Source organism: Punica granatum, chromosome 5 (genome assembly GCF_007655135.1).
Source record: "Punica granatum isolate Tunisia-2019 chromosome 5, ASM765513v2, whole genome shotgun sequence".
In the NCBI taxonomy this organism is placed as follows: Eukaryota; Viridiplantae; Streptophyta; class Magnoliopsida; order Myrtales; family Lythraceae; genus Punica; species Punica granatum.
The window spans coordinates 16,265,866-16,337,954 of NC_045131.1; the positions used below are offsets into that span (position 1 = coordinate 16,265,866).

The 72,089-nt window shown below is 38.0% G+C and overlaps 2 long non-coding RNA genes across 2 annotated transcripts; both read left to right on the forward strand.

Annotated features, from left to right (window-relative positions):
* Positions 1-33,330: 33,330 nt before the first annotated feature.
* Positions 33,331-34,061, forward strand: LOC116208880. Its single transcript, XR_004157149.1, has 2 exons — positions 33,331-33,477; positions 33,630-34,061. It is a non-coding gene; the product is annotated as an uncharacterized LOC116208880 (long non-coding RNA).
* A 2,759-nt stretch (positions 34,062-36,820) lies between these two features.
* LOC116207275 lies at positions 36,821-40,843 on the forward strand. The gene is made up of 2 exons (XR_004156895.1): positions 36,821-38,239; positions 38,417-40,843. It is a non-coding gene; the product is annotated as an uncharacterized LOC116207275 (long non-coding RNA).
* Positions 40,844-72,089: the final 31,246 nt, after the last annotated feature.

Genomic DNA, 72,089 nt, shown 5'->3' on the forward strand with positions numbered 1-72,089 from the left:
GCTCCCTTTCCTTTCAGCTGCAACAACACGCCTGGAGCAGCAGAAGCAACTCCTCGACGGAGACAGAACGCAGCGCACTCGGAGGTCAAATCCTTCGAACCCTTCGCCCTTGCAAACTCGAGAGACAAAAAGAATCGAGCTCGCTAGGTCGAAAACCCCTCGGGGCGACCTAGACAAAAGCTAGGGCAAGAGAGAGGCACGACTGAAAATCCCGAGGCGGGCAGTCGTGGGAAAAGGAGAGTAAAACGAGAGATAAACAAAACAGTCACCCTAGGCTCTCGCACACTGCGCAGACCAGGGATCCCCAAGGAAAATGGCCAGGTTATCTACTTCAACATGATCCTCGATCAGCCCTCCAACACAGCTCAACCGTCCAGCGCGGATTCCTCCTCAAGCATAGTGGGCAAACCGAGCATGCTATCCAAGCAATTTGATACAGCCTACACAACAGAAGAACATAGGAAAAATGGTACATCTCGCTACAGGCGTGAACTCGCGTATCCTTTTAGCCTGGGGCAACGCGTTCCCCCAAGCTTTCTCTTTTCGGTTTATCTTTGCATAGCTCTAGAATGAGTCACAGCCACCCTTCAACAGGCTACCACAAAGCCGAAATCCCAGACATTCATTTCTGAGGTCTAGTCATAGTATTCTGGAAATGGTCAGACCGAGTCTGATAAAATATGGGCAAAAAAATCCCCGTGCGGGTTACAAACGCAGTCGCCTTATGGTACCCTGACGAGAAGAGTCCTAAGCCGACGGGCGCGTCGAATAATCGACAGAGCCGCTAGAGCATCATTGAAAATGTCTCGATATGCTCGTGCATGGCCAACAAGAGCCTTGGAGGCCTCACATTGAGGCCTTCGAAAATGGGATCTCATTCGCATCGCCAAAGCAAAAACTCTCCACGGGTCGAAACTGAAGAACATGCGTCGCGAACACATCCTTTTACCTGTACTTATGCATTGTTAGTAACCCCATGACTTATTGATAATGCCAGGATCACAGGTACAGCAAACGCAAGAATTACGGCAGACTCTGATCCCCGGTCCAAGAGGGTACGTAGGCGCTCTCAGAGCTCGAGTCCCGCATCGCTAGACACCGGTCCCTAGCAAATGAACAACCGCCCAACCAGCAACGAGCAACCGCCTCGCAAGCAAAAATCCCATTAGCGAGATCAGGGCATTCCCAGCAAGCAATCGCTTCAGTGGCAAGACCAGCTGCCAGCAAGAGTAACAAACAATCGATCCAACAACAGGGTCGGCTTCTAGCAGATCAGACGCACAACCACCCGAGGGGCAAAGCGGGCCTCCAGCAAAGCACAACCACCCCGGCGGCAATGCAAGCCATGCCTACCACAACACCATCCCAACAAAGCCACGACTCAATGCCAAGCGCCCCTCTTCGGTGCCCCGCACCATTCCTTAACACTAGTCGTCGCTTCTACATTCTCTGCATTTTCGCATCATGCCAACCTTTACTGCTTTCTGGACTTCGTATCCATCTTTACTGCTTTTCGGACTTCGTGTCCATCTTTACTGCTTTTCGGACTTCACGTCCAGGACTCCGTGTCCATCTTTACTGCTTTTCGGACTTGGCGTCCAGGACTTCGTGTCCATCTTTACTGCTTTTCGAACTTCGCGTCCAGGACTTCGTGTCAATTTTTACTGCTTTTCGGACTTCGCGTCCATCTTTATTGCTTTTCGGACTTCACGTCCATCTTTACTGCTTTTCGGACTTCGCGTCCATCTTTACTGCTTTTCGGACTTCGCGTCCCTCTTCACTGCTTTTCGGACTTCGCGTCCAGGACTTCGTGTCCATCTTCACTGCATTTTGGACTTCGCGTCTGCATCTTTACTGCATTTTGGACTTCGTGTCCACATTCATTGCATTCCGGACTTCATGTCCATGTCTACTGCATTCCGGATTTCGTGTCCTCATTTACTACTTTCCGGACTTCATGTCCGCATTCACTGCATTTTGGACTTCGCGTCCGCATCATTTACTGCTTTCCGGACTTCGTGTCCGCATTCACTGCATTTCGGACTTCGTATCCGTGTCTATTTCATTCCGGACTTCGTGTCCTCATTTACTGCTTTCCGGACTTCGTGTCCGCATTCACTGCATTTTGGACTTCGCGTCCGCATCTACTGCATTTTGGACTTCGTGTCCACATTCATTACATTCTAGACTTCGTGTCCGTGTCTACTGCATTCCGGACTTCGGGTCCTCATTTACTGCTTTCCGGACTTCGTGTCCGCATTCACTGCATTTTGGATTTCGCGTCCGCATCTATTGCATTTTGGACTTCGTGTCCATATTCATTGCATTCCGGACTTCGTGTTCGAGTCTACTGCATTCCGGATTTCGTGTCCTCATTTACTGCTTTTCGGACTTCATGTCCGCATTCACTGCATTTTGGACTTCGCGTCCGCATCTATTGCATTTTGGACTTCGTGTCCACATTCATTGCATTCCGGACTTGGTGTCCGCATTTACTACTTTTTGGACTTCGTGTCCTCACTTAATGTCTTTCAAGTATGCGTCCACATTTACATTTATAGTTTTTACTATTTTTGCAACAGGCTCACATATTAGCAAAAACGAGAAGAATTCCCAAACGGTCGTCAGGACCAAACGAGGTGCTTCTTATAGTCTTTGGCTGCATCCTCTATCCGAGCACGCAACCAAAGAGGGGCAAGCTGTCAGCACCTAATTTCAGTCCATCGGCTCCGAGGGGGGCAAAATTGTCATTTCCCAATTTATCACCTTTTCGTAAAAAAAGGGAAAAAAAAAAGGATTCGGGCAGGGCCGGGCAGGCCGGGCAGCGTTCGCCGGCTGCCCGCGATCCCTGCCGGCCCAAATTCCCCAAATCGTGACATTCGGGATTTTCCTCGAAATCGGCCAAAATCTGAACGGAAAAGGGGATGAAATCGAAATTAAATGGACAGAAATATGATTTGGGAGGGGATGAACAGGACCCAGCAAGAATAAACGAAAAATTGGCCCTCGTTTCGGAGAATTTTGAGATCGGTGATTTCGGAAACTCTCGCCGGAAAACGCGACTTTTCCCCTCGATTCCGGCCGTGTCGACTCCCGTGACACCGATCCCGAGCACGGCGTAGCCCAGGCGATGTTTGCTGCCGTCTCTTGCGTCCTCTCGCGCCGTCGCCACGACACCCAGAAGCGGGAGCCGCCGTCCGCGGCGGCCGGAATCCTCCTCTCCGCCCATCTTCATCTTCTCCGTTCATCTCCTCTCTCACGGGCTCGGCCCATTTTCCTTCGGTTTGCGCAGGTTCGGCCCGTTCGGCCCAGTTCAAGTCCATCTGAGACGACCCGACCCAGTTTGTCGCCTGACCCGTTCGGTCTCACCCAGAAATCGGCCCGGAACAGCGGATCCAGACGCACTGCCCAGTTCGGCCCACCCGTTCTCTTTCACGGCCCAACGCTCCCTTTTGCGGCCCAGTCCCCGCGCATTCGGCCCAGCTCTCCGGCGCCTGGCCCAGCTTGCCGGCCCAATGCCCTTCCAGCCGGTCTAAACTGTGCAGAACGCCTCCTGCCGGTTCGACCGCCATATTTCCGATTTGAACCGGGACTAGGTAAATTCTCGACTTAGTGGCATGATTAGGGCTCCTTTCCTGAATAAGATGAGTATTCTTGGGTCGCGTGGGTGATCGGATTTGTCCCGAACTCGATTTTACGAACTTTCTATTTTGTCACATTTTAGTCCCGGGACCATTTTTTTTTTCAGATCTGCCCCGAATTCTTAAAATTATTTTCAATCAAGTCTCGGTCATTTTAATATTTTCCAATCAGTCCTTGTATTTTTCAGAATTTTCTAAGCATCCCAAAGAACTTTTCATGTTGTTTCAGTTTAGTCCTGGGGCCATTTTTCACCCTTTTCATATCTGCCCCGAATTTCAAAAATTCTTTTCAATAAAGTCCTAGTCATTTTACTATTTTCCAATCAGCCCTGGAATTGCCATAATTTTTTAAGAATCCCTAGGAACTTTTCGAGTTGTTTCAGTTTAGTCCTGGGGCCATTTTTTGTTTTCATGTTAGTCCCGATTTTCAAATTCATTTCAAATAAGTCCTAGGACATTTTCAGTAAATTTTTTACGCAGTCCCCATTTTTTTTAGAATTTTCAGATTAGTCCCCAATTTTTTCAGAATTTTCAAATCAGTCCCTGCTCTTTTAAAATAGTTCAATTCAATCCCCCTGGACATTTTCTAAAATATCTGGCCCTTTCTACTTAGATCACCCACCGACAATGCATGTGCCCCATTTAAATATTTCATTTTTGTAATTATGTGACCATGTCGGAAATTAGAGCTTATTGGGCGATCAACTAATGGCTATCTCGACGGCTCGAAATCCGTAGACTAAAGCATTCGGCGAGTTCTTAGTTAACCTAAAATTCTACATACGGGATAATCGGGACGTTAAATTTGGCTAAATTAAATCACTTGATTTCTTTAAATGGATTGCACGAATTGATTAATAATTTGTAATCGCGTCGACAGTTCAAGAACTGTTAGTCATGCCCTTTTCAAAATTCACAATTTCGAAAGCACCGAGATACGTACAACGTAATCTTGGTTTTCATGCACACACATATTTACCGATTCAAGGGCATGATTACCGGTTCTTGTCCTGCCGTGATCCTAGCGTAGGTTTGTGCATAGAATTGGTCAAAACATGGGAAAGCAAATTAATCACAAACTCGGCTTAATCAAACATGGGCAAATAGTCAAGTAAAGGGTTAGGTTTTGGGTTTTAGGTGAAAATACTTTTAATCTGTAAAAGCCACATTGTCACGATACAAAATAATTAAAAATAACCCACTCATTCGAGACTTGATTATGGACATCATGTCTGTCGGGTCTGTTAAATGATGCCGAATGGTACATACCCTATCCATCATCCTATTTGTTTGTTTTAGGGTAGGATTTGCATGCCAAGATACCTCGGATAATAATTGATTAACTCACGTAAATTCGGCAATAACAAAATCTCAGGGCTTGTTTGGTTTGTGGATGAAATTTTAGAATCACAATTCTAACTTAATTCTACCCACAACAAAACAAAATAACTCATACAAATTCAAAAAGTGGACCCCATTTATACCACTTTTTTCCACAACAAAACAAAATAATTCATACAAAGTCAAAGGGTGGGTCCCATTTATACCACTCTTTTTCAAAATCAAAATCTGATTTTAAAATCCTCCTATGAAACCAAACGCAGCATCATTGTTTGTTTATTTGCGCTTACTTGTTACATTTTTACACTTATTTGTTATGCGGGTCGAGCCCGATCCTTTAGGATACGATTCACACTGGGTCCAACGTCCTAACCATCAATCACGGGGTCCAATGCCCCATACACCGAGTGCGCATTTAATTTAATTTTCGATCTTTTCCAAAATCATACGGTGAGCATGAGTGAAATAACGGCCGAACGCGAACCGACCAGGATTCAGTCATTGCAATTTATCTTTTATTTGAGAGAATACTGTAAGGATTTATGTTGTACATTTATTCATGTAAAAATCCCGGTCGGAGTGTTTCTTCGAATTTACGGTGTCAAAACGCGTAAGATGAGCGGAACTTAATTAAGCGGTAATTAAATAAAAAATGGCAAGCCTAGACAAGCTAGAGTACCTATAGGGCATGCGAGATATAGGCTCGCATGTAACAGAACCCCCGAATTCGGAACCTCGGGTTTCGCAGACCATATGCTTTAGCAATTAGGTGTACCCCGTACCCCTAGACCCGGGCAACTCACCGGCCCTCGACCTTCGGGTCGTAAACAGGTAGTGGCGACTCCTTCTCACCCGCATCTGTCGCGCGTCCCCGGGAAGGTGGACACTCCCAAGCCGCGTTGCATTTAGGCGCGCGCATATATGCCCCGATGAGACGAAATTCGGGTGCGCACAGCTGGTCACTTCCCCTTCCCAGTGTCTTCGTCTCCAGTCGGATCTGTCTCAACCCGACAAAGTGTCCGCCCAAACCTATCCGACCTGATTTCCAGCATTGCTATTTTATTCCCGAACTAGGTAAAATCTCAACTTAGTGGCATGTTTAGGGCTTCATTCTCGAACATTAATGCTTGCCTGGATGATGATATTGCGAAACAAGCTTTGTGGATCGTGTTGACGAACGGAATAATTTTTAAAACTCATTTTATAAACTTTTCCGATTGTTCCAGTTGCGGAACAAACTTTTCATTTTTATAAACTCATTTTATGATGATATTGCGGAACAAACTTTTCATTTTTTTCGATCAGCCATAAATTTTCAAATCCGTCCCAAACTAGTCTTGGGCCATTCTTAGCAATTTCTGACCAGTCCCTGAATTTTTTAGAATTTTTAGGTGACGTTTGAAATTTAGGTTTGATTTTAACTTGACTTTGATTGTGATTTTACGGAGTATTTGGTCAAACTTGCGGGCCCACATTCATTTGATAATATTGTAATTATGGAGTTGTATTAAAATGGAGTGGTGTAAATATTTATGGGTGGGGCCCATTATTTTGACTTTGATGAGTGTAATTTGTTTTGTTATGGGTAGAGTTAAAATCAAAATTACGATTCTAAAATCAAACCCAAATTTCATAAATCCATAATTTCTAAGGCAAATGATACATTAAAATAGTTTAATTATTCACTTGGACTTAAAGCCGACGAATTAATTTTATTGTGATCATTTTGCCCATGTACGTGTGCTTGGAGTGTTTGAATGTGTCTTTGATTAAAACCTCACATTAATCGGTTTAATCACGTGAAGTCAACTAAAAATCGGATTTAATCCCAAGACGGTCGGAAATTAGAGTTTATCGAGCGGCTCACTAATGGCCATTCTGACGGCTCGAAATCCATAAACTAAAGCATTCGACAAATTTTTAATTAACTTAAAATTCCACACATGGGATGATCGGGACATTAAATTTGGCTAAAATAAATCACTCGACTCTTTTAAATGAATTGCATCAACCGATCAATAATCTGTAATTGCTTCGACAGTTCAAGAACTGTTGGCCACGCCCTTTTAAAATTTACAATTTTAAAAACACCGAGATACGTGTAATGTAATCTTGATTTTCCACGCACACACATATTTTTTCGGTTCAAGCGTGTGACTATCGGTTCTTGACCCACCGACACCCTAGTGGTATCTCGTGCTCCAATTTCCTTAAGTTTGTGTTTAGAACGAGTTAAAATACGAAAAAACAGATTAACCTCAAACTCGGCTTAATGAAACATGGGTAAATAGTCAAGCAAATGGTTAGGTTTTAGGTTTCAGGCAAAAACACTTTTGTCATAACATGTAAAAACCATAGTGCCACAATACAAAACAATCTTAAAAGTAACCACAAATACAATATTTGATTACAGACATCACGTCTGTCAAGTCCTCGAAAATAATGCCAAATGCGAAATACCTTCCCGGGGCGATCCTTGATCAATTTATACCCTATACCCACTTTTGTCTGCTTTAAGGTATGATTTGCATGCTAAGATACCCTGGTTAATAATCAGTTAATTCACGTAAATTCAGCAATAACAAAACCCCATTATTTGTTTATTTGTGCTTACTTGTTACATTCTCGCACTTGTTTGTTATGCGGATCGAGCTCAATCCTTAGGATAAGATTTACACGGGTCCAACACTCATAACCGTCGATCACGGGGTCCAATGCTCCCATACACCGAGTGCGCATCTTAATTTACTTTGTAGTCTTTTCCAAACTACACAGTGAGCACGAGTAGAATAATGATCGAATGCGAATCGATCGAGATTCAGTCATTGTAATTTGTATTTTATTTATTTGAGAGAACAAAGTAAGGGTTTATGTTGTACATTTATGTAAGAATCCTAATCGGAGAGTTGATGGTCGGAGTGTTTTCTCGAATTTACAGTGTTAAAACGGACGAGTCAAGTGCAACCCTAAATCATGGATAAATAAATAAAATGGCAAGCCTAGCAAGGTAGAGTACCGAAAAGGCGTGTGGGATATAGGCCCACACGTAATAGAACCCCCTAATTCGGAATTTCCAGTTCCGTACAGACCATTGCCATAGCATATTAGGTGTATCCCATACCCCTAGACCCGAACAATTTATCGGCCCCTCGACCTTCGAGTCGTAAACATGTAGTGGTGACTCCTTCTCACGTGCGTCCGTCGCGCGTCCGTAGGAAGGTAGACACTCCCAAGCCGCATTGCATGGGGGCGTGCATGCGTGCCCCGATAAGAAGAAATTCGGGTGCGCACAGCTTGGCGACTCCACTGGGGACCTTTAGAGGGTTCGGGCTCGTTCCCGCTTGCTTGTTTATTTACCTCTTTCTGCAATTTCCCGCTTATCCACTTTACGCACCTTTATTTAAGCGCTCGCACTACATATCACGATAGCTCTAGGTACCTGTGGGTCGCGTCCCATGACCGATTATAGGAGCATAGGCTAGATAGGGGTTCCGAGTAAGGGTATGTCGCACGGTTGGACCGTCGATTAGGCCCCCAAAGAGCCCCTCTCGATTTTGAGGAATTCATGCCCTTGAGTCGGGAGCCCCCATCCCTAGATAGCACGGTCCTTATTGTACCGAAACCATGCATCGTGCCGAGCCTCCATGCCATCCTCCAACCCGGCTTAGACGAATAGTCCATCGAGTCGGCCTGCGTGTCACTTGAGTGTTTTATGTTTCAGGAACGATGTCCCTTGTAATTTATACTAAGCCGTGGGCATTTACTTTCCTCGCATACATGCATCATATGTTTTACAAAATTAGGGTGTCATTCATATTGACGAGTCCTAAGTCGGTCTTTCTTTCATCTTGGTAAGGGATGCTATGTTCGGCCTCTTGTTCGCGCCTCGACAAAGTCCGTCAGCACACGAGGATTCCACAGAGCCTCCGCAAACCAAGACCGACACACCTGCCAGGACGTCCCCAACTTCAGGCACAACCACCATGGTCGACCTCACCAACAGCATGATCGATCACTTTCGCCACTAAGCTGCTGAGAAAGATGAGGAATTCATCGACTACCCACCACTTCAAAAAGAGCTCCATCAAACCCGCACCGAGCTTCAGAGACGCAATCAAGAGTTGGCTCGAAAGAGCGTCGCCTTGGAGAGGTCTAGGAAGAGGGCTCGTGGAGGTCCACATACATCCTAGGGTAGATACCTCAATGAGGTCTCGGCCTAGAACCAATGCTTTCCGAGGCGACGCTCACTCGCACCCCGAGCGTGGTGAAAGATCAATTTAGGATTTGATTTTACAAAATTTGCATTGTACGTTGAACCTTTTAAGTCAATGTGAACGACAACATTAACTTTTCAAAATTCACGCATCGCATGCATTCCATTTAGTTATTATTTCCCACACCAACTACCTCGCATTCCAGTACTACAGGCAAAACGAACCAATAGAACGCCACCGCGTGACCGAGCGCATCCCTCCATGAGACCAAGAGCGTTCCTCCATGTCGGGCGAACACAGTTTGTACCCATGCACGCACCCTCAATGTACTTCACACTTCCCTCAATGCGTTCGCTCGACGACTACCAGGCCAATTCGATCCCCTTGCATCCTTATATTCAAATTACGAACAGTTATTGTTCCTTCATTACTTTTTCTCTTCCCATTGCAGGAAATAACCGACAAGAAGACGGCTCGAACCTTAAACAATCATAATTAAAGACAACGGACACCTCCTGTCTAGCTTCCTAGAACCGAGTCCCAACCCTTATTCCGCAATGATCGCAACCAAATGCTCCAACAGATAGGACATGGCCCAGCCCGCCCGTCACAAAACTCATTTGCACGGTCGCACCTCTGACCGGAGAATGGGGTCACCCCACCTCCGCTGTGGCCATCAACCAGCCACCGGGACAACACGCACTCATCCTTAAACTCTCTTTTACATTTATTTATATGCATTCACAAATGGGCTCCCAACATGAACAAACCCTTCAAGTGGCATCAGGATAATCCCAAGGATGCCCCACCAATTCTGTCGGGCCTGTTCGACCCGCTTGTTCTCATGGGACTCGACTCCTCAAGCCTTCCGTAGAACGGCTACGCATGCCTACCCGCAATCAAGGAAAGTACGCCTATGCGGCCCTCAACCTCGGTCTGACAACTCCAATGTGGTGATGACTATACTCCCGGAAACAAGTGTCCCCACACGTGGCACCCCATGGGCCACGTGACGGATGAAGGGATCTCTCATGGGTCCACACCATATTTCTTACCTCATATTCCATCGAACAATCGCCTAATACATCATCTTCTTTGTCATCTTTCATAGGGACACGCCGGTCACAAGTGAAGAGAGATGCATGGGGTCACGCCCCTCCGAGAACTCCTCTCGCGCCTCATTCCTTATACTTCGACAGGGAAGGGGCTCGACGCGGAGGTACGCCCTACGAAGTCGAAGACAAGAGCGACTGAGTGAGCCATACACCGTTAACGCAACTATCTCAATCGACAAACAAGTATTACCTTTGGGGCATGCCCTTCGGCTTCAAAAGAATGCCACTCCAGCAGACACCCGCCAGGAAGTAATGAAACACGATCGAGGGGAAAAGATCGTGCAAGACACTCGCCACCGGCGACATCCGCGTACATTGGGGCATCCATGTCCAATATTCATTCTAGGGCTACCTCGATCACCCATTCCCTGGGACATAACTTTGTACTTTTCTTTTGCATAGATAATAGGGGAAAAATATAAGTAAAGTTTGCAAGGGAGAAAAGACGCTCGATTCAACTTCCGAATGCGCAAGACATGTTCCAAAACCCGGACCCCATTGACGAGACTGGGGCAAGGACACATCAAGTCTCCACGAGGCGACGTGAATCAAAGCACCTGCAGCAACATAAAAGTCGGGAAAAGCAAATTCAAGGGGCAGGAACAAACCCCGGTTTCTGGACAAAAAAAAAGAGCCAAATAAATCAAGAAACCAAACGCAAAACGGCAACAATCGTGACTCCTAGATGGAGACACAATGCAAAATAGAGCAAACTCGAGAGTCGAATTCTCCAAACTCTTCTTCCCTGCAAACCTGAGAGACAAAAGAGAGGCGCGATCGAAAATCTCGAGGTGGGTAGTCGTGGAAAAATGAGAGCTCATCCCCTATAGGCTGAGAGGTGCGACCGAATCCCGAGGCGGGCGACCGTAGCAAAAGAAGAGCAAAATAAGAGAGAAATAAACCGATTTGTCGCCCTAAAGCCCTCGCACACTGCGTGGACTATGGATCCCTAGGGAAAGTGGCTAGGTTGTCCACTCCAATATGATCCCCGATCAACCTTCCAACCCAACTCAACCGTCCAAGCCGAATTCTTCCTCAAGTACAGTGGACAACTAGGCACGTCGTTCGAGCAGTTTGGCACAGCCCGCATAACAGAAGGACGAAAAAGGGGGGTACATCTCACTGCAGGCGTGAACTCGTGTATCCTTTTAGCCTGGGGCAGCATTTTCCCCAAGCTTTCTCTCTTCTCCCTATCAATCGCATAACTCCAAACGGATCACAGCCACCCTACAATCGGCCACCACAGAGCCAAAGTCCCAGACATTCCTTTCTGGGAGTTTAGTCATAATAACACTCTAGAAATGATTAGATCAAGGTCTAACCAAATTTTAACAGAAATCCAAATGCGGGTTACAAATGCAGACGCCCTACGACACCCTGATGAGAATGGTCATAAGCTAACGTGTTCATCGAACAATCGATAGAGCTGTTGGGGCTTCATTGAGAATGTCTCAATATGCCCATGCATGGCCAACATGAGTCTCGGAGGCCTCGCATCGAGGCCTTAAATAAAATTAAAAAAAAAAGGAACCCGTCCATATTGCCAAAGCAAAATTCTTCATGGGTCGCTCAAGCGACCCGAAATTGAAGAACATGCGTCGCAATTACTCCTTTTACCTGTGCTTACACATTGTTAGTAACTCATCACTAATTTACTGAAGTTATCAGGACCACAGGTACTGCAAGTTATAAAACCACATTGAGTCTAATTCCCGATCCCTCAGGTTTCGTAAGCTCCAACCGGAGCTCGAGTCCCTCGTTGCAAGACCAGGGCATCCCCAACGAACTACAATCGCTCATGCGGCAGATCCGACATCCGACAGAGCAACGAACAATCACCCCAGTGGCGAGACTGGCTTCCGGCAAATCAAATACACCACCATCCCAGCAACAAAGCCGGCCTCCGGCAAAGCACAACTGCCCCAGCAACAAGGCCGATCTCCGGCAAAGCAAGACCGCCCAAGCGGCGAGCCCAGTTTTCGGTAGTCCAATAGGCAACAACTCCAGTAATAAGACCAGCCTCCAGCAGATCAACGCACGACCACCCCAGCAGCGAGGCCGGCTTCCGATAGATCAAACACGCCGCCGTCCCCAGGGGCAAGGCACCGACGAAGCAACTTCATCTCGGCAGCAACGCCGACCCCCAGTAGATCAGCACCTTTGAGATAACACCAGCCCTGCACATTCAGCGCATACCACCGTCCACATTACTAACGAAGAGTTGTGTCCATCTCTGCAGGTGAGCCACATGCGGTTCTCACTCTTCTCCGAGACAAGATGGGTCTCCGTCTCGAGAGTCAGTCCAACGTACAGCACCGCCTTCCTACGGCAACATTCACAAGTAATTGGGGCATCCCCGGTGAACACAGTGATCGGACTATCCCTGTCAAGCACGGATCCAACATGCGCCCAATCATGCGACAAACCGCAAGCCACACCTACCGCTGCACCATCACAGCAGCAAAGCCCCTACCTAATGCTAAGCGAGTCAAAGTCGCCCATTCTCAGTGCCTTGTGCTGTTCCCTAGCACTGATCTTGTTCTGCATTTCCTGCACTTTCCTATCAACTTGCATTTACTGCTTTGGGTTTGGACACCCACATTTACTGTTTTGGGTTTGGACACCCACCTTTTACTGGTTTGGGTTTTGACATCCACATTTACTGCTTTGGGTTTGGACACCCACCATTTACTACTTTGGATTTGGACACCCACATTTACTATGTTGGGTTTCGACACCCACCATTTACTGCTTTGTTTGGACACCCACCTTTTACTGCTTTGGGTTTCGACACCCACTTTTACCGCTTTGGGTTTCGACACCCACAAAGTTTGAACACCCACCATTTACTGCTTTGGGTTTGGACACCCATACTTACTACTTTTCGGACTCCGCATCCCCATTTACTACCTTCTGGACTTTGCATCCGCATTTGCTGCTTTATGAGCCTCAACTCCGCATTTACTACTTTATAGGCTCGGACCCCGCATTTACCGCTTTATGCGCTCCGGCCCCGCATTTACTTATGCATTTACCGCTTTATGGGCCTCGGCCCCACATTTACCGCTTTATGGGTTTCGGCTCCGCATTTACCGCTTTATCGACTCCGGCCTTGCATTTACCGCTTTATAGGCTCCGGCCCTGCATTTACTGCTTTATGGGCTCCGACCCCGCATTTATTTATGCATTTATTGCTTTATGGGCCTCGGCCCCGCATTCACTGCTTTATGGGCTACGGCTCCGCATTTGCTGCTTTATGGGCTCTTGCTCCGCATTTACTGCTTTGAGTTCCAAATTCACACTTTTCCGCTTCATTGCCATGATTTCTTTATCTTTCTCTCGAAACAGGTCTGCACACTTGCACAGTTTTCTCTTATACATCCAAAACAATAGGGCAATCGGCTATTGGGAGAATGTCCAAACGGTCACCGGGACCAAACGGTGTGCTTCTCATAATCTTTGGCTACATTCTCCATCTGAGCACGCAACCAAAGAGGGGTAAGCTGTCAGCACCCCATTTTGGTCCACTGGCTCTCGAAGGGGTAAAATCGTCATTTGTCACCCATAAGAGGGAAGTATTTTCGGTTAATTACTCGAGCGCTCATGATCTTTGGAAATGGGGTATTTTTCTAATTCAACACCAATTTTATGATTTTTCAAAAAAAATAATGCTATTTGGGACTTCTTTGGATTTCGCGCTTGTCATCGTCAATTTTCATAATCCGAGACTAAATTAAGACCAGAAAATATTTTATTGCATAACATTGATCCATAAATTTTTCTGAACACAATACCGGTCTCTGATCTTTTTTTCGACATCTAATTGCAAAGACAAAAATTTAAATCTCTACAAGCGTTAGATTTAAATTTTTGAATTTATGAATTTTTTTAAAAAAAAGGCTCAGATCCTTCCCCCGATTTTTTGTCTTCTTCTTCTTCTCTTTTCTTTCTCTGGTTCTTTTACTAAAAAAAAACAAAGAAAGAAGTCAAAAGGTCAAAGGCAACGGTCAGAATTCTGACCGTTGCCCCCTCACTCCTTCCTTTTTTTTTTATCATCTTCTGCTCTTCCTTTCTTTCCTCTTCTCTTCTTCTTTCTTCTTCGGCAGGATCCCAAAAAAAAAAAAAGGAGCAAACCCTAATGGTCCCCCCACTTCTTCTTATTCTCGACTCACTCTCATCAAAATTTTTCGGGGAAACCCTAGGGCACTCTCGAAAAATACCCCAGCTGCCACAACTCCCTCATCTCGAAAAAAAAAAAAACAATAGCTCCCCTCCTTCTTTCTTCTTCTTCTTCCAGCTGAGCTAAGGGAATGAAAACCGAAAAAAAACGAAAACCCTAACTACCAAACACAACTCCCACAACTCCCGGGCACGCCTTCCTCTCTCGGCTCCTCTCCTTCACCTCATGCTCACTTACATCCGAAACCCTAGCCGCCTAACTTTCCTTTAGCTCAGATCTCCTCTCTAAGCTCATCCCACAGCTCCCTTTCCTTTCAACTGCAACAACATGCCCGGAGCTCCCATTTTCACGCCCTCAGCTCGACAGTTCTCTCTTCCTCAGCTCAACCCTCAACTTGACTTTTTCTGGACACCTCACGAACTCCCCCCTCTCGCTCGCTCTCTCTCTTCTGCCCTTTCTCTCGGGTCCGCACTTCACAGACCAGAGACGACCCGGCTCCCCTGGCATTCTCTTCCTCTCGAACTCTCTCTTACTCTCTTGACCCTTCTCCCTCACTTACAACTGAAGCAAGCTGCACATGAACAAATCACCATCTCTAACGTTCCTCTACGGGGCTGCCACTGCCCCTGAATCCCGAAGCTAAGTCCCCTTCCCTTTTGCTTTCAATTCGTTTTGCTTTCATTTGATTTCTCATTCTTTTTCAATGTCTAACCATTTCTCTTTCTTTCTTGTTTGTATCTTTGGCAGGTCACTTCCCCTTCCTAGTGTCTTTGTCTCCGGTCGGATCTGTCTCGACCCGACAAAGTGTCTGCCCAAACCTATCCGACCCGATTTCCAACATTGCTCTGTTATTCCCGAACTAGGTAAAATCTCAACTTAGTGGCATGTTTAGGGCTTCATTCTCGAACATTAATGCTTGCTTGGATGATGATATTGCGGAACGAGCTTCGTGGATCGTGTTCATGAACGGAATAATTTTTAAAACTCATTTTATAAACTTTTTCGATTGTTCCAGTTCAGTCCCTGTCATTGTCTTTTCATTTGTTTCGATCAGCCATAAATTTTAAAATCCGTCCCAAACTAGTCCTAGGCCATTCTTAGCATTTTCCGACCAGTCCCTGAATTTTTCATAATTTTTAATCATTCCAGGAAACTTTTTAATCTATTTCATTTTAGTCCCTGGAACATTTTCCACCTTTCAGATCAGCCCCCAACTTCCAAATGCGTTTCAAACAAGTCCTGGGCCACTTTTAACTTTTTCCGATCAGTCTCTGAATTTTCCAGAATGTTTAATCATTCCAGAGAACTTTTCAATTTGTTTCAGTTCAGTCCCTGTGACATTTTCCACTGTTTCAGATCAGTCCCGAACTTTAAAATTCGTTTCAATCGAGTCCTAGGCCATTTTTTAACACTCTCAGTTCAGCCACAGAATTTTCAGGTCATTCAAATCAGTACAGGGAACTTTTTTAATTTGTTTCAGTTCAGTCCCTGTGACATTTTCCCACTTTTTTTCAGATCAGTCCCAAACTTTCAAATATGTTTGAATCAGGTCTCAGTCCCTTTTTAATTCCTGTTCAGCCGCAGATTTTTCAGACGCTCCAAATTAGTCTAGGGAACTCTTTAAGCTGTCTCAAATCAGTCCCCGGGATTTTTAGCCGAATTTCCAAACCAGTCCCTGTTCTTTCAAAATTATTTTTTAGTTCGATCCTTGAGCAATTTATGAGATGTGCGTTATGACCGTGGTGATATATGATTGTATGCGACCGTATTTTATGCTTAGTTTTGATTGGACAATAAATCATAAGTTACATGTATTAGATTTAAATAAATTGTTTCGTAAATCCATATTCTAAGGCAAATGATACATTAAAATAGTTTAATTATTCACTTGGACTTAAAGCCGACGAATTAATTTTATTGTGATTATTTTGTCCATATTCGTGTGCTTGGAGTGTTTGAATGTGTCTTTGATTAAAACCTCACATGAATCGGTTTAATCATGTAAAGTCAACTAAAAATCGGATTAACCCCAAGACGGTCGGAAATTAGAGTTTATCGGGCGGCCCACTAATGGCCATTCCGACTGCTTGAAATCCGTAAACTGAAGCATTCGGCAAATTTTTAATTAACTTAAAATTTCACACATGGGATGATCGGGACACTAAACTTGGATAAAATAAATCACTCGACTCTTTTAAATGAATTGCATGAACCGGTCAATAATTTGTAATTGCGTCGACAGTTCAAGAATAGTTGGCCACGCCCTTTTAAAATTCACAATTTTAAAAACACTGAGATACGTGTCACATAATCTTGATTTTTCCGGTTCAAGGGTGTAACTACCGGTTCTTGACCCGCCAACACCCTAGCGGTGTCTCGTGCTCCCATTTTCCTATGTTTGTGTTTAGAACGGGTGAAAATACAAAAAAAACAGATTGACCTCAAACTCGGCTTAATCAAACATGGGCAAATAGTCAAGCAAAGGGTTAGGTTTTGGGTTTCAGGCAAAAACACTCTTGTCATAACTTGTAAAAATCATAGTGCCACAATACAGAACAATCTTCAAACCAACCCACAAATACAATATTTGATTACAAACATCACGTCTGTCAAGTCCTCAGAAATAATGCCAAATGCGAAATACCCTTCATGGGCGATCCTTGATCGATTTATACCCTATATCCACTTTTGTCTTCTCTAAGGTAGAATTTGCATGCCAAGATATCCTGGTTAATAATCAATTAATTCACGTAAATTCGGCAATAACAAAACCCCATTGTTTGTTTATTTGTGCTTACTTATTACATTCTCGCACTTGTTTGTTATGTGGATCGAGCACGATCCTTAGGATACGATTTACACCGGTCCAACGCCCCTAACCGTCGATCACTGGGTCCAATGCCCCCATACACCTAGTGCGCATCTTAATTTAATTTATAGTCTTTTCCAAACTACACGGTGAGCACGAGTGAAATAATGATCGAACGTGAACCGATCGGGATTCAATTATTGTAATTTGTATTTTATTTATTTGAGAGAACAATATAAGGGCCTATGTTGTACATTTATGTAAGAATCCCGATCGGAGTGTTTCCTCGAATTTACGATGTCAAAACGGGCGAGTCAAGTGCAATCCTAAATCACGCGGTAAATAAATAAAATGGCAAGCCTAACAAGCTAGAGTATTGAAAGGGCGTATGGGATATAGCTCCACACGTAATAGAACCCCCGAATTCGAAATTTCTGGTTCCGTACAGACCATTGCCTTAGCATACTAGGTGTATTCCATACACCTAGACCCGGACAATTCACCGGCCCTTGACCTTCGGGTCGTAAACAGTTAGTGGCGACTCCTTCTCATGTGCGTCAGTCGCGCGTCCCCGGGAAGGTGGACACTCCCAAGCCATGTTACATAGGTGCGCACATTGCGTGCCCTGACGAGACGAAATTCGGGTGCGCACAAAGCTCATAGAGAGAAGAAGTGTGAGCAACTCCTTTTGGTCCGTGTTTGGTTTATTTCAAAACATTATGATGAGGATATGACTTTGGGTTATGACTTGACATTGGTTTTATTATGGTTTTATTGCCATTCAAATATGTTTTGTATAGGTCACCATCAGTTTTAGAGGCATAGATCAAAAGCTTATTAGGGATGGTCGGGTTGTCAATTTAAGACCAACAGGTGATTCATTTTGTGGTCTTGAAATGCGTATGTTATCAGTATCTATTAATATATGAAATGCTCTTTTAGCTCTATCTTTGTCATCCTATACTATTTATTGCTCATGTAACTATATATGCTTTCCTAAATTGGTATTACTTGGATCACTTCATCATTTCAGCAGAATTTTAAGAAGAAGATTGCAATCCATTCATTGCCAACAATGGATTAACTTAAACTCAATCCATTCACTCTTATAAATTCATTGCCAACAATGGATTAACATAAACCCAATGGACTAAAGAACAAAAATACAATTCCATTCATTGTTTATAGACCACCACTAAAAGATATAACAAACTATAACCACCACCAACAATCCATTCACTGCCAAAACACCGCATTGACAAGCTAACAACCCGCCATCACCACCAATACATCTTCATTTCACAATTTCATAAGTAGTACAACAACCACCAATGCCATAAATCAAACAGACAAGTCTAAGACTCCTCAACTCTCTATAGTTGGTCATATTCCTTCGCCTAAGTTCATTGATCAACCTCCAATCGTTGGAAGAGTTTGACAAGCGAAGTTAATCTTCCCATGCATTATAAATAGTCTCAGCTCAATTTATTGTTTCTCTACAATGGACATCTATAAAACGCCCTTCTTGGATTGAATTTCGTGTTAGAAGTAATCCTCAGAGCCTTACGCCTGCAGTGACAAAAGATAGCTTCATCATTGAACATGTTTGAACTTTGGTTCCTACTCATCCGGTGGAATGTTGAATTGATGCCAAAATCATTACAGCCTCAGCCACGATTACAACATTAACATCGTGATTGAGAGTGGTGAGAGTCAATTTGAGACAGCAAACCTCTTCTCCAGTGCTATGTCAACAAAATCAGCAATTAGGGTTTTCCAATTTATGAAATTTGGGAATTAGTGTTCAATAGAAATTTGGAAATTAGATTTTAAGGAGAGGATAGATGGGAAACGACAGCGTTTTTTCCTTCCAGAGACGAGGTCATCTTGTTCAAGGAAGGATGAAAGTTCACTGAATGGTCACGTTTTGAGACTGGTTCGTGGCAGGTTGATTAAAAAATTGCATTGACGTTGTTACTGCCATGTAGGCGTACACGTCATATTTTCATTTCGGCCAGTGACATCAAGGACCGATATATTAGACAGACTTGGAATTTGATGGCATGTTTATAAAAAATGCAATTCAAACACCAAACTACATGGAATAATTTGAGGACCAAACTATTAGCCTTCTCTAAATTATTATTATTATTATTTGGCTAATCGTTACTACTTTAAGCATCAAAATATTATATCGATGCTACTGCTTTCTTGTTTGCATCAACATAGTATTATTGTTGGTGGAAGAATTATTAGTAGCGAGTTTACCTTTTTGTTTCTAAAAATTCTATTTCGTACCCATTAAAAACAATCTATTTTGTTATAATGAATCTGCTTGGTATCAGTGCGTTTCCCCAAGAAGACCATTTCCCTTTATTGTGTTTGATGTGGGATTGATAGCCTAATCTTAATGGTGACATTTGGTTAGTCAGTGTATAATATTGTCCTTGAAGCACTGCTAGAGAACGGCATGTTACTTTAAAGTGATGTCATATCAAGCTATACATATATAGTGATATTTCAAACCACACTTTACAGGATGTGATTGTTGGGTCGCCCTTACGAGCCAATTTCGTGCCATAATGTTGAACAATTTCATCATCAACTATGCAATTTTGTTTTATCACCAAAAAAGTCTTAAAGAAAATATTACTGAAAAAAACTATGCGATCGTTTTGTCCAGATTATCCAAATTTTTTTAGCCCTAATCATTTTGTATCATTCAATCTTCCGTTTTATCCCAAATTCATAGGATAGCTTTTCTTTGATTTGTCTCTCTTTTGAAGTAGTACATTTGCAGTCCATCAATTATTTTGATTTTCTTTTTCAATCTGGACATCACTTTAAGTTAAAATGGGGCTATATGTGACAGTCACTTTAAGTGACTATGTAGTCCTCGATATATGATAGATTCACATAATGTACTAGGTTGTTCCTTGGACAAGAAGTCAGGAGTATATATGTGAAAGGTGCTCATAAAATTGATCTTAAATCCTGCTACCTAGGTGCTTATCGATCGGGAATAATTGACTCCATACTGAGTAGGAATAATTGATATCAATGATTGTCCCATGTAATCTTCACGAAGCTTCCACATTCATAGGCAACAAGTATGTTTTACGTGAGTAGGTATGTGGTGTTCCTATAATTTTGTCCAAATTGTTCAGTCCTATAAAATTCAATTTAGCTAGATTCTTCTCTTATAACGTTTAATCGGTTATACACTCTTCATTCAAACTGTTCTTCAGTGTTAACGGGTGATGACATGCATTTCGATGACATCAATTTTTTTTTCCAAATAGTAATCCTAATGACTACATTAAATCAGTTCTAAAACGTCTAAAATGTTATATGCATTTAGTTCAAATCGTGATCCTGTCTCTCTATGAAGACAAGGCCTCTCGAAAAGATTGTTTTCGAGAGCCTTCAGGCGAGGTCTCGGGAGGCCCGAGTTGACTCAACAGCCCAGAGTAGGGTTTGCCCCAAGCTCGTGAGACCCTAGGTAGGGGTGCAAAGAGCATGAATCTTCTTAGAGGTTAGATCTTATGGCGATGTCAGATATGGTTAAGTCATACACATATCCGTCTTCTTCGCCTCGAGAACAGCGAGAGAAATTGTTTCGATTCTGTCGAAGGTTGAGAGGCGGTGGTGATGATAGTGGAGATGTGGGGGAGAGTTCGATGGAGGTGCAGTGGCAGATGATTAAAATTTGAAGATGAGTAGGGGTATTTTAGTTAATTGGCAAACCTTTTTTATTTTAACCTATAATACTTGGCCTCATCAAAATATTTCATGCCGTTATGTCCATATTGTTAGCAGTTAAATCTTAATCACGGTTTGGACTTAAAATATGTAACATACATGTGTTTTAGGATTAATTTAGGCAAACCAAAACTTATAGATCTCGATTGACAATTTGGGCAAACTTATAGGTTTCTGCTGGTTTATCTAATTCATATTGGCATTATAATTAATTTAGCTGAAAATAATTTTACATCGTTATTGTTTACGTCATCACCCGTCAACACTGAAGTAACAATGGACCAAAAGTGTTTAATCAACTCAACGTTTACTGGGGTTTAGCCAAACTGAAACTTATTGGACCCAACTGACAATTCGCCCAACCTCATATGACCACCAACAGAGTACGGGGCAGCAACGGCAGGAGCACCGGGGGGTGGGGGTGGGTACGGGAACAGCACGGCAGCATCAGGAGGGAGCCAAGGCAGGAGCGGGAGGCCGGGGGCTCGAGGGGAGGGAAGCAGATCAGCTAGGGGCCGGCGCAGCAGGATCAGAGACCTGGATGGGGGCATCTGTTCCCGGAGGGCGAGGAGGGGAGAGGGAGTGAGCAGCCGGGGGCGCGGGAGTCCCGTAGGGGGGCGGCCAGCGGGAGGGCGAGGATGGGGCAGCACCGGCGGGGGGCAGCACGGCAAGAGATCACCGGGGACGTGAGGGCACCGGTAGAGCGAGAGAAGGGAGAGCTTAGAGAGAGAGAGAGAGGGAGGGAGAGCTTAAAGAGAGAGAGAGCGATGATAGATCGGGCATGCATCTGAAGAAGAAGATGCAGACCTATTTTTTAATTTGCGGTGGATTAGCGGCGGGCGGCGGAATCTTGCCGCAGTTAAGTTCCCGCCGCTAATCCGATGCTAAATGTTTGCGGCAGATTAGCGGCGGAAACTTAATGGTGGAAAGATTCCGCTGCTAATTCCACTGGTAAAGCAGAATTTTTTAGTAGTGAATTTTATGAAGCTGTATCGACTGTAAAATCGCAATCTTCTAGCCAAAAAAACAATTGAAACTTTCGTTATTCCGTTAATATCAAGTTTCTACTTTACTTCGTCCCTATGAAAAATAGATCTGGCCAAACTTTCACGGGGGAGTTATAAATTTTGTTTTGAAATGCTCAAATGTCAAATGTGGCTGCCATGCAACTTATAAACATGAAGAAGCGCAAGATGGACGCTCTAAGTAAGTTCGATCTTGAAACCCTTAGCTCCATGATTACTGTCCATATAGTTCCATCAAATGTATTTTGCGGTATTTTCAGTTAGATCAAGTTCAACAGATCATTTCAAATTAGTTCATATTATTGATACATATTAATTAATAATTAAGATTCTTTTTAAAAAATAAAATAATTACTTAATAATTGTAAAGGGTATTTCAAGATGCGAAAATTTTATTAGAGTTGTTTATATATTTGTAAAATTAATTTTAGTACCATATATTTAAAATATATTATTATTAAAAATTTAATATAAAAATATGGTTATTAAAAATTGAATATATCAATTTTAGTTATAAGGTAAAATAATATATTATCTTTGTACTTTATAATCTTATTTAATTCATAAATTTTTATAATAAAATTTGGCTTTATATTCCACCAAAATTTTGGTGCAATACACAGGTTATCGCCTAGTTCTTATTAAGCTTTGTGTCGTTACTACGTTCATTGAGATAAAAAAAAATAATTTCTCATTGTATATTTTGGCTTTTAACCAACATCCTTAATCAAATATCGTTTATAAATGGACTTTACTTATAATGCGAAGATACGACAATGAAATATACACTTAAAATTCAGTAAAGACGAAATAAATATTAGCACAAATAATAGGAGGGTTGGTGAATCTGAAGATGTAATTAGCTAATCTAAGTTATCACTATTTAATTAAAAAGAAAATGAAAATAAGAGATAGGGACTGCTTCTCTTCTCATATACTCAGGTTCCAATATGACTTCAGGACGGTAAAATTAAAAGTAAATCCTCTGACTAGGCTAAACATAATGTAAACTAGTTGCGTAGCCCGCACATTGGTGGCGTCAATTTTATTGAAATATCATCGATTGAAAAAAAAAAGTTTCAAGAATTAACGTGAGAAGAAATGGGAAAAGAATATGAATAAGAACTGTTTCGGAATTGTAAAGGATTAGTGGGAAAAGAGTCCGAGGAAGAAGAGAGTCAAAGATGATTTAATGGTAGAGAGTTTAAATTTAATGTGACAGGTAGTTTTCATGTCATCTTCTCCTCACACAAAAGCTTACATAATAGCTCATCCTTTAATGAACGAAAAATTCTCATGAAAATAGTCCGAATTTCATGATATATAGATTAGGTGTGGCTTCGCACATTACGCGGATGTTAGTAATAATAGAATTTCATTGATTTGATATTTTGGATAAAATTGAAAAAAAAGGGAAAAAATTCAAATATATGTAAATTTTAAAAACAATCTTAAAATATCTCCAAATAAAATGCAAAAGTATTTCATATTTATCACGAATCGAATTTTTTTTTAAGATAAATATTAGGATATATTACCAAAAAGAACCTAAATTTTCCAAAAATTTCAGGTTTTATCTTAAATTTTATTTTGTAACATAAAAAACCACATATTTTCGAAATGTCTCATAAATGACCTACTATTACAACTTCCATTAATTTCCGTCCATTTTCCTACGTGGGCGTTATGAGACCCACCATATTTACTCATCATCCCATCATTCTCTCCACCACTTACATTAAGAAAATTTAAATTTACAAAAATTTCTTAGTTTTGTCTTAAATTATATTTTGTAATTATAAAAACTATAAGTTTTCAAAATGTCTCAGAAATAACCTCAACGGCAAATAACAAGAAACATTTGACATCAATTGAAGCCCGATATGGTTATTTTGTCATGTATTTGTGTATATAAAACCAATGAAAGAGCTAAACATATGCAGACCAAGCAACCTTAGAGGCAATCCAGGAAAGAATTGAAACATATAGGTCATGAAAGAGCATAAAGTAATGAATGGATTATCATTGTACTCAAGATTCATATTTTGCTTCTCGGGTTAATATTCTTTCTCCAATGTCAGCCCAGGGATTGGTGTTTCGGGATAAAATTTACGACTTTTATGATCACATCAACAATTCAGCAAAACAGGGGTTTCAATCGTGGATCTCTCGCAAAACAAAGAGGTTACGATCGTTTCTTGTTATCCTTGAGGCTATTTCCGAGACATTATGAAAATATGTGATTTTTTTCTATTCAAAACAAATTTAGGACAAAATTGAGAATGTTTTTGAAAACTTGGGTTTTTTTCTGAAGGGTAGAGAAAATGACAAGATGATATGTAAATCAGGTGGGTTCCATAGTGTCCACTTAGGTAGAGGGACGAAAATTATAACGAAATTTGTGACAAGAGGTCATTTCCGAGACAGTTAAAATATGTGATTTTTTAATATGAAATAAGAATTTGGACAAAAATTGAAAATTTTCTGAAAATTTAGTTTTTTTTTTAATTTATCCTAATTAATATGTATAATCATTATGGTGGAGCAGTAAATGAGCAACTCAAACATGAGTTGACGGTATTAAAGTTTGTACGGCGTTTGCTCATTACGCTTTCCCACTTTTGAATATTATAATCAATAATAATTGATGACTTGCTATTAGGACAAGTTCAGTCTAATTATAAATACCAACTTGGCATTTACTTGCCCACTGAAAAAGAAAACAAAGAAGCTCCAACTAGAGTTCTTTTTTACCGGTTACTGCAATCAATATATGGACAAAGCTTTTGCAATAGGCTAATCTTTCTTGGGTTAGCCAGTTGGCCCAGGCAAACTGGACCCATCACATTCAATCATTAATTTTCTTTTTTTTTAGCCTACAAATTATATTTGAAATAACTAACTATTGTTGCTCTTAAATAAAATCTCGAATTCAAATTTTTTTAAGAAAAATATTGAGTTCAAATTTTATGAATGAAGAAAATTCTTATTTGAAAGAGTTTTATTCCTGAGTGAGTCGACTTGGTTCGAACTAAATTAGTCAGGATCGTCAAATTTCTAAACACTAGGCTACAAAATATATATATATATATATATATACATACATATATATCTAAATCATAAATAAATATTATATATAAAAATATGACAAATTTATCAAATTTTCAATATTTTGAAAATGTTATTATACACTTATGACTTTTTTTTGCACATTTTCACTATATTTAATATTTCTATTCATTGCTCATTTTCGACGCTTTATTACCTCAATTTCTCTCAATAGAATTAACTATTCATCACATGTATATTTGTTCTATTATTATTTCATAACGATTTATACTTTCAAATTTTCATTACACCATATGTTCGTTTTCAACGTCTGTTGTCCTAACGGGTTCATACATTATTTGTCTCATTGCTATGAATCATGCAATTGTTTTAAAAATTTCTTGTTTTCCCAATTTTTGTTCTAAAAAATACTCGTATCTTTTGTAAATTTTTGCCTTTTATTCACCCACTTTTGGTGTACTTTGTTAATATGACTTTTTATGACATATTTTCAAATCTCTATTCATCGCTCATTCTTAACATCCATTGCCTCACATGTTCTATCATCCTTAGCCGAGTTAAACTTTTTACATCTCTTCTAAAGTACAACCATTCCAAAAGTGTTTCTCCAACTTCTTTTTCCTTTTTCGCCCTTGATAATTTAATAATATCACTATTTTACCATTTACTCAAATAATACGAATGTTACTAAACATCACATCTTTTCAATAGCATGCATCATTTCATTTGTTTTAATAGAAAAACTAATTTTTGTGTATTGTTTCTCACGACATTTCGAGTTTAAGGTACCATTTTATACTTTTTCACTATAAAAACTACCTAAGATGCTCTTTTTCATATTATTCACTTTGACTAACGCATCAAATATGAAATAACTTCTTCATTTAATGCTCATGGTTTCTCTCTCCATTTTCCTATTTACATTTGTATCTTTTCTATTTTCTCTTTCGATTTTTAATTTCTTCTCCTTTTGATTATTCTTACTCTTTGACTTTGTTGATTGTTAGAAAAAAAAATTCACATATTCTCTTTCTTTGACCATAATCTTTTTATTTTTTTCATTTTTCGAAAAACCAACTTATACCTATTCTTTCTCTTGATATTTCGATTTCAATGCACCATTTCATACTTTTTCACTATAAAAACTACGTAGTATGCTCTTTCCCATAATTATTTACTTTGACGAATGTATCAAATATGAAATAACTTCTCCATTCAACGCTCACGGTTCCTGTCTCTTGTTTCCTATTTACATTTGTATCGATGGATTTTCAAAATTTATCTTAAGAATTTTTAAAATTATTTTATATTTTTTGACAAATCTTTCAAAATTTATATAAATTTATTTTTTTAAAAATCAAGACATTATATCATCGGTAATTTAATTTTAATGTCTCAATCAAATTTTTTAGAGGATTGTGTGGATACAAAACTACGCATTTGGGAGATTAAAAAAGAAAGAAAGAGAAGAAGAGTTTTAAAAAAAACAAATATCATATCATTAATTTTTTTATTTAATTTTGTTTTCTCTTATCTCAGGTTTCATCTTCTATCCCTATTCTTATTCTCTTCTTTTTCTTTTGTCTACAAACATTGATTTTCCGTTTTATCCATTGCCACTATAATGCCTGCCACCACTACTTGCCAACAATGTTGCACAAGCTTAAAGTTCTTATGCAATCAATGTCCTCCTTCACGAGCTCTAGGTACATTTTCATTCTTGCTTTTCAAGGGTACCTGTGTTTAAAGGGAGAGATAATTTGCTTCCAATGTAAATTAATATCAACTATCAATACAACTTATATGTTTGCAAATGAAATTAAATTTATTTTTGTGCCTTAGGTGGGATCTGAAGTATATTGTTTGTTTCTTTTTTATATTATTTGCTCAATATAAATTATAATATAAATATGAATTACTAAAATAAATTTATATATACATAAAATCGGTTCCGATCAACTTCCTCCAATTTTCTTTCTTTAAAACACAAAACCCAACCTGAGGTCTTTAATTTTTGAAATTTTTCAGTTGATTTGAGTCTGATTTTTTATGAATTTTCGAGTTATGGGCAATACTATTCGTGAAAATAACGTTTCTATTAATTATTTTGGAAACTCCTATTAAAAATTTAGATTCGTTTCTCTATTTTTCTTAAGTTATTCTATTGAAACAACAGATCCAGTCAAGAAAATATATCAACTAAAAAAATTTCTTGAAATAAGTTATTTTTAAATTGCATTAATTTTATTTTATTTAATTATTTCCGATATTTTAATCGCACTTATCAAATTTTTATTATTCATACACTAGATTTTGCCTAATGTGAAGAAAACATAGTTTAAAACGTTGCCTCTGTATTTTCATCATTATATGCAATTTGTAATCCTACATAGTTGTGCTATTATTAAAAAATTGAAAAAACTAAGATGAAAATTGAAAAAAGTAATGTTTTTAGAGAAAGAAAAGAAAACTAACTTAGGTTAAGATATAGAGTGGGGGCTGAAGAGAAATAAGTAAAAAGTAGAGCGGAAGATGACCCACGTGTGAATTGACGAGGGAGCAATATAGCGTATATCATTTTAAAATTTGAGAAGTTTTATAGTTTTATTCTTGGCTTCAATTTTACTTTTTTTCAATAGAGTAAACAATAATGGGGGACAATTTCATAAAATTGTACAAAAGTTGATACATATATTTAGATATAACGATTTGTGATTAGATAAAATGAAACTAGACAATATAATATCTGAGTTGCATGGAAAATTTGTTGCGGATAAAAAGTTAAATTGTATTTCCAAAAATTATAAGAATATTGGTAATATTAAAAGTAAGTAGATAATTTATGATTTTACCTTATTTTATAGATATATATAGAATAAATGACTAAATCATAAAATAATTTACTTAAGTGAATGTATTATATATATAAATGCCGAAAAATGCTTTCTAGACGCCTCCGTTTGCAAATTTTCAGCTTGTAGTTATTTGTCTCTTCGCATGCTCGAAACATTTTATTGATCTATCTCCGCCAATTAATTCCCTTTCAAGTATATTGTGTTCCCGCCACCATTTAATAACCCTCAGCTCATGGTTAATTCCACCCTTCCAAAAGAAGGGGAAGAAAAAAAGCAACCCCAATCCAAGCTTTCCAAAAAATTTTAGCCGAATGTTGTTATCCCCATAACATCCAGGGTTCGGTGTGCTCCATCCTACAATGCCCAAGGTTTGGTCAACTCCATCCCTTGCTAATTCAGAGAGGACGGAAGCTAGAGAACAAACGTTAGCCTTTTTCTAACATCTTCACCTCGTGATTGAGTGACATTTCAACTACTCGACCATAATTACTATAATTAATTATTATATTGAAAAATGAAATGAGCTTCTCGATTTTGAAGAGATGAAAAAAAGTATTTTTTGAAAAAAATAATTTTCCAAAAAGTTGAATAAATTAAAACATTACTCCATAAAATTTAAATATTATAAACTCAGAGGAAAAGGTCTATAAATAAATCAAAATATTTCTCCAATAAAAGTTTAATAAGTTCAATTTTATTAATTTTTTACACTCGCGTGCAACAAACGGGTCTGAACCTAGTATAAATTAATTTCAAGTCAACGAATCACATTTCATCTAATGGAAAAAAAGGAGATCAATATTTGTAGCTAACTATGTCTATGTACAGGTTGGATTGGGAGCGGAAATAAAGGAGAATTCTTTAGGGAAAAAAAAGGTGGTCTTCAAATTTGAATTCATTGTACTTGTGAATAATAGCCATGTTTATATGATTTTTTAGCATGCAAACAATTGAATTATATAAAAAGAAAAGACTTTTCATATCTCGAGATGCCCTCTATTATTGTCGAGTAAATATTTAATTTTTAAGAAATAATAGTAATAGGTAATTAAACATGTACCAGTAACGTCAGTAGTTAGAAACAATTCGTTGAACTAGATCGAATTGAAAAATGTGGTAAAAACTATTTAATGGAATCATAAATGCATACATTGTGAAACTAAGGAATTGCCAATCTAACTAAGATAGCACATCCACATATTGCGCTTCAATTTTTGTATATTATAATTGGTTTTACTTCATTCGTTTTATTTTAATGTAATGAATCATGTAAAGTATATTTGTCGGCACATGACTTAAAAGTGAGATTAGTAGCCCGGCTTGGAATCAAATTGGAGTCGTCATTACATCATTTAATTTGGTCAGTAAATACCTAAGTCTCTAATTGGGTCAAGATACTAACCATTAGGGACTTTATTTTGACTTGGTTTTGAACCAAAAGTCTAGATTTGGAAGTTTTGTTACAGTACCAACATCTGTAAGCGAGGATGTTGCCCAAAATCGATACCCTCCTAGATTTTTAATTCCTAATACTTGTTTTAATTTTGTTCAATTGTTTCGTCCTAGAAGTCTCGGGTCATATTCGCATATACATTCAAGTATCAATATACAATTAACAACTGCACCGAAAAAAAAAATACAATTAACAACTCTTGTACGTTACACTGGTACCCGTACATCCATCCAAACCTAACGTCCATGCATTCATCCATATATCATATATGTCGTTCATTCACGTCCATCCATCCATGGGCCTCCAATGGGCTTTTAATAGGGCACCCACATTTACATGGGCCAAGTGGGCCTAGAAGATGGGCCTAAGACCCTAAAATGAGAAAGTGGACTTAAGGCTCTTAACCTAGGAAAATCTATTCAATTTTTTCTTAGTCTATTAATTTTATTCACTATCTTATCATTTTTCACAGTTTTTACCAATTCATTAAGTCGTGTACATATGATTACCAATTGATTCCAAAAATTCTAAAGAATGTTCCTAATCCCTCAATGTCAAGATGAATTTCAATTTAGGTCCTAGGACTCTTAAGTGGGTTTATTATCCCGAAACCCACGAATTATATACCAAATATAAGTTATTAACATATTTCATTCCAACTGATCAATTATCATACAAATCGGACACTTATTCAAATAATCCCAATTTTTAATCAATTAAGGACTTAAATCACGATTATATCCTGACTCTACGAGTCCTATCTTCAAGAACACTAGGACCCTTGTTTTAAGTGTGTGTCTAATTCCCAAGACCCATGATTTAGTGTCGAATATAAATGAATTAACCGATTCGAACTCAATTATTAATAAACACATAATTGACACTCAAACAAGGAAAATCCTTCTAGGCCACATGCAAACAGACGCCAAGAATCATACATTTCATTTTTTTGATGTCATTTTAGCCAATTAAACCCATTTGACCTCCAATTACTCATGGCCGAGACGTAGCCGTCATCACAGAGCCAATATCTTCATCTTTTAAGGCCATGTGGACTAATTAATCCCTTCAGACATCAACTCCCCTAATGGCCGAGAGCTAGACATTCAATTTCAAGCAATTTCAATCATTTCCAGTTAGCCAATTTAACATCAAATACCTCTCGGTCACCCAATATATGTCAAGAGCCGAGAGCTAAACCAAGCAAATCGAAGCCTAATCTAATCAAATCTAGTATTACGTAAATTACGGGATTTGTTCCTGATTTGTTCCCGATATTTACTCTCAGATTTGTACAACTTATTTGGTTAGGATAGATTTCCCATTTATTATTTTTCCTTAGAGACGTTAGCGTAGATACGACTTCTTCTACAAGCTTATACGACGTCTTCTACAAGTTTCTACAAGCCATGTGCATGTATATGTGAAAGAGTATTGGTCTGAATGAATTTAGCTTTGAGCTCAGCAAATATTGACATGGTATCATAGAGACGGTCTTGCAGCTGACCGGTCTATTTGTGTTGATCGTAATTCATCGGTCTCCGATGACGAAGGACATGAAGGGTGGGCAGATGGGCGCTGGGACATCCATCTCATTGGTGTACGGGATAGGTCTGTACGATGGACCCTGGGTTCAGCTGATTTCATGCATACTGAATGGAAGGAACTACTGCGAATGGATCTACGCACCAAGAATAAACTTGGTTTCCCGGACGGGGACTGGGAAGAAGCCTGAGGCAGCCGATCCACTTACTGAACGGTGGACTATCTGCAATTCGATACTGGTTACATGGATTTTTAACCATTTGGAGAAGGACCTGCATGCAATCGTGTACCATGTGGAGGATGCCAAAGCTCTCTGGGATGATCTCCGAGAGCGTCATTCTCAAGGTAACAAGACTAGAGTATTTCAAATCAAAACTGACATTTGCATGGTGCGACAGGGGGGTCTCTTTGTCAGGGATTATTATGCGAAATTAAAAGCTTTGTGGGATGAATTGGAGAACTACATCGAGGTCCCGACTTGTACCTGTGATGCTGCTAACCAAATCGTGGCACAAAGGGAGAAGGAGAAGTGCTATCAATTCCTTGTGGGACTCAACCCGGAGCATGCCACATCAGTTCCCACCACTCTCAGCAAGGATCCCACGCCGAGCGTCAACAAAGTTTTCTCTATGGTGGCCCACGAGGAGGCGCAATGTGCTGTTGCTCACAAGCAGGAAAGCAACTCGGAGAATATGGCATTCGTGGCAAAGGCAGCACTGGGCACTCGGCCTGACACAGCGAGGCGTGATACAACTAGCAGGCACCCGGCCCAACACAGGGAGGCGTGATGCAAGGAGCAGACCCATTTGTGATTGCTGCGAGAAGCCTGGCCAAGTAAAGGCCGCGTGCCATCAGCTGCACGGACCACCAGGCTCTCAAGGAAATTCAGCTGGTCAAAAATGGACTCGGACGGGCGGTCCAGCACCAAGGCAGCAGCGTTGGAACATTTGCGGGCCTGGAAATCAGCTCGGGCTTGGTCAGCAGCCCAAGCAGTGGAATCAGAAATGGGCCCAGTCTGGAGACCCAGCCCAGCAGCGGCAGAACCAGTGGTACAATTGTGCACTAATCATAATTGTACTGTCTCGTATGTCTCGGATTTTTTACTTATTCAGGACCAACTATCAAGGAGGATCCTTAGAATGGATGAGCTCCACGGGAGGTATGGCTTTCGCGACGCGTCAGGAATGCAACTCCGGCTTTGCGGGCAGAAAAGGCAGAGGGGCGTGATTTATGGCATAAAAGGCTCTGGTATCCTTCACGTGAAGATAGAGTTGAGCGTACTGCGTTATCCTTAAGGAATAGAATATGTTTGTTTGCAAGCAAAACAAACTCGTTAAGCTTTTCCTAAGTATCAATAAAGCATATTACCCATTTCAATTTGTGCATTGTGATCTCTGGTGTCCTTATATAGGACACCGTCCCTTTTGGGTGCATACTATTTTCTCACTGCTGTGGACGACTATATTTGAAGTGTTTGGCTCTATTTCTTACGTGACAAAACAGAACCTTGACGTTGTTCGGTTGGTTTTTGTAAGTTGGTGCAGAACTAATTCTCTCAATCGATTAAGATTGTCCGGAGTGATAACGGGTTGAAATTTCTATCTCGAGATTTGCATAAATTTTTTTCTTGATAATAGTGTTATTCATCAGACTTCCTACGTCAACACACCCTAGAAGAATGGAAGAACGCCATACTGTTGACATGGCTCAGGCACCTCTTTTCCAAGCCTCGTTACCTGCCAAATTCTGAGGAGAGAGTGTTATCACTGCGGCTCATTTAATTAATTGCACCCCAACTCCAATTTTAACAGGCAAACTCCCGTATCAAGCCCTATTTGGCAAACCACTCGATTTTGCCCATTTATGACTTTTTGGGAGTTTTTGCCATGTTCATACCTGTAAGCACATCGTTTCGATCCAGGCTAGGATTATCCTTCAAGGAGTACGTCAAATCAGAGAACCGACTAAGCACATGAGGATTGCCTGTAAGAAGACGAACTATCGAGAATAAACAGATAAGTCCTTGAGTACTAAGTATTTAATTTTAACTATCTGTGCCTATCATAGTTGTCAAAATCGCGATTCGAAACGTAGAAACATACGATTTTATGATTCGAAGGGATGGCACCGATTTCAATTCCATGGCATGAGTCGGGAAGCTAGGATCACGGCTAAATCGGAACAAAAATCACATATTCAGGCCAATTCTGCAATTCCGGATTTAGCCTAGAGTCTGGCCAAGCCCAGCCCATTAGTCTTGAGCCCAATCCTTTTTTTTTCCTCCCCCTTTCTTCTTCACCAGTCGGCTTTTCCTCCTTCTAGTGACCAGTCTTCCCCTCTTTTTCTATCAACGAATTTCCCTAACTTTGCTCCGATTGCTCCATGCTTTACTTTGCCAAAAGCTTCGTAATACTGTGAGCGATCTAAACTTCGACCAAAGAACTACTTCGAGTTGGAGCTTCGACCAGGTACCTTCTTCGACCATCCATTTTTTATTTTTCTATCAACGATTCTACTTCATTTTTCTGATGAGAGCGATGTTTGGTGCTTCACTATGAAAAGGCTTCTTGCTCTGCCTAAGCTCTAATTCAACCATCCCTAACCCTTCTTCCTTCCCTAGTCCGCCATTGCCGCTGCCATTAACTTCCCTCCGGTTCATGTTTGCTCAATCAAGTGAAGAAGAAGGTTCCCCTACGGTGGTCTCAAGCTGAAGTCGAGTTAGGAGCTATCGTCTTGCTTCTGGCAAAGCTTCTTCTACTTTGCTTGGTCTGATGGTGAATTACCAAGCAGAAGGTATGTCAAGTTTTCGAGCAGCTCTTTCAACTGCAGGCTAAGAAGAAATTTCAGTTGTTCCAAAGAGAAAGTTTGCTTCATCATTGCCTCGTGATAATAATTCTAGCACACTTATGTTAACTTTTTATTTCAGGAATTTGAGTTATGATTTGGATCTTGAATTTCGATAATTTGTAATGATATCTTGTACTTTTATAACTTATTATTGGTTTGTTAGTTTGTGGTCTTTATTTGAATGAACAAAGATTGATTTTTTCTACTCAGGAAAGTGTGCTACATATATATATATATATATATGTTTTTTTTAATTGCAGGTAAAATCTTACGATTCATGATTCGATTCTATAATTCACGGTTTCACGACCCTCGACCAATTCTAGATAGAATCGTGATTCTGACAACGTTGGTGCCTATTTTCCAAATTTATACGAGTTCCTTGGCAATATTTCTTTCTCCGGGGACGCATGTGTAAAATGGATTTCAAATTATGACGCTCACTCTTTGAAGACCTTGTCTTAAACCCAATTACTCATATTTTTCATGTAAAAAGGCACGATAAATTTTCTATGGTTAAAACTCTTTGATTCATATATGTTGTCCAATTAGGTAAGGGCTCGAGACGGAGAAATAAATATTCTAACGTAATGAAAATATTCATGTCGGGGTGGTCCCTAATTAATATTTTTTTTCTAAACCCGAGGATATTTTCTGATAATTTTTCTACGTTCAAATGTGCTTTAAAATCCTGAAATGGGTGAAAATGTGATGTTTTTGAAAGTTTAGGGGCAGGAATGTTACGGTGTGTTTGGTTTTAGAGTTAAGTAGAGTTGAGTTTTGATTTTAATTGATTTGTAATTATTGTATTGTTGAATTATGAGAAAATGTGTAAAAAAGTAATGAATAGTTGAGAAAAAGTAATGATTGTATTGTTGAATTGTGAAAAAAAAATTAATGGATTGTTGATAGAATTTAGTATTAAAAATTGAATTGAATTGTTAAAAAAAATTAAAAGGGAAAAGTAATAATTGTGTTGTTGACTTTTGTTGTATAGTGAATTTTAGTTAAAGTAAGAGTTAAAATTTTAAAAACACGATTGTAAAACCAAACAGAGAGTTATTTTTTCCCGACTAAACCATTTCAGTTTAGGTTCAAGTGGGCTCTCACCGAGGTGGATATTTAGGATAGAGGCGCGGTTTGCTCATGCATCCTTGTATGGAGGTGCAGGTACTAACCTCGTCGCGCGGTTGGTAGCCGCGCCTGCGGGCCAACTGTCATAACGGGCAGGTTCAGGTAGTTGAACCCATCCATGAACTGTCGGTATTTGCAAAACGCCCAACTCCCTTATGCTTATAAATAAGGGTTTATTTTTAGCATTAAAGAACTTTTAGCAATTTATGTGTTGAAACTCTATTAAATTAACCCCAAAATTCCTAATAACACTTATAGTTCATATATATTTAGTAGGATTTGAAGAGCTTGAACCCGGTTCCACTATTTTCGAGCCTGGGAGTCCGAACAATTGCACGGACTAAGGTGAGAAGGTCTTGAACCTCTGTCCAGAGCTGAGGCCAAGCTCTCTAACTCGTGTCTTGGTGATTATGGGCTTAATTAGCTTAAATACGTATAGATTAGATGACTAGGTTGGCAAATTGTGTGAATTAGAGCTTAATTAGGATTAATTGAGTAGTATCTTTTTTAATTAGGATCAAACTTGGCTAATTAATCTTGATTGTACTCTGGAAAAGACTAATTGCATGTTAATTGAGCTCGATCTTTGCTAATTGAGTTGATTTGTGTGTAATTAGGTGTAATTAGTTGTAATTAACTTGTACATGTGCTGCGTAGGTACCAATTAGGTTAAATCCTGTTTAATTACTCATGACAGTATTCTGGTCGTGTGATGATTTAGTCTAATTTGGGCTCAATTGGGTCTAATTAGGCTTAAATCGTGTGTAATTGGCTTAACCACGAACTTGACTATGAGTAATTAGGCTCAAATTAGCATAATTAGGTGAAATTAACATGAAACTAGGCTTCGTAGCATTCTGTAATTTTCTGTAAAATGGGCTTAGATGAGTCGTTTTTATGATCTGTTGCATGATTTGGCCTAATTGCGTGTAATTAGCTTCCTATTGTTCAAAACCTTGCTCAATTAGGTTTCATTAACCTTAATTAGCTCAAAATCGACCTTTTAAGCATGATGGAAAATTTTTGCTGAATTGATCCGAGAGTCGATTGATTGATTTAGGGGTCGGTTGCTTAATTAGGTTTAAATTATGTTGATTATTCATCCCCTTTCTGTAATAAGGCCTAATTGTGGTCATTTCTTGTAATTTTTTATTTAATTGATGCATGGAGCTCGTGAATGTATGAATAATTTGAGGGCCAAGCGGATTAGGGTCCAATTGAATCCGATTTTGCTTAATTAGAGGTAATTATATCAATTTAGGTGAAATTGACTTAATTAGGGTTTTCGCCTTAGGAATAGAATATAATCGGGTGTCTTCAGGCTTGATTAATGTTGATAACCGCTCTTGTGAGAGCTGGCCGAACTTGTACACATCCAATCGAGTCAAAATCGGTCAAATCGTATCATTAACATGTTAACTTGTAATAATTATGTATACTTGGCCTAATTCACGGGTTTGGGTTAATTAATGATTTAATTAGGAGTCTTAGGACCTACGAAGGTCTTCGTGACCTTAAGGGCGGGTCATTAGGACCTAGGATTCCCTAAACCGGATTAAAGCCAATCACTTAGTTTAATCAAACTAATAATTCGTGTTCTTATGTGAATTGAATAATTATGTATATTGACATGTGTCACGGGTTTAAGGGTAATCAACTAACTAAATAAGTCTTAGGATTCAAATTGAAGGCCAAATTAATCTTGAGAAATTATTATAACTTTTTGTAGAATTTTTGGGCATTAATTGGCTATTTCACATAAATATGGCCATGTTAATGAAATTAGGAAAAATCGGGAAATTGTGAATAAAATAAGTAAATGTAGGAAATAAACTTGGATTTTTCTAGGTTAGGACCCTAGGCCCATTTTCCACTTTTTGGGTCTTAGGCCCATTACTAGTCCCACTCAGCCCGTCGTGTGAATGTTTTGCATGAATGTGTGGCCCATGTACCTATGTTGGCCTGAAAGTACAACCTATTTACTTTGACCTAAAGGTATGGCCCGTTTCATTTTTCTTGACCCGACTGTGTGGCTCAGTATTCGATAGTTGGACTATGTAATTATATAAGCACGCGTATCGTGCGGAGTCTATAATTCATTTTTTAATTTCCTTGTACATTCGCAAATGTGGACTCGACCCTAGGATTTAATAAACTCGACTTTAACAAATAAAAAGTGTTAGAACTATTAGGAGCTTAGGAATGTACCGAAAATTCGAGTTATTGATTTGCAGGCATCTAATCTCGTAATAAAGCCTCTGGACTCATTTCTCTAGTTAGAAAGACCGAGTCAAATTTAAGTCTTTAGGCAATTAGTATTATGACCTCGTAGATATTTAGGCGGCTCAACGGCCAAATAAAATGGCATAGTGGCATTCTAATCCCAATTGGGTCTCTGTCCATGTGGACTAACAAAACACTCAAGTTGGTGGTAGAGGCCTAAAAACCACGCCATGTGACAGCTCGACGACTCAGCTGAGAATCTACAAGAGGGCTTGGGCCCAAAATCCCCAGTTCTTAAAAAATTCTAACACGGACTTTGTATGATTAACCCTTTGAGTGCGCAATTTAAATTAGCACTACATATAAAAAAATTTTAAAAAAAGTTCTGGTCGACCCAGGACCAATGTTAGAAACCTTACTAGGATTAGACAAGGAGGCTTAGTACGGGTACGCCCGTATGAGCGTTCTCATCGGAAATGGTCATGAATGACTCCCGCTCGACTTGAAAAATCTAATGACCCCCCCCCCCTTTGGGACTCTTGGAAACTATGGGCTGGGGACCTACAAGTATAGGTAGCACCCAACCGTATAAAACCGTAAGCCCATCATGCATATTCTTCTATTGTATGCTTTTGGGTGTGCTTATTTAAATCACTTACTAGTGTAAATGGTAGATGATAGAAAATTCTTTTGTATCTTTTTTTTTTTGGAGTAGATATAAATGTGATATCTTTTCTTTATCTCTTACACATGACATGGTTTTCAAATAAAACCTCAAGTATTAGTTAGATTCCCTTGACTATTAAGTTGATCATAGCCACATGCGACCAAAATTTAGAGAGATGACTGGGGCAATAAAAATAATCTCTCATGGTGGGATGAATGATGGAATTAGAGACAAATGTGATCATTGTCTCGATTTGAATACAAATGTCACGCCCTTACAAAGACTTGAATGTCAAGTGCAGAGCGGGGGAAGATACAGTGAGATGCGACTCACCATACTCAAGAACCACCCAAGGTCACGTAAGTTGTGGGATGAAGCTTAGTGGGATTATTTCAAGAAAATCATCACTCCTTTCCAAAACCAATGAGATTTTTACCAAAGGAATCATACTAATACTTCGAGAAGACTTTTCTCATGTATTCCTATGCCATTTCCGTATAATGATTCGTTGTTTTCTCAATTTTTTCTTTTTGAAGGTAAAAGGAAAAAGGAAGGAGTAAGAAGAAGACCCCATCTACTGGCTCCGCACCATTATTGGACGAGATCTAAAGCAAGGATGGCATTAGAGCAGCGTAATGTATACCACGTCTTGGAGGATCCTCCATCACTCGAGGCATTGAGCTCTAAAGAAAGGATTGCTTGCCTAGAGCAAGCTTTGACGGGGCTGAATGGTAATATGGAGCACTTCTTGGCACTACTCGAAGCTTAAGCTATCGCAGCTGTGCGCACCCGAATTTCATCTCGTCGGGGCACGCATTCACGTGCCTATGCAACGCGGCTTGGGAGTGTCCACATTCCCGGGGACGCGCGATGGACGCACATGAGAAGGAGTCACCACTACATGTTTACGACCCGAAGGTTGAGGGCCGATGAGTTGCTCGGGTCTAGGGTATGGGATACACCTAGTATGCTAAGGCAATGGTTTGTATGGAACCAGAAATTTCGAATTCGGGGGTTTTATTACATGTGGGCCTATATCCCACACGCCCTTTCGGTACTCTAGCTTGCTAGGCTTGCCATTTTATTTATTTACCGCATGATATAGGGTTGCAATTGACTCGCCCGTTTTGACACCTTAAATTTGAAGAAACACTCGAACCGTCCACTTTTCGACCGGGATTATTACATGAATAAATGTACAACATAAACCCTTACATTGTTCTCTCGAATAAATATAAAAATACAATACATGGATCCCGGTTGGCTCACATTTAGCCAAATATTCCACTCTGACTCACCGTGTGTTTGAGAAAAGACCGAAACTAAAATTAAGGCGACGCGGGCTCAGAAAGCCGGGGGTCGGGTCCAATCGAACCGACGGGTAGCAAGAGGGTCGGTTGACCCTCGAGATGGCTGTGGGATCGGTCGAGCTCCCGGGCGATTGTCAAGTCACGATTCACGCACCCAATCCGAGTCGTCTTTCACTTAGACACTACTCGGAGTGAAGTAGTGACTCGAGGCTAGACCCCATGCCGCACTCGGGACATACGCGCTCAATGTATGGGGGCGTCGGGCCCCGTGAACGAATGTTATGGGGCGTTGGACCCCGTGCAATGCGTATCCTAAAAGATCGGACTCGACCCACGAGAAAACAATAGAAAAACATATAAAAGCAGATAAAACAGATACAAACAGATAAGTTGTGTGTTAATATCAGATTTGCATGATTTATCAGGTTCGTGTGGATTTTGAAAAAAACAAAAATTCAAACACTACAACGCACAATCATAGACATGTTCAATCATGTTAATACTTAATTTGCCGATTTTAAATCCAAGTGATCGATTAAGCCGGTCTTGTTTGTTTAATCGATTTTATTCCTTAAAACCGAATGAACATGAGATTAATTCATATGGGTTCATTCTCACTTCAACAACCGATTTTAAATCCGATTCTTTGAAAATATTCAAATTCGTGTTCATATCGGTTTCTTTTCACACTCCCCATTTTCAAAAGTCGGGTTTAGGTATTAGACCGATTCATGCTATTTTCAATTGAGATACACATTTCACGTCATTATAATTCATGCAAGTATTGAATCGACAACACGATAATAACAAACAAATACGAAACCGCTATCGCCATAATCTCGAAAATTTCAAACAAACATTCGAGCATGCATAACAATATGAGATTTAACGGAATCGATAAAACGGCACCGGTTCATACCGAAACATGCATGAAAATCAGTCTGGCACCGCCTTATCACCCCACAATGCTTGAAAATTAAAAGACTTAATTCCTCTAAGGGTTTAGGGGGTGTTATACCTTCGCCTTGGAGTTGGAAATGATTCGGGAAATGTTTCGGAAAGGAAAGGAACAACTTCGGACAGTAGGGTCTCTGAGTGACCCGAGAAGGCTCAAACTCGCCTTAAGGAGGAAATCGGCTGGAGTGGGCTGTCGGGAGTGGTTCCAGCAAGTTGGCACGGTGGCTCTTGACTCCCAAGGGACCCCTGGACATGGCTATAGGTGATATTCAATGAGCCATGGTTTGATTTAACCTGAAAATAAGAAAGAAAACTGGTAAAGTATAGAGGAAACTCGGAAAAGAAAAGAGAGGAAAGGAAGCAGTTCACGCGACGATGCATAGTGGTTCACGGCTCTTGGATGGCCATGGAACGTTGCTGGAGATGGCTCATGGGTCTATGGGTCGTTGGTTGACCCGGCTTGGTCGTGGAAGGGATGAACTCGTCAGGAAACCGGGAAAACACCTAGGAACCGATTCTGAAAACTACTGGAACAGGATATTGGAGGCCTCAAATGGAGAAAATAACCTCACCAATGGACTCGGGAAGTCGAAAACTAGAAGGGTATGTAGTTTTTTTTGTGCTCGGGCTAAGACGGGATGAAGAAAATGCCTAGGAACTGGGAAAACTCGGGGGAGACCCGAATCTAGACCATGCTAGAATGGTGGGAAGGAGACCTTAAATAAAAAAACTAACACCATCAATGGACTCGGGAGATCGAAAATAGGTGGGATATGTGTTTTTTTTGGGGTTTGGGTGAAGGTGGATGGGTGCTTATCGGAAAACGACGTTTTTTCCAACAATAATGGTTTTTTCTTTGCTCTCTTCTATACAGCTCTAACCTGGACGAATTCTCTCTTTCTTCTACCCACTCTCCCTTCCCAAAGTTGCTGTAATTTTCTAAAAAAAATGAGGATCAATTGAGGGTGAAAAGCAAGAAGAGAAAGAGCGGTTTAGATTGGAAAATGATGCCAAAAACTGGGCAACTTCCCACGAACTTCCTTTTTTCTTTTTCTGCTAAACCTGGCCGAGTTTCTGCCTCCTATTCCTGCTGAAAACTTCTGAAATCAATGAGTAATGAATGAGGGAGAGAAGCAAGAAGGGAAGGATGGTCCAAGATCAGAAAATTGCACCGAAACGGGAAAACCGTTAATGAACTTCCTTCTTCACCTTTGCAGCTGCATTTGGCCGAATTCTTGGCCCTCTCTTGAATATTTTCTGCTGAATAATGAATGTGTAATGAATGAGGGAGAGTGGTAAGAAAGGAAGGATGATCCAAGATCGGAAAATTGCGCCAAAACGGGAAAACCATTAATGAACTTCCTCCTTTCTTCTGTTGAATGCATGTGGACGAATTTTCCTTCTTTTTGATTGATTTTTTCTGCTGAAATGAATGAGAAATGAATGAGGGAGATTGGTAAGAAAGGAAGGATGATCCAAGATCGGAAAATTGCGCCAAAACGGGAAAATCATTAATGAACTTCCTCCTTTCTTCTGCTGAATGTATGTGGACGAATTTTCCTTCTTTTTGATTGATTTTTTTTTCCTGCTGAAATGAATGGGAAAGAAGCAAGCTAAGAAGGTTATTTGATTGACAAGTAATGAATGTAAATTGAAGACCATTGAAAATCGGTTGAAAGGGAAAAGATTTGGCCATGAAGAGGAGAAATCAAGAGGGGAAACTTGGTTATTTTTACTGAAAATGGAAGAAGAATTCGATCATATAGTGTGGGAAAAGAGGGAAAGAAGGTTTTGGATGGCAAGCATTCAAGGAAGAAGAAAAATTGGAATAAATGTGTAAAAGGAGAAAGATGGGTCATGAAGGAAAGAAAAGGGGTTTAAATGGCAAACTTGAAAAGGAAAAAGTTGAGTTGGAAGTAGGGTTCAAGAATGGAAGAATAAGATCAAGAATGGAAAAGAAGTTAAAGTAGAATAAAAGGAGAAAAAGTAGCCAAATGTAAAATAAAATAGGAAAGGGGGGACTTGGAAGTAAGTTAATGGAAATATGGATGGAAATGTCGTAGATTAGGAAAGAATGGGATTAATTTACAAATGAAATAAAGAATGGGGCTAATTCGTGAAAAATAAGAGAATGGGGCCAATTTGTAAAGAATAGGGCTGGTTGGTAAATAATAAAAATAATGTGCTAGTTTGCAAATAATAAAAGAAAAAGGGCTAGATTGCAAATAAAGAAAGAGAATGGAGCTAATTTGCAAATAAAAAATGGAGAAGTTACCGTGAGTCCCGCATGGATTCAAGGGATGTTAGAGGAGTTTGGATCCCAATCAATTACAGATTCAAATTTCGTAACACAAAGGACAAGGTACTGTTGATATGTGTAAAAAGGTGATCCCGACAAGTATGATATTGGTTTATCATGACTTGATGCACTGGGAGCTTGGGAATCGGTTTTGCCCGGTTCGGGTGACCGAAGCAACATTAATTGATTCAATCGCCAGTTTGCATGTTTGTGCGCTGTACTGCTTGTTTGGGCATGATTTGTTATCCTTCCATAAACTTTCTAGGAGGCCTTGAGACCTTCCATTGTCATCATGCTTCTTGAGTCACTTGGTTGGCCCTGTCGATCTTGCCATGAATACTAAATTGATTTTGTTTGATTATCTTCGGTTGAAGCTCATATTATGACTCGGTTGGTTCAAGACTTTATTATAGCCGGTGGACTAAAATGGGATGCTGACAGTAGCTGCCACAACTGCCGCCCCTGCAATTCAAGCACCTCATACTCTTCAAGGAGTACTCCCGGTCAGCTACACTTCAGCCATCTTGGCACCGTCGACGGTTATGACCGTTTTGGCTCCAGCGATACTGGTTCTTCCTCTAGGTTTCTCTACGTCGATCCCGCTCACTACTGCTCCTCCAGTCTCGCTTGGCCCTTCAGAGCTTACGTTCATCCCGGCACCAGTCCCTTTTGTTTCGCCGCCGGCGTCCTTTGTGCTGACTGGTGTTTTAGCGTAGGGACTTGAACCGTTCTTCTTCCTAACTCCACTCTTTTCGCAATAGTTTTTCTTACCAAGCTCTACTAGCACCTGCAAATGTCCCTTCTTCCGCCGGCCCAAACTATAGAGCAGGTCCATCGGCCTTGCCCATTGCTGGCAGAATTGCCACTCAGGCCAAAATCGAAAAAGACCGCCGCCTTAAGAGGATAGAGGAGGCTATGAAGTTAATGCATGGATTGCGCCACTATGGAGGGTTAAGCTACGAGGACCTTTGCCTTTTCTCCCACGTGTCAAGACCGGAGAAGTTCAAAGTTCCAGAGTTTGAACAGTACGATGGGGCGGGGAATCCTATGATGCATCTACGCCTCTACTTGGCCAAATGGGTCCACACAATGAGAATATGAAGCTTATAATACAGACTTTCCAGAAGAGTCTGAAGGAAAATGCCTTGATATGGTTTGTCGGGCTCAAGTCTACCGATGTGACTTCTTGGGAAGAGTTAGCAAAGGCCTTTGTCAAGCACGGCACTTACAACACCAAGTTAGCGCCGACTCGCTTTGATTTGGAAGGGATGATAATGAAAGAGGGACAATCATCCCAAGAGTACATGAAGAAGTGGAGGGAAAAGACGGTTGACATAAATCCTCCATCCCGGAGATTGACCTCGTGCACATCTTCATCAATACTCTCAAGGAGTCATACTACTCGCATTTGATTGCTCATATTAATGCTCCATTCAATAACTTCAATCATGCCGGTGAGGTTGTAGAGTATGGCATCCGCTCATGATGGATCAATGGGCAACCAAGGATCCGAATCGGAGCCAAACCTCGGCATATCAGCCAGCTCAGGGGCCATATTAGCCAAGAGCACAATGCTAGAAGAGGCATTTCACCCATCTACCCATGCCTATATTCGAGTTTTATTAGATGATGTTACAAAAAGGTTGGATCGCTCCTGAGCCATGTCATGCCGATTATCGTGAGACTAATCCGAATCCCAATGCACGTTGTGAACGTCATATGGATGCCGCTGGATATTCCATGGAGAATTGTCCCAAACTTAAGCACAAGATTCAGGACTTCATTGACATTGGAAAGTTAAAGTTCAATGCGGTACAGCCGCCAAATGTCAACTTGAACCCATTATAGGCGCACACCTCGGGGTATGGGCCATCAGTCAACGTGATAGGCATGGTGGAGATAGGAGACCTGGACGATGAATTAATTGCTACCTTTGATCAGATCTTCATCGACTATGCCCCAATTGAGACTACCGTGAATACCTTTGTGATTTAACCTCTCGTTCCTTTTCCCTATGAGAGCAACAAGTGTGTGCCATGGGTCTATAAAGCTAAGATAGTGGGAGAGAACAAGAATAAAGAGGTGATAGGAGTATAAGAAAAAGTAATCCTTACACAGTACTGAGCTTTTGTGTTCTGGCCATCAATTCTTAGCCTTCTCGCTTTGACGATGGTGCCTTTTAAGGAAGTCTTGGCACTCACTGTGACTAGTGCCTTTTCAATCCTTTGAACCTCTTTAATGACTCCTTCAGATATCATATAGAGATAAAACAAGCCATCGCTTTTAATTTCTTCTCGTTTTGTCACTTTTTCTTATAAGCACCTCGTTCTGTCGCATGCTCAAGTTAATAAATGAGGTTGAAGTTTATGATCTTATTCAATTGTGAGTGAATAGAAATAAAGAGTTGTTATGGGAATCTCAATAATTATATGGGATCAAGTCAAAAACAAATCTTTCAGATTTAAGGATTGCATCTCTCACATAGACACTTGATTTTTGGCCTAGATGCCAAAAATAGATTGAGGTAAAAGAGTCCAATACACAAGTCGTGAGGTAGGTGGAATGAAAAACTAAGGTTGGAATGAGCTTTTATTGTGAGATTTTTTGGTGTCACAACCGCCTTATCTAAAAGAATGACCTTACAATACAAAATAGGGGCCCATGGCGACCATTTTTCGGACTTTGGGCGACGCTTTCAGGCATCAACAAAAGCCTCTTGACACTTCTCTCGAAGCTTTGGAAAGTGACACAGTAGGTTAGGGGTCGATTTATCCACCTTAAACAAGTTGTGCGCACCCGAATTTCGTCTCGTCGGGGCACGCATGCGAGCGCCTATGCAACGCAGCTTAGGAGTGTCCACCTTCCCGGGGACGCGTGACGGACGCACGTGAGAAGGAGTCGCCACTTGTCATTTTACGACCCGAAGGTCGAGGGCCGGCAAGTTACCCAGGTCTAGGGGTACGGGTTACACCTAAAATGTTAAGGCAATGGTCTGTACGGAACCGAAAATTCCGAATTCGGGGGTTCTATTACGTGTGGGCCTATATCCCACACGCCCTTTCGGTACTCTAACTTGTCTAAGCTTGCCATTTTAATTTAATTACCGCTTAATTAAGTTCCGCTCATCTTATGCGTTTTGACACCGTAAATTCAAAGAAACACTCTGACCGTCCACTCTCCGATCGGGATTTTACATGAATATATGTATAACATAAAATCTTACATTGTTCTCTCAAATAAATAAAAGACAAGCTACAATGACTAAATCCCGGTCGGTTCGCATTCGGCCATGATTTCACTCATGCTTACCGTATAGTTTTGGAAAGACCGAAAATTAAATTAAATGAGCACTCGGTGTATGGGGGTATTGGATCCTGTGATCGACGGTTATGGTCGTTGGACCCAGTGTGAATCGAGTCCTAAGGGATCAGGCTCGATTCGCATAACAATCAAGTGCAAAAGATGTAACAAGCAAGCTCAAATAAACAATCAATGGGGTTTTGTTATCGCCGAATTTACGTGAATTAACTGATTATTACCCGAGGTATCTTAGCATACAAATCCTACCTTAAAACAAGCAAAAAGGGGTGATAGATAGGGTATGTAGCATTCGGCATTATTTTAACGGACCCGACAAACGTGATGTCTATAGTCAAGTCTCGAATGTGTGGGTTGTTTTTAGATTATTTTGTATCGTGACAATATGGCTTTTACAGATTAAAAGTATTTTCACCTAAAACCCAAAAAACCTAACCCTCTAATTGACTATTGCCCATGTTTGATTTAAACCGAGTTTGTGATTAATTTGTTTTCCCATGTTTTGACCAATTTTATGCACAAGCCTACGCTAGGATCATGGTAGGACAAGAACCGGTAATCATGCCCTTGAATCGGTAAATATGTGTGTGCATGAAAATCAAGATTAAGTTGTACGTATCTCGGTGCTTTTGAAATTGTGAATTTTGAAAAGGGCATGACTAACAGTTCTTGAACTGTCGACGCGATTACAAATTATTAATCAATTCGTGTAATCCAATTAAAGAAATCAAGTGATTTAATTTAGCCAAATTTAACGTCCCGATTATCCCGTGTGTAGAATTTTAGGTTAATTAAAAAACTTGCCGAATGCTTTAGTCTACGGATTTCGAGCCGTCGAGATAGCCATTAGTTGACCGCCCGATAAACTCTAATTTCCGACATGGTCACATAATTACAAAAATGAAATATTTAAATGGGGCACATACATTGTCGGTGGGTGATCCAAGTAGAAAAGGGCCGGATATTTTTAGAAAATGTCCAGGGGACTGAATTGAACGATTTTAAAAGGGCAGTGACTGATTTGAAAATTCTAAAAAAATTTGGGGACTGATTTGAAAATTCTAAAAATATTGGGGACTGATCTGAAAATTCTAAAAAAATGGGGACTGTGTAAAACAAATTACTGAAAATGTCTTATGACATATTTGAAATGAATTTGAAAATCGGGACTGATCTGAAAACAAAAAAAATTGCCCCAGGACTAAACTGAAACAACTTGAAAAGTTCCTAGGGACTCTTGAAAATTCTGGGAATTCCAGGGCTGATTGGAAAATAGTAAAATGACCGGGGCTTTATTGAAAAGAATTTTTGAAATTCGGGGCAGATCTGAAAAGGGTGAAAAATGGTCCTGGGATTAAACTGAAACAATTTGAAAAGTTCTTTGGGATTCTTGGAAAAATTCTGAAAAATCCAAGGACTGATTGGAAAATAATAAAATGATTGGGGCTTGATTGAAAATAATTTTGAAATTCGGGGCAGATCTTAAAAAAATAAAATACGTCCTCTGGACTGAAATGTGACAAAATAGAAAGTTCGTAAAATCGAGTTCGGGACAAATCCGATCACCCACGCGACCCAAGAATACTCATTTCACATTATATCCATCAAGCAAGCAATAATATTCAGGAAAAGAGCCCTAATCATGCCACTTAGTCGAGAATTTACCTAGTTCGGAAAGTTGAGGGGCTTTTCTGTAAAAATAAAAAAATCGCCGGATGAATCGGACCTGATCGGATCGGACCGGTCCGCCCGAAGGAGAAATCGCCCGGAAGAACGCTGGGCTGGACTGGGGAAGTTGGGCCTGGCTGGGCTTGGGCTGGGCCTGTGAAGAAAAACGAACTTGGCCGAGGCCCGTTAGCCGAAGGACGGCCGGGATCAGGGGAAGCGGCGGCGACGAGGCTGGGGGCAGCGGTTCTCGCCCCTGGAGGCCGCGACGACGGCACGAGAGGGCTCGGGTGACGGTTCTGGACACCGCCGACGCCTTGCCGTGGTCGATCTAGGCCTCACCGGAGTTTAGGCGGTCGGAATCGGGGGGAATTTTGCGATTTTCCGGCGACGGTTCCCGAATCAACCGATCTCCAAATTGGTCAGATCGAGAGCAAAATTTCCGTTTCTTCTTGCTGGGTCCTCTTCGCCTCGATCCAAATTGCTTTTCTGTTGAATTCCATCCCCTTTTCCGTTAAGATTTCGGCCGATTTGGCGGAAATCGCGAAAATCGCGATTTGGCGATTTCTGGCCCGGCGGGGTCACGGGCAACCGGCGAGCGCTGCCCGGCCTTTTTTTTTAAAAAAAATATATATATAATTTAATTTAATTTTAATTAATTAATATATATATATATATTAGAATAGGTAATAAATTGAAAAAATGACGATTTTGCTCTCCTGGAGCCGATGGACCGAAATGGGGTGCTGACACAAGTTTAAGATTGAAAGGATACAAAAGAGCTAAATCACTCTAGAGAAGTCTGAAATGACTTCAAAATATTTCTTCTTCATTCATTGATTTTCAAAATGAGAAATACAACGTTCATATAGACCTAAAACCCTCATGAAACCTACCATTTAACTTTACCTACTACCCATGGCCAACTAAATACAATAATTACATCATTGAGAATGAAAACCAGCTAGATATACTCAACTACTTGCCTTAATCCGAATTTTATTTTCCATAGAGATAATAAGCCACTAATCCTTCTTAATGCATATGAAAACCAACCCTCATTAATGCTTCTTGACTTATTGTCCTCCTCTGATCAACCATCATCAATGGGCCTTACAACCTGGGCCCTAACGAATAGACTTGTGGCTCGGTGTCTTCTTCTTCTTGGGCTTCACTCAATCAGCCCTTTCCATGTTGGTAGCCGACATTGCGTCCGCATCAATTTCCTTCATTTGAGAGAAAACTCGTCCTCGAGCTTGGAATCTCTAGATAACAACTCTTGCTATGAAGCTTTCCACGCTCAAATTGATCACCCAGTTAGGGATGCTACGGTCTTCGAAAATGGATCAATTTAGGAACAATCGACATAGAATCATGACTATCTTTGAATCTCCCTCCAATATCTCCGTTCAATGATCCATAAAATTGACTCAACACCTTGGAGATCATGCATGGTATACCAAGTGACGGCTTTTACTCAAAAATTCCTTTCGTTCCTGGCATACTTTCATTGCACAGAACCTATGGTTGTGTCAAACCGACAACCCTCTATTTGGTTGATGGACTCTGATAACATCTTCGATGAATTTTTGAAAGTTCCAACTAGGGTAAGTTAAAAGCTGGCTCCTTCGAGGTATTCTCTTCAAACGTTAACTCATTCACAATCAAAGCACCAATATCTTGTTGCTCCAACTTTGGCTTTTCCTTGTACTCCAACTCTTCTTCCTCTCTTGATTTATTCTCCTTCTCAAAAACATCATCTATCTCTTCTACTTTGTCATTCTTTTTGGAGTTGTCTTCTTTGTTCTGCGTTTCTCCCTTCACAATCGCATTATTGATGATCATCATATCACAAGGGTCTTTCTTTTCTCTCCAAAGAGAATGGTGAGACTCTGAAAAACCACTTCAAAATTCAAATACGTATTGTTCATATACTAATGGAAGATACCTGGCCTTAAGCATTCGCTTAATATGCCTCCAAGAGAATATTGGATCCATGCCATCTTAAAGACACTCTTTCTGCACCTTTTTCCCACCAAATAGATGCTCCCACCCTCTCCCTTAATCGGCACACAACTCGATCTAGCCGACTTCCACCATTGGGAATGTCGAAATACTCGAAAAAGTTGTCCAATTGGGATTCGTTTTGGAAGGTATTCCTTTAGCTCCCATTTATGGACTCTGCTTCCACGAAAGCCGTTGATCGAAATGTATTCGTCATCTTTAAATAAATCATCATCCAATTGTAATCTCCTCGGAACACATTGAAGATCAAGTGGTTCTCTGAGAGCCATCCTCTTCGATCGTTCTACCTTCACCTCGCTCCAGTTTCCATGCAAGCCAAGGGCCCCGTGTTGAAGAACGATCTCATTGAGATGCTACTCCATTTGACCAACTCTTTGGTCTATAGCTTCTATTGTGGTTTCTTCCCGCTCTTTGACGTTTGGAAGATGGTTACCCAACTCGTCTGCTAATAGTCAGTCTTGGGCAAATCCCTCACTCTGATACCACCTAACGCAGCGGTTTAGAGATTAAGTTGCTCGCCTAAAACACGTTTAGGCTTGAAAAGATATAAAAGACCTAAATCACTCTAAAGAAGTCTGAAATGACTTGAAAATATTCCATCTTTATTCATTCATTGATTTTCAAAATGAGGAATACAACCTTTATATAAACCTAAAACCCTCCTAAAACCTACCACTTAACTTCATCTACTATTCATGGCCAACTAAAAGAATTAATTACATCATTGAGAATGAAAACCAACTAGACATACTCAACTACCCCCCTTAATCCGAATTTTATTTCCCATAGACATAATCAGCCACAAATCATTCTTAATGCATATGACCACTAACCCTCATTAATGCTTCTTGACTTCTTGTCCTCCCCTGATCAGCCACCATCAATGGGCCTTATTGGCTGGAACTTCACAAATAGACTTAGGGCTCGGTCTTCTTCTTCTTGGGCTTCACTCGATTAGCCCTTCCCATGTTGGTAGCCGACATTGCGTCCACATGAGAAAGTTTCGCCACAAGTCCTGTTGGCATATGATTGCCGACGCTTTTGAAAAAGCCCAGGTAAAAGCACGATATTGATCAACTTCCAAAGCATCGGCCAAAATGAGAGAGACGAAGACGAACAATGAATCGAGAGGGTGTGATAGATTGAGAATCCTCCATCTCCTCTTCATCTTCCCTCGTATTCCCCCTCCAATTCTCCTAGACGACTTACTACTCTTCCTTCCCTTACTACTACTACTTCCCGAGCTAAGCCTCCCTCTCCCTCCCTCTCTCTCTCTCTCTCTCTCTCTCTCTCTCTCTGTTGCAGCTACTTCTAACCTTATTGTTGTTGGCCTTGTTGTTGTTACTTCCCCCCTTGTTGTTACCTGAGCTATGCTCCTCCTTATTGTTATTGCTTCTTCCTTAGCTATAGTTCACTCTAGCTGCTCCTTGTTGCTGTTACTTCATCATCATACTCGTTGTTCTTCAGCCACTGTTATCGCTACTTAAAGGCATGCCTCTACTGAGAGCGAGAGAGGGGAAAAAGAAAAAAAGAGGGAAGCGTAGAGAGAATGGAATGAAGAGGATAATGGGAGAGATCATGAAAAGAAAAGACTTAATTTGCATTTCGAAATTTTTGCTAGGCGCTTGGGGGGGATTTTCTCCCCAACGTTTTAATTTTTTTTTTGAAATTCAAACGTCTATGGGTGACACATTGGCCTAACACTTCTGAAACCGTTACCTAAGGTACTTCTTGGCGACAATTAGAAGCGTTATCTAAGGTACTCCTTGGCTGACGCTTAAAATGGGGGTCGGCCAAGGCGAACCTTTGTCTGTGTTTCGACAAGCATACGCATTGGCCAATCTTAGCAAACGCTTTAGAGGGATTTCAAATTAAAAAAATTTAAATTTTTAAAATTTAATTATAAATGTTACTACGCTTCTATAAGCCTCGGCTTATGGTAGGCCTTTGGCGACGTTTCGTGAAAGTATCGCCTAAAGTCTATAGTGCATAACTTTTCGTGACGCTTTTCAAAATGTCGCCAAAAAAGGGTCGCCTAAAGGGTCGCCTCGGATATGTACAATTTGATGATTTTATTTATTTATTTGCTGATAATCCCTCACATGTGTGGGTTGGAATAGATTTGAAGGCCCCACTACAACAAAATAGCTCATTAGCAACTAAGTGACCAATTTTAGTTGAAAAGTAGTTTTTAACAACTAAATATTTTTTTACCGTACATATGTTTAGTTGCCCAATCTTCTAGCTATTTAATTCTGGTAACTGATACACAATCAAATTATTTTAGTTGTTATAGATTTTAGCGACTATATTTTTCTATTTAGCAACTAGAAATTTAGTCGATAAATAGTTTATTGGTCGCTAAATAAACTCTTCTAACAACTATACTTTTCAATTCAGCGAAAAAAACAACTATACTTTTCACTTTACCCAAGAATAAAATGTAGTAGTTAATACTTATAACAACTAAAATGACTTGGTTGCATATCAGTTGCTACAATTCAATAGATAAAGGATTTGGCAACGAAATATGTGTATGGTTGAAAACTATTTTAGTTGTTAAAAGTTATTTTTTAGCAATTAAAAGTGATCGCTTAGTTGTTAATAAATTACTTTCTTCAGTGCTCATTGCGTAAAAATTCATTAAATTAGGGGTATCAAACATGCACTCTAATACCACGTGAGATTTTAGATGTCACAAACGTTTGATCAAAAAGATAAATCATATTAGATCCGACGTGATTTTATTTATTCATTCAGTCAATAATGGTTGTCCTAGCTGGGCCGACCAGAGAAGATTGGTTTTCAAATCTAGACCCAGCTCGTTGTGGTCTTGTAGAAGGATTCCCAGTTGTTATTTGAGATATTTCTTGATTTGATTTGAACCAAAATTCCACCAAATGATAGAAATCAAATGAAACATAATTTTCAAAACAAGTTCACGATCAAGCAAAAGCAATTCGATTGTTGGAATCTACCAGGGAGTGAGAATTATAATAATGAAAAATCAATCAAAATCCCAACGTGAGAAGATTAACCAAAGGAAAGAAATATAGCATTTTGATTATGAGAAACAAAATGCGCATTGGATATTGAAAAATATATTAAAATTCCATTCCCGACATGGGAACGGGAGGGTCGCAAAATTTCAAGAAAATTTTGGTGGCTTCTGCTTATGAATTCAAGGAATAAAATATTCTCATCCTCTGGAAATAGAATTTTATGAATTTTGGCATCAATGAATTTCCACCGGGGGGACTCTTGCGAATTATCACTATAAAGGGCACCAAGAGAGCCATGGAGAGGGTACTCACTCTTGGATATTCACGCATTCAAATTCCAAGAGCAGTCCCTCATCCCTCTCAATAATCTTCTTTTCTTATCACGTCTTTCCCTCGGCACAACCTCGGTCATCGTTGGATACTAGGTATACATTTTTAAACTTGGGATAGTGAGAATTAGATTTGTTAAACCTTTCATGTGCTTATCACCCGACTAAAGTGATTAAAAATGGTGAATGGGTCCTAATTGTTTAGTTAGGTAGATAGGCTTGCTTAACGTGTGATAATCGATGATTGACTATATCCACCCATAAACTTGATCCCGTTGATTTGATGAATGTGTCCATTGATGTGTTCTAATCGTCTTTATTGAATAAAACTTGGGGAATGATGAAAAATGAGTCGATGAGATCGTCATGATGAATAGCAATCAACTCTAATCCCAAACAACCTTAATCTCTGCTTTATAAAGTTTCAAACCATTTCAGTCAAGTCCCTGAAAATTTTTCACCATTTTAAAATCAGCTGATAATTTTTTGGTATGTTTCGGTTTGGCCCTAGGACGGTTTTTCGATTTTCAGTTCAACCACTGAACTTTTAGTGCTGTTCAAATCAGTCCTAGAAACTTTGCAGTTTTTAAATCAGTCCCAGACTTTTGTTTCAGTTTGGTCCTTGGATAAATTTCAATGTTTTCAATCAGTAATCGAACTTTTCAGACTAGACCAGATCAGGTCCTGAAATTTATAAAATTTTCAAATCAGTCCCCAACTTTTTTTACTGTCCAGATGAGTCCGTGGGCTTTTTGAGGTTATGCAAAAGCAAGACAAGACTTTCCAAATCATTTCAGTAAAGTCCCCAAACTTTTTTACATTTTCTAAAAATTCCCAGAACTTTTAGAGTTCGTCAAACAAGTCCCGTGTAATCACTCAGCTTTGAGATTTGGACAAAATAAATGGATAAATTGGTAAACCTAACTAGAATTATGCCTGGTAATTGTGTATTGATTTGTGTGATTCAATGTTTGAATCGGTTCGATTTGTATAGGGGGGATTATATGATGTTGATGTTGTATATGAATTATGAGTGAAACTCAAGGATGACCAATTGTGGATAGATTAACTACCTTGAAAATTAATAAAATTGGCAATTTTAGACGTTTTAAGTATCGACAGTGTTGGTTATTGGCTTGTGAGCCGCTTATTTCGTAATAGAACCAGCGCCACCCCAGCCCGCAACCTCCCCCCCCACAAGAACAAAAAAAACTCCCTTTTGCCTTTATTTTCCTTTCTCGCCGACAGGGCCTCTAGTCTTCCCATAAGATCAGATCGGACGTGCTCGTACAGTTCATAGAAGGGTATGATCAACTCATTGATTGTTGGAAAGTTTCACTCCTCTATATTTGAAATATGCTAAGAAACTTTGTTAATATTGCTTTGTATGTTTCTAACAATTCTATGTTCTTTTAGGTGACATAGGGGAGTAATCGTCCCTCACGTGCAACATAGATGCTCAAGCGGGGACGATGCCAGATGAGATGCCAAGTCAGACTTTATGCATGAACAAGATGCCGGCGCAAGGATTGGGCCCAACTTTGATGTCATTTTAAAGTTCCACTGAGCTTATAACGAATTGGGTCCATATCTGTCTCAGAAGTTTAAGTCGATAGGTGATAGTAATGATACCAATCTCTCTTATAAGTCCAAGGGTTGGCTCTTATTTTTTCGATGTGGTATCGTATGATCCTTATCAATTGAAACTCTAGAAAGGACAGAATTATAGAAACACTCACAAAACATGATAGGGGGCTTTTATTCATAAACTGGAGTTATATCAAATATAGAAAATAATCTCTACCTAATATATAAAATCTCCTAAATATAAGGGGTTTTACCCCATATATTCCATGGTTTCACATTTTTTTCCAAATTTATCTTATGTTTTTAAAATTATCAAAAATATCACGTGGTTTACATTTTGCTCCAAATATATCCAGGCGTTATATTTTCTGTCGACATCTAATGGTTGTGCTGATATGGCACGTTTGAAAATCAACGGTGCTTACGTGGCCGTGCTTTATGTTTTTGATCATTCCTAAACCTATCCCATGGTTTTCAACTAACTTCAATCATATCCCATGGTTTTTTTTCAAATCTACCCCGAGAAAACGTGCCATGTCAGCACGGCCGTTAGATGTCGACAGAAAATATAACGTCGAGATAGATTTGGAACAAAATGTAAACCATGAGATATTTTTTATAATTTTAAAAGCATATGATAGATTTGAAAAAAAATGTGAAACCATGAGATATATGGCATAAAAACCACTAAATATAATAAGTGTTGTACAGTCTTCTAAGTCATATTAAACTAGTGTTTTTAGTCTGTGAGTTGCACAGATTCTTTTTCATATATATTTGTATAATTTCTTCTTGTAAGTATATATAGTTTGAAACACCAATTTCTAATTAAAATGGGGTTAATTGCCTAAACAAACATAAACTTTTCACATTTTATCAATTCTAGCACGAACATTTTTTCTTAACCTAAAAATACATAAACTATTAATTTAATATCAATATTAGCACGACTTTCATTTTTTCGATCGGTGAGCCTCAACAACAACCACTGCTAGCCCAATTGGGTTGGCCATGATGACAAAGGTCTTTGGTGACCCCAATTAGGGACTGGTGGCCGCTGATGAGACTTCCACCACATACCACCTTCATTCTTTTCTAGATTTTACTTTTTCTTTTTTCAAATTTGGGCAATGAAGACCTCATAGGGGCCCACCGTCCCCCTATAAGGTCGCCGACGACCTCGACTACCTCGATCAGAGGGTGTGGCCGTAGATTCTCATTTAAATGAACGGAAATTTGAGGCATGCTGAAATTGATATAAAATTGATAGTTCGTGCATTTTTAGATTAAGAAAAAAAGTTTGTACTAGAATTAATAAAATGTGAAAATTTTGTGTTTTTTAGACAATTATCCCTTAAAAATAATAATTTTTAATTCTAATTCTAATTTTCAAATAATAATTTTCAATATTTTTATTAAAAATTAGAGTAAATTAGTTATTTTAATAATAGTTTGAAACTAATTATTTCAATTAATATGCATCATATATTTAATTTAATTAAAAATATAAATATGCCACATATATCAAGTTTAGTAATTGAAATAAAAATTTGCTTCGTACCTTTTATTTATATAGTGCTTATGACATTCTTATTCTTATTTTTATTTTTTGTTCTATTTTATGAGCTTTTATTCATATTATGGTCATAAGTTTCTCTATAGGACATACTTTGTCATGGAAATCCTATATATGATCAATTAAATTTTTTTCGTGGTGTATATATTTTCTTTTTGGGCCAATTCGTTATACGTTTTTGTTTATATACAAATTGACTATAATTTAATTTGTGGTGTTTGTATTAGACTTGTCCAATTAAAAAAAATTGTTTAGCCCTTTTCGTCCCCATTTTGTAGTGTTTGTATAAGACTTATTCATTGTATCTTAGAAATTGTTATATTATTATTATAGTTATTTTATTTAGAATAACAATTTATTTATTATAATTTTTAGTTTATGAAATTTAGTTTTTCACCATATTGAGAACATTTATTCCGGATATTTATTACAAGCGTAGTTTACTTTACTATATACTAGTGCTCTAATCCGTTCGTTGGACTCATTTGTTTCTAATGGTAGTTATTCACAATTTTAGCAATTTCAATAGTAACTAAAAACTTTGAATATTAATCCTAATATATTAGACTCATTTTTAATAGTTTCTTAACAACTTGCTGCTGCTCTTATTTAAAGTGCATCGAATATTAATTTCATTTGCAAAAATATTATTTTGTATTATCGTTACTTTATTTTTGTCACCTTTTATGTGACCTTCTTTCGCAAGTGTCTTATATTAATTTTTTTGGAAATCCTTGCATAATTAACTAATTATCTTGTTTAATATATGTTGCATATTTGTTTAACTATCAATATAGTACAAAAGATATATTAAAAACACCCCGTTCAGATATACAAACTTCCTTTTGTACATTTGTTTTTATAATACTATTCAATATCATTATCTTGACATGCTCATTTTAATTTTTAAAGGGTTTTAGGGTTTTAGAGAATAATAGTGAGAAGTGTCAATATTTAATTTCAAGTTTAAATTATTTTTTAAATAAAATTAGGCTAATTTTAAATAGTTTATTAACAATTTTTCATCGTCTTGTCTTATTTACTATGCTCTAATATATTTTTCTTACTCATTTTGAAAGGAATGTTTCAAAATTTAAATGGTTATATTTTTTTATGACCATAAGTTGATGAAATTAGTAATTTGTGATAATCTTTTTTTTGAAAATCTTATATATGAAAATCCAATTATATTTTTTGATACTATATATCCCTTGTATCATGTGAACTCATATTTTTCAATTATTTATAACATTTTTATATAGTAACTGTTTATGTTTTCTTAAAAAATATTTTCTTTGAAAAATCAAAATATTTCAATAATTATTTTCAAATTCGAACAATATCTTTATACGATAAAGGTATTAATTTACCTCTCTACTTTAGTATATGCATATGCAACAATGTTCCTGCAACTAATTCTTTAATTTCAATCCTAAACAAAGTACTTTGATGTCGCTTTAGTCTAATTAATTAGTCAATTTTTATACTTTCTTATTTATATAATTAAATAATTTCATTCATTAACTATTTAATAAAACTTAGTTTATGTACTCTATTTAATATAACCCCATTTAATGCAAAATGTAGTTTATTTTACTGTACATATATATGTATAGATGATTAGACATTCAAATATCATTGATTACACCAATTATATATATCTATGAACAAATCAATTTGGTACAAGCGAAGAAAAGGTGGAGAGTTCGCACCGAAAAAAGAAAAGGTGGAGAAAGGTATTCTTATATACTACGTGTAATGGTACTTAGTCAAAATTGATCGATACGAACCAGCATGCTATACTAAAAGAATATTAATTATTTTAATATTGACTGAATTTGTAATCGAATTGGGGGGAGCCACCTTGGTGAATTGCATGCTGCCGTGATCAGATATAAAGATATAATTATCAATCATCGCTTCCTGGATACATTGAGCTTAACCAGAATGAGTTAAATAGCCAGACCAGATTGTCATTTATCATATATGCAGCAGATAAGACAGGTAAATGGTTTCAGCAAAAAAAAGGACAGGTAAATGGTGCTTTTTGTCCTTACAACGTTGATAAAGAGCGTGATTAGTCTATATATATACATGTTTGCAATGTGAATTGAGAATGGGCCTCAGGAAATTTTAGATCCTCCGCAGTCAGAGGGAGCCTTATTTATTTATTTTTTGATTAAAAGCAAGGCTAATAAACCTAATACAATGAAATAAAAATTCTAATAGTATTAAGAGGCATAGGTAGACCACCACGAGAATCAAAACGGTAATTTCTGATTAACAGGCGAGGACATGTACCATTACACTACATCCTCTTTCTCAATTGAAGCCTTATTCATTAGTTAGCTCTTAACCTCCTAGGGATCGAAGGTCCTATTCACCATCAATTAGGTGTACAATATATAGAAAGGGACACCACATTGTTATATAGGGAGGGAAGATGTCTTTCATTGCATGATCTTTCATGTCATCACCAACAATGTGATTATTATAATTATTTTTCGGATGAAAAGAGAATATGATAGGTGATCCTCGCACATAAGGTATCAACCCAAATGATATTAAGGTGTCTTTCAGTAGATATGACAATTTTTCAGTAGAATATAGTGGTTGGACGGGGATGAGTTGCCGAGTCTAGTCCAATGCACGACTTAGGTTACATGCATTGCACAACTTTTCTGTCCAATTTAACATATATTTTAACGGCAAGGCGACATTATCTCTATTTCTCCCTTTTGCTTATCCCTTTAGTTAGGATGCTAGCTGCCCGAAACAAAAGAGTACATTGGTTCTAATTTGGAAAAGCCAGGGAACTGCCCATATACGTTGAATCTGTATGTGTCATTCCACGCCTAACCTTTTAGTCAAATATCCCATTATATTAGCTTTCCTACGAAAGTTCCGAAGCTAAATAAAGAACCAAACCGGTTTCACATATAAATGTCATATCCAAAATAGATCCCAGCCATCTGTTGCTGGAACTCTTGTTGGAGTCAACTGTTCCCAAGTAGGCAACAATTACATGCTACTTTGGAGAAGGTCTTATATGCAACGAAATTCATATAAGAACATCACAAGACAAGTGGAAGTTTCTATTTTTGTGATATTTCTAAAAACCAAGAGAAATGAGAATACCGTAGAGGCTTGTGATGTTGGCACGTAGATTCCGTTGCATATTACCGTTGCATATAAGACTTTCTCGGGTTTGGGAGAAACATTAAACCCCAATTAATATTTGTCGCATCTACATTTAAATTTGGGGAAGAAGATATTTTTGGTCCTATATCTTTGGCATTCAGTTAATTTTGTCCTATAAGATTTAAAACTACCAAATCAGTTATGTATGTTTGCCCCGTAAGACAATTTCGATCCTATAAGTTTTCAAAAAAATATTTTTGGTCATATAAGTTGGTTTTCAATTAAAATGTGGTCCTATAAGTTTTGAAAAATAAATAGTTTTGATCCTATAAGGCACTAAATGAACTAAAATTGCCTTACGAATCAAACATACATGACTAATTCGACACTTTTAAAACCTAGAGGGTCAAAATTGACCGAACGCTAAACTTATAAGACCAAAAATATTTTTTTCCATTTTCATTTGCTGATCTAATATAATGAAATAAAAAATCTCATAATTAATAAAAGGATAGGAGAAGTTCCACCATGAGCATCGAATATGAAATTTCTTAATTACTAAGCGAGAGTGGATACCACTGCGTTACCCGCTTTCTCTGCGTTTGCATTATCCTATGGAGTTGTAAACAAGGGGCACATTGATTAAGAGAAAACTATCAATATGGTTTTTTAAATATTATATTCCTATCAATTTGGTCCTTCAAAGATTTTTGCTATCAATATGGTCCTTTGAAAATCATACTGCCATCAATTTGGTCATTTAAAGATTTTTGTCATCAGTATGGTCATTCAAAGATCATTTCATCCATCAAATTAATCCTTCATTAAAAACACCGTTAGTATTGCTTAACTCCGTCAAATGATTACTATAAAATAAAAAATATAAAAAAATGTATTTGCTGAACAAAAAATTGACAATTTTTCTTGCTCCAACATATACGTTGTGATTCTGTCAACCGTATGATAGTCTCCATTTACGCCTCCATTGATATTGAGAAGAAGAACAAAGAAACCAAGCAAACACATACATTTCCAACATGAGCATATGCAATCTGAGTGTTACAAAGAGAGTATGAAAGAGACTGAGAGAGAGTAGTTTTTCCTCTGTTTAAAAATGAACTTTTCTATTTTAAAATTTATTTTTTATAGAAATTATTTGATGGAATTAAGCAATTCTAACTGTTTTTTTTATAGAGGATAAATTGAGAGAAAACTAGCAAAATGGTCATTGAAAGATTTTAAAACTAGCAAATTACTACCTGAAAGAATTTTTCGAACAAAACGATCATTCAAAGATCAGAATCCATAATGTTTTGCTACTACTGTCAAAATTCCGTTAGTGCCATTACGAAAAAATGATACGGATGCTTATGTGGCATCTAGTGGATAAACGGCTCCGATTAACGTGACACTTGCTCAAGAGGGACGTCATTTGTTCTCATTCAAAAAACGACCGTTTATAAAAATAAAAAAAAGGGTTACCTGCCCAAAACGATGTCGTCCTCACCCCACTCCCCTCCCCCAACCGAACAACAACGTCGTTCCTATCCCTTGCCCCCACCGAACGACGTCGTCACCATCATTACCTCCCCCTCCCATCTGTTAGTTCTTTCGCTTACAGATTACTATTCTTAAGCTTTTAGTCAATACCTCTATATGAGGGAGGGAGGTGATGATGGTGACAACGTCGTTTGGTGGGGGCAAGGGAGAGGAATGACGTCGTCGTTTGGGTGGGGGAGGGGAGTGGGGCGAGGATGGCGTCGTTTTGGGCAAGTAACTTTTTTTTTTATTAATAAACGGTCGTTTTTTGAATGAGAACAAACGACGTCGCTCCTGAGCAAGTGCCATGTTAATCGGAGCCGTTTGTCCACTAGATGCCACATAAGCGTCCGTGTCATTTTTCCATAACGGCATTAACGGAATTTTGACAATGGTAACAAAACGTTATGGATTCTAATCTTTGAGTGATCGTTTTGTTCGAAAAATTCTTTCAGGTAGTAATTTGTTAGTTTTAAAATCTTTTAATGATCATTTTGTTAGTTTTCTCATAAATTGATGTTGCGATATGATCTTCGAAGGAACTTATTGATAATAAAAATCTTTTAATGACCAAATTGATGGCAATATGATCTTTAAAGGGCCATATTGAGAGTAAAAATCTTTGAATGACCAAATTGATGGCAACGTGATCTTTGAATGATCAAATTCATAGTTTTATCTTGATATAATTAAGTCTCATGCCTCTGACAGGATCCAGAGACATGGGGGTACCTATGATTTGATTCATGTCATTTTTACTTTGACACTTTGATTGGATTTCACTTTGTATAGTTTCCGAAGGAGGGAAAACAATGGGGACTACATTAAATCCACCAACTAAAACGCACTTATTACAATTTTGTTTTTCAAAATGTAAAAGGATAAAATAGTATTTTTATACTTTTAGCATCTTCACTTTTTCCTCATAATCACAGGCGAGGTTGCTAAAGGCCACAGTGGACCTTGCCTGAGGCTCCTATCTCTCCTCCCATCTCTCTTTCGAGTAAATGAGAGAGACTTTCATCCACTCTCTCTCTTCGAATAGCACAGGGACGAGAGAAGGGGTTGGTGGTGGCTACCGGCCACAACCGCCCAAGGTGGGACTAAATGGATGTTTCTAAGGCCTTGGGTGACCTTTCCTTAGACCGCAATGGTTGGCGCCAGTCACCACTATCCATTTCTCTCCCGTCCTCTCTCTCCATCTGATTTTTAAAATTTTTAAAATTTTTAAAATTATTTTAAAATTTAAAATTTAAAATTAAAGAAATATAATTTTATAATATAAAGGATCTTATAAAAATGTTTCATGAAATATAAAGAAATATAATTTTATAATATAAAGGGCCTTATTCAGACCCAAAAATGGTTTTAACCCTAAATAGAGAAAAAAAAATGCAAATGTTATCGCCTAAAATGGTACTTGCCCCTGCATCAGTATTTATTTATAGAAACAATATATAAATTACTCTTCTTGCAAAGTCTTCTTTTGTAATTACAACAGAAAAGGTACGAAATTGCGACAGAACCAACTCTTAATGTATAAATTTGATATTACTAATCCCACACAATTATCCTAGGACTTTCCACCTACCATCTTAATTATATGATATGATATATATATATGCCTTTTCACAGGGACACCTATTAACGTACAAGCACATAGGAGAAGCCAGGGGAAAGAATGTCGTGCCGGTGATGCCCACGGGAGGTACATTAAACAGTATCGAAGCTTCTACAGTGACACTGAGTCACCGTGATTCCATTTCTCCCGCATTAGATGCGCATGGGGCTCGCATAACACTCACTCATCTAACGGTGAGGGACACGGTGTCATCGTGACACTGTGCCCTCTCAGAATTTTCTATTATCGATACAAAAGAATCTCCATGAAGAGACAAATTCTTTTTTTCTTTTTTTGAGTGAAAAAGTACAAATTCTTAGACAACAAGGACAATAATTTTGTTTATCTTTTTTTTAAAAATTAATTTCTGTTATTTTTCAAGGTTTTTTATTATTCTTTGAAGTTTCACTTTCGTGATACATCAACGGCATTAAATTGAATACATTTTTCATTACGAAAGAGATTCATGCTTCTACTACAAGAAATTAAAATTTAAAAAATAAAAAAACAGAAATACCTTTGCTGACTAAAATTAAATATAAAACCCTTAAGTCGCTAAAGGAGAACCCCTGAATTTCGTGCAGTGGATACGCCACTAGGGGTAGTGAAGGGTGGAACTAGACTTTTTTATGTTTTCGCCTTTGTTTCTTTTTATCATGTTTTTACATTTTTTATCGTTTTATTTTATTTCCATTCAAAGGTTAGTTCACCTTCAGTTGTCAAATTTCGGGGTGCTTTTAATTGCATCGAAGGTCATAGTTTATCTGAAATACATTCCTCAAAGTCACAAAGAAAACTTTTGATACGACAATTTCTAAATTAAAAAATTATTAATCATGAGAATGTGATTCTAGAGCAAATTGAACTTATAGTTAATAAATTTTAACTGTAGTATAAGAGATAAAAACCCACTGGAAACATGTTGTAGCTAGGGTCAATCTGAGGTTGGAATGGAATTAGTCACAATGAATAGATTGAGGATACCAAAGATATGTTGCCAAAAATATATTTTTCTATGACACCCAAAAACATATTGGAGAAGGGGAAAGGAGGCTGTAGGGCATAACAACGAGCATCATTTGCTCGGGCTCAATGTCGGCACCCACTACCACAGACGAGTGGATGACATTGCCTGAGACGGCCAGCTGTGGTTGGCGAAAGGAGCCTGCCATCAGAATCTGTTCATATTCTCTCTTTGTAAATAGAGGCGGTACAGATCCATCATCCAAAGATGGTCAGCAACTTTGCCTAGGAAGTGGTGTTTAGCAGTGGCATGGCCGTAGTACCCTCTCTGCCACTCCAGTCTCCATCCTTTTTCTTTCCAATAATTAATTTTTCAATTTGCAATTTTTTTTGAGAAAATCACCTTAGCATTATTGATGGAAAACTTTTGTAGCGTTGAGGGCATGTTTGCAAAAAATAAGGACAAATTTTAGAAATAACTAAAATTTGGGAATTCACAACTGATGTTGTTTTTTCTAATAGAAAAACTGACTGAAAGAATGACAATAGAAAAATAATGAAATAGACAAATAATTAAGTTATAGGACAAAAATGAATACAAGAAAGAAAAGGGTAAGAGTAGAAAAGAATACGTAATAAGATGATAGCGCAGTGGTCCTATAAGGTTGTCCAATTTATTAATTGAGTCATCTAAGTTTCCTTTTAGCTTATTCAATCTTAAAATGTCTTATTCATTATATACTTTTGGTCCAAACCGTTAATAAGTGTTAAAGGGTGATGACGTGGACATTAATGATGTTAAATTTTCTTCCAATTATAATTATAACATCTATGTGTAATATATTAAAACTAGTGAAAGTCCTATAAGTTTGCTCTAAAATTTATTTTTATTCAGGGTATAAATTATTCGATTATTTTTTAATATGAGTCATTTTATTAAGATAATAAAATAAGGATTGTTTCACTAATTATATTGATACTTTTAATTAATTATTTACAAAAAATAATTTATTATCTAGAAAATAATTTATATAGAAATTGAATTATTTTATAGAAAACAAAATTAATTATTTATATTGATGAATTTAATGCGTAATTAATGTACAAATTCTCCCTTACATTATATACTAGTTTTTTGTCCCATGCGTTGCACAGGTTCTTTTTCATATATATATATATATATCAATTATTATTGTAATTATTTACATTTTGAAAAATCAATTCTCTTATTAAAAATAATAATTTTTTAACTATTAATTTTAATTTTCAAATGATAATCTTCAATAGTTTTTTTTTAAAAATTAGAGTAAGTTGATCATAATAATAATAATAACAATTTGGAATTTATTATTATAATTAATGTGTCATATTTAAAATTAATTGTTAGTATAGATCTGTCAAATAAATTAAGTTTGTAATTAGGATAAAAATTTGTTTTATCCTTTTTAAAACATTTTTTAGGAGATCCATATTTTAAATATTTTTATTATTTTATTTATGAGCTTAAGCTCATAACGCTATGTAATAAATTTTTCTTTTATAGGATCATAATTTTTTTATAAATTCCATGTATAATCAATTAATTTCTGTGTAGTTTTATCTCATTTGCATTGTGTATATATATGTTAGTTTTAATATATGCACATATATCATAGAGTTAGACTAATTTTGGTTCAATAAATATTTTCAAGTAATGGACTCAATTACTATGAATTGTATATTTATTTAATCGTTGCATATTATATGTTTACACAAATTTAAATAAAAGTTTTATAAAAATAAAGTTTTATGACATCTTATTTTAAATATTTAATTTTTTATTTTTATATTACAATAAGTTTTTATATTATAATAAGAAATGATATGAAATATATGAATTATTTCAAATCATCTCTTTTAATCTTTTAAATATTTACTTTAATAATTTTGTTTTATTAATGAGGAAACATTTAATGATGTAGAAGCCAATTTACTTTTATATGTATGGAAGGATATGGATATGGATTATTATAGATATGAATTTATCTCAAATTCGTTGAATATAACACAATTAAAATTTAAAAGCGGAGGTGAGGTTTATGATTTGGTTTACATTTTATGATTGATTATTGATATCGATTTGTCTGTTTGCTTCCTTAGCTCTGCTGGAGAGGCCTGACCGATCAAGCTCCTGCCTCAAGGTTGGTAGCCAATGGTACTCCCTAAAGCCCCACAACTGCGGCAAAAGTGTCCGTGCGACTGTCAGCCAGCTTATCCAACCACACATCAACAAGTCAAGATTCTTTTATTTCTATTTTTCCTTCTTCTTTTTTTCGGCCCTTTTTCAGTCTTTTCCATGATAGCACGACAGACGAAAGAAAGGGAAGTGACGAAAATGATAAAATTGATGGGAAAGCGAATGGCGTTATAATACATATAATGGATCGATAGTTTTGGTATTTTTTAGAGAAAAAATATTTCATGGTAAAACATAAATGCAGTGGAAAATTTGTGATTTTTTGTGCCATTTCTCCTTATATTTATGACATTAACAAGTGACATACTTAATCAAGGATGTCTATTAGTATTTGATAGCTAATCTATGTGGTGTTTGTTTAAACTTAAATTAAGTGTTGAAATCAAAGAGGGTGTAGCGCATTGTGCGTGCTCTCCTGGTGATCAAGAGGTTTTAGGTTCGATACTCATGCCCTTTTATTAGATATATTTTAGGATTTTCATTTCATTGTAATATGCCTATGACCTCTCATGTAATTGAAAAAAATATTAAGTGCTCAAAATTCAGCGTTGATTATTTATGCTATTAATAGAATAACTGTTTAATAGATTGAATGAAAAGTGTTTGGTTAATAAAATTTATAAGATTAAAAATTTAAAGTTGATTGAAATTATATTTGCACTATTGTCTCATTTCATATTAAATGAAAAGTGTTTAATAGATTTTGTTATAATTTTCCTTTTTCAAAAAAAATGAAAATTAATAAAAAGTAAAAATTGAAAAAAAAAAGCATTAAAAGGGATGAACATAGAGGAAGGGGGCAATGGTGGCAGCATCAGCAGCCACCGCTACCATTGAGGATGTCGCCAAGAGCATAGAGACCACCAGTGACCTTTGTTAGGTGGTGACAATCGGCGAAGCCACCACTACTGTGGATCTCCCTCTCGCTCTTTGATTTAGTGGAGAGAGAAAGGGACAAATTGGAGCATTGGGGGCTCCATTACTGGCTCCTATTATGACTACAAAATGTCTATGACGACCTCCTCTATCGCGTTGGGAGCCGGCCATGGAGCCTCCTCCACTCCGATTATCCCCCTCCTTTCTCTTTATATTGGAATCAAAGAGAAAGAGGAAGATTCTGAGTGGTGATGGCTCTGATCCCGACCACCACTGTCCAGATGAGGTCCTTGACGACCTTTGTGATCATCGGCGACCTCTTTGTTTGGTAGTTGTTGCCGGCAACAGCGCCACCGCTACCCTTGTGAATCGCCCTCCACTTCTTCCTTCCTCATTCGTTTATCAAATGGAACTATTTTGCAAATTGAAATAGCTTAAGGGCACCTTTACAAATTTTAAATGTTGTGTGTTTTGTTTTATCTAACAATTACTGTTATGATTTTATAGTTGGTACCTGAATTACAACGTGGTACCTTTGATTATTCCCGCATAATCTAGATATCTTTTTTTTTCCGGTGTGCACAGATATCATTATAAATTATACGCCCGTCATAACATTTTTTTTTTAAATTAAGTCCACTTACCGGCAAAAGATGGGTTTTTCATCGATACCTAGTAGAATAGTGGTAATAATTTAGGAGTTTGCCTTCAAAATCTTAGTAAATTTGGAACGGATTTGCATTTCATTTTGAGATATTGGACGCTCCTTGTGAGCTCTTAAAAGAACACTTAACTCCTCCTACATGACGATACGAATCTTTTGGAAATTTCATGGAAGCGCCGAAATTCTTTTTGAAAAGTTGCAGGGGTGCCAGTGTAGAAAATTAAGGGGACCACCGTATTTTAAAATATATGTTTCACCATATTTTAATGAAATCAAGGGGATGGTAAGTAATAATTATCCTAATTATGTTCGGTTGTAATAATGGCCACTAGCATAGCAGCAGATAAGGAAAAAGAAACAAAGGGATATGAAAAGTCTCTATATGATAATCAAATTGAAAACATCTTAACTATAGGTCAAAGGTGAATTACAGTTCTGATTTGAATCCCTATCTCAATTCAATCAATTATAATAGAGTAAATTGATAAATTGGTCCTCAAGAGATGTATGTTACATCAAATCTCACCTCCAGAAATTTTTTACATCAAATTGAATCTCGAGAGATTAAGTGTACATTAAATCCGACCTCAAGAAATTTTTTACATCAAATTGAACCTCGAGAGATTAAGTATACATCAAATCCGACCTCAAGAAATTTTTTACATCAAAATCAACATTGAGAGATTAAGTGTACATCAAATTGAACTTTGAGAGATTAAATGTACATTAAATCCGACCTCAAGAAATTTTTTACATTAAATTGAACCTTGAGAGATTAAGTGTACATCAAATTGAACCTTGAGAAATTAAGTATACCTCAAATCCGACTTCCGTTAGAATGCTTTCCAAAAATGGATGGAAAAATCTGATTTGGCATTTAACAGCTGATGTGGCATTATTGATTGTTTTATTTTATTTTTTTTATTATTCATCGTTTCTATCTAGCTTAAAAAAATATATTTCCTATAGTTCCCTCACTTTTCAGTCTAAGGCAGAAAAAATTCATCCTCTCGATGCGTCTTCCTCAATTGATGATGCTCTCATCGTTTCTATCTAGCTAAAAAAAATATATTTCCTATAGTTCCCTCACTTTTCAATCTAAGGCAGAAAAAAATTCATCCTCTCGATGCGTCTTCCTCAATTGATGATGCTCTCAGCATGGACTCGCCAATCGCTGTCGTCGTAATCTCTCCGTCACCCTCTCCGAGAGCACCACCGATTGAGGAGGACGCACCAAGAGGAGGAAATTTTTTCCACCTCCGATTGAAAAGTGAGGGAACTATAGGAAATCCTTTTTTTAAGCTAGACAGAAATGAAGAATAATAAAAAAAAATGAAAGAAAACAATCAACAATGCCACATCAGCTGTTAAATGCCAAATCATATTTTTCCATATATTTTGGACAGTATTTTGACGAAAGGTCGGATTTGAGGTGCACTTAATCTCTTAGAGTTCAATTTGATGTAAAAAATTTCTTGAGCTCGGATTTGATGTACACTTAATCTCTCAACGTTCAATTTGATGTACACTTAATCTCTCAATGTTCAATTTGATGTAAAAAATTTCTTGAGGTCGGATTTGATATACACTTAATATCTCAAGGTTCAATTTGATGTAAAAAAAATTTAAGGTTAGATTTGATGTAATATGTATCTCTAGAGGACCAATTTGTCAATTTACTCATTATAATATATAAAATCGGGGAGCGACATCTAATGACATCACTTAAGTGAAATTTCCAAGCCCTTACGTCCACATAAATCGACCTTCCAATTCTAGTAAGATTAATCTTTACTATATATTGTTTAGGTTGTATTTAATGAATTTTGGATATGCAATATATTCATATCATCTGTATGTACTAATTAGGTAACTAAAGAAAATTTTGAAAACTTGTCTTGTTTGTTTTCAGGAAATGATTTGGACTTTAATTTTAACTCTACTCCAGTCAACTCAACTTATTTTTAATTCAACAACACAATCATTACTTTCTCTTAACTATTCATTATTTTTTCCAAAATTCAACAACACAATCATTATTTTCTCTCAACTATTTATTACTTTTTCACATTTTTTTCTCATAATTCAACAACACAATCATTACAATTCAATTAAAATCAAAACTCAACTTTATTTAACTCTAAAACCAAATCCAACATATTTTCTTGATAACTGAAAGACTTCTCAAGAAATGTGATTCTACAAATTCTACGAGTATGATATCTTCTATATAAAAGGCATGAAAGGTCATTTCTTACCTGATCTTAGTACTCATTATAGTTTCTTCGTACACCCTAAGTCCAATACGATATGTCCCACTCTTCATATATAATTATTTATATATAATATACGATTATCTCTTATATATATTATTCATATTTTCATAAAAGTAAGGTAAGTATTCGTCTGTATCAACATATAAAAGTAAGGTAGAACATATAATTTTTTCTCATACCTTTTTTTTTTCTATCAATATAATGCGTATGTATATGTCAATTATCTATTTTTTTATACAATAAAAAGTTACAATGTAATTATTAATTAGCTTTATTCTAACTCCTCTATATGGATTAATGTAATATAACATGATGTTCAACCGAACATAAACCAAAAAGAAAAAAGAATTTAATTCTGTAAATATTTAAGAATTGCCTGAGAAGCGAAACGGAATTAGGATTGTAATTGTTATATATATATATATACACACACACATATATTCATTACTAAATGTCATTGTTTTAGAAGAGAGATTTGATTTTTCAAACCCAGTGGAAGGGGCAACCCACCATGGTGTCATTTCTTATAAGAGAGAGAATGGAATACCCTTCAAAGATTTCCTAAAATGGGGTTTCCTAGAAGCTGCAGACACAGTGATGAAATCGTTGATATGTCAGCTTTTTGCACTCAAATGGTGAAGGGGGCTGTCGTTGTCGTCTTGGACTGTAGTGATCCATCGATATCCTTTCTTTTTGGAGGACTTTTCAAGAAATGTTTAATTTATTTGTATTTATCACTGTTCTCATAGTTTCGATGACTTTAATGAAGACACAATTTCTTGCAGTTCAAGGGGGCCTGCATCTAGACCCACCAAGCATTCACTCCTCTATCACTTTCATTATTCTCATGACCGGACGCTATCAAGAAAATAAGATTTCCACGTCAACAAACGGGGAAATGAGGGCAATTCATGTCCTTTTTTTGTTTTTATTTTTTTTTATAAACGAAAATCATGGACGTGAAAGAAAGATAAGAGATGATATAGGAGTATGAAAATTTTCATCGGGGAGACCAGGACACTCTTGTCGCATGTTAAGAGTGATCGTGCTGCATCAATCTTTTTGTCTCTGGGACAAGTTAATTTTTTCCATTTGCGTTATCTAGTATGCGAAAATCTAGTAGGCTTCCACTAATTCAAATTTGAACCGACTTGATTTTTAAGGAATAAAACTCTCTCAACTATGGATTTTCTCAATTCACATACTTAAATATGACACATTAATTAAAGGGAAGAAGTGCCAAATTATTGGAACAAACCCACAATAGTAGGGCAAGTCATTTTTAAACTTGCAGCAAATTATGAATTTTTCCTAAACCCGTTTACATGAAGACTCTAATAGGACTATATAAGAAAATTAATATTTAAAAATCAATGTAACTTTTATAACATAAGCATATCCAATCAACTCTTTTGGAAATAGCAAGAAAATTACATAAATTATTAGGTGATAATAACTTTCACGTGAGACGAGAAAACATCAATCATATCAAATTGCAACAAACGAAAAAATGAATATTAATTACTCCAAAAATTATCATAAGTATTCTTAATTATAATAATTTAATTGGTACCCCTTCAACCCCATCATTATAAGGTGGGATCATTTAAAATCCTTTTACAAATTAGAAAAGGCGGAGCATCAATTGATATATGTAGAAAAAATGGTTCCATTTTCTTATATTAATCCATGAATTTCTTTGCAAACCGGAAAAAAAAGGGTCAGTTTGATGTAAGAGTGTGATCCATGTAAAACAGAAAGATTCCTTAAATGTAGTTTTTTTGCAGCAATCTCAACTCTTTGCACGACGTCTAAATTTCAAACTCCCTATACACCCGGGGGGAAAAAAAAAATTTCAAACTCACTGTACGCAAGCGTTCTGTTTTGCAATGATGAGACAATTTGAATATTACGAATTTCATCAATTTCGTTAATTAGAGCACGGATGGTGCCAAAAATAGCTCTTGACACACATGCAAGCAAAACATTTAATTAAGCGAAAGACGATGCCACACGAAAGCAATGCTACAAATTGCCCAGGTCTCCACTACATAATCATAGGCATGATTGTTGGTTGGGGTGCGGCACATATATTATTATAATATATAGCTTTTACGGATAAACCCATTTGAGAAGAAAAATTTAAGAACTGAGAAGTATTATAGTTTGGTTTGGTATAGTTTTTCAGAGAATGCAATCAAATTAATCAAAGGTATGTTGTAACGACACTCGGTCTAAGATGATCTAAAGTACTTTTCTTACTCTCAAGATTGACAGTATTTGTCGTTTCTCCTCATGACGAGAATATTTATATATTTACGAGTTTAGAGTTCGCAGCATCATTACAAGTATTCGTACATCATATAATTTACTGAGATCATAGTATGTGTAGGATGTTGCAAACTAAAGATTCTAGTGGCCAGATGCTGCATTCAGGTGGAATTAGTTTTAACGTTCCCATCATAAGCTGGACACCATAACCACACCACACACTCATGTGACCCTGTAAAACTTAGGAAACGTGATTAGAAAGGCTAATTGGCTTGATGATTGGGATAATAGTCTTCCAACTTTCATTCATAGAATTCAATTTATTAGCTAAAATCTTTTTACACTTCGAGCAAATCAAGACTTTCTAAATAAATGAAGATTTACTGAGGAAATAAGTTTGGTACAGTAACACTGCTCGACTAGAAATCAGAAGATTCTTAGCATCGATTTTCCCTAATGGAACTTGGGTTCGATTGTAAATGAATGAAAAAGCCTTTGCGGTTACTCAAATGACCAAATTAAAGGTTGAGTGGTGTTGGCGCTTGCCAATATCA